At 42.6% G+C, this 72,089-nt stretch overlaps 2 protein-coding genes, 1 long non-coding RNA gene and 1 other non-coding gene across 5 annotated transcripts in view; 1 reads left to right on the top strand and 3 right to left on the bottom strand.

Moving 5' to 3' along the window:
• hoxb8a (homeobox B8a) overlaps window positions 1–6,955 on the bottom strand; it is a 7,252-nt gene extending 297 nt beyond the window's left edge. Inside the window, exons 1-2 of one of the 2 annotated variants that reach the window (XM_047572777.1) lie at window positions 5,823–6,955; window positions 1–994 (exon numbers count right to left, since the gene is read on the bottom strand). The exon at window positions 1–994 is cut by the window's left edge and continues 297 nt beyond it. In XM_047572777.1, the coding sequence (XP_047428733.1) occupies window positions 585–994; window positions 5,823–6,255 (843 nt within the window). In that variant the 5' untranslated portion in view covers window positions 6,256–6,955 and the 3' untranslated portion in view covers window positions 1–584. The remainder of the gene's footprint in view (window positions 995–5,822) is intronic. The other variant, XM_047572778.1, reaches the window with a different exon arrangement.
• A 9,431-nt stretch (window positions 6,956–16,386) lies between these two features.
• On the bottom strand, window positions 16,387–33,065 carry hoxb9a (homeobox B9a). The gene is made up of 2 exons (XM_047572642.1): window positions 29,504–33,065; window positions 16,387–19,828 (listed from the first exon to the last, which is right to left on the bottom strand). Exons 1-2 carry the CDS (start codon window positions 30,114–30,116, stop codon window positions 19,593–19,595), a joined length of 849 nt encoding a protein of 282 aa, XP_047428598.1. The 5' UTR covers window positions 30,117–33,065; the 3' UTR covers window positions 16,387–19,592.
• Window positions 33,066–37,367: 4,302 nt separating this feature from the next.
• trnar-ucg lies at window positions 37,368–37,440 on the top strand. The gene has a single exon. It is a non-coding gene; the product is annotated as a tRNA-Arg (tRNA).
• Window positions 37,441–38,842: 1,402 nt separating this feature from the next.
• On the bottom strand, window positions 38,843–51,044 carry LOC124998019. Its single transcript, XR_007111013.1, has 5 exons — window positions 50,326–51,044; window positions 47,562–47,921; window positions 46,985–47,020; window positions 41,245–41,379; window positions 38,843–40,972 (listed from the first exon to the last, which is right to left on the bottom strand). It is a non-coding gene; the product is annotated as an uncharacterized LOC124998019 (long non-coding RNA).
• Window positions 51,045–72,089: the final 21,045 nt, after the last annotated feature.

Raw genomic sequence — 72,089 nt, 5'->3', positions numbered from 1 at the left:
AGTACAGTAAAAAGTGCACCATCATCATCATCATTTTTAACTTAAAAACTATACAGCTGCCAAAGATAAAATTGTTAATGATAAACTTCTAACAATATAGAAATGTTTTCACGATAATTGTTCCACAAAGAAAGGAAGCTATCTTTTTTTTTCTTATTTTGTTTGTTTTAGAACACTAGTGTAGACTATGTTTGAGTTGGATTGATTCATCCCCGCCCTTGTCACTTTTGATTTTTTTTCTTTTTCAGTTTATTCTCTTGCATCGTTTCACTTTATTTAGTTTTGTTTTATTTATTTTTTATTTTTTTATTTTATTTTTTTATTACTCCCACAGTTTGTACACAGTCAGCAGACAGAGGCTCGAGGCCTCTCCAGTCCGTCCAGCTTTCCGGTCGCCATTTTGGAAACTCTAGTTCCCTTCCATCGATTGAATCGTGGAGACAGCAGGGGCAGTCCAATGGCCTCAGTTTTAGACAAACACCAGCCCGATCCCACCCTCTCCCACCCCGTCCCATCCTGTCCAACATTTACACCCACCTTTCCGCGTCTCTCGCCCTCCATCCTCCCTTAACTCTCCTGACCCCCTACATTTGCTTGTGGGTTTTCTCACAGCAATCCTCATTCACGGCGGCCTGTGACCCCGCCGTGCCCGCCACCGCCACCGAGCCTCCTCCGCCGCCGCCGCCTCCTTCCCCGCCCCCTCCGCCGGAGTCGCTCCCGGTGCCCTCCCGCAGCTCCTTCTCCCTCCTCTCCCTCTCCACGGCCTCCTGCTCGCTCTTGCTGCTGGGGAACTTGTCCTTGTTGTTCTCCTTCTTCCACTTCATCCTCCGGTTCTGGAACCAGATCTTGACCTGGCGCTCGGTCAGCGCCAGCGCGTGCGACACCTCGATCCGGCGTTTCCGGGTCAGGTAGGGGTTGAAGAGGAACTCCTTCTCCAGCTCCAGGGTCTGGTAGCGGCTGTAGGTCTGTCGGCCACGCCTCCTGCCCGCAGCTACTGGTGGGGTGGTTTGAGGGGTGAAGAGAGGGGAGACACGGGGGACAGAAAACGGAGTTTATTAGAGAGATTCTCATATAAAAATAAACTCATTATTCGTTAATGGAATATGTCAACAAAAAAGAACCAAATATATATATATATAAATAAAGAAAAGTGAGACTTCCATACTTGTGTAACTTGTTTTAACTGACCAAAATAAAAATAACAATAATAAAACATGTAAAATATCAATCTAAACCAAACACGTATCCATGCAAGTATTTCTTATGCAGCTTTGTAAGCTTAAAGCCTTTGTAAATTTGTTAAGGAGGAAGTCGTTTTGTCTGCCATTAAATGCCTTTGTTCCGTGGTTGAACATTTAACCGCGGATTGCGCAGGGAGATCCCACGACAAACACGCTCACATGCAACGGCGTATTTTTCTTGCGTGCGTTAACGTCGTCCCGAATTCGCGTTAGAAGGGCAACTAAAAACAATGAAAGGAGTCCAATGCAAGCGTGGGATCGTCGCAGGCGCAGTCGTGCAGGAACACGTTAAAAAAGGGCCACACACAACAACAAGGAGAACTCTTTGAATCCATCAGGAACTCTGCTGCACTGTTACTGCAGTCATTATAAAAACCTCTTATATAACCCTTGCAGGAGTGCACATGAATATTTAATGTTATAAATACCCCTTAAACGCTTTAAAAACTGAAGGGAAAAAATGAATGATTCCGCACAGCAAAAAACCAGAGCGGAGTTTTAAATTGAACTTTTAATTAAATTCAAAACAAGTTATTTGTGGAAAGCGTCGGTGTAATCATTAACCCTGCTTTTAGTCCGACAGGAAGGAGAACAACGCTGCAGAGACTCGATATCAAAAGTATAAATACTTAACAAGGTCAGATATTGTGTTTTCTGCACGCACGCACATACGGGACAAGCTTTGGAGACGTGGGCCACATCACCTGCGTTATGTGAACCAGGGGAGGACACACAGACGGAAGAAATGATCCTGTCTAACTGTTCAGTTTAAGTTTAAATAACCTAAACATTTACCACTTTCCACCCTGAAATAAATATCCAAAATACATCTTTCCACTGCGCATAAACGTGAAGTTGTTTCAGTATGAAGTGGGCAAATAATAATAATAAAAAAAGGGGGAGACGCATTTAACCACGAAATCCTGGCAGCAAACTCCCCACAGTTTATACAAAGAGCGCATTTGTGTAAGTGATGATATTTCCATAAAAGTGTTTGTCTTTCTCCTTGATTACTGTGCCATAAAAAGTGAGCGCTGCGCCACGGACAAAATATGCCAGTGACCATAAAAGCTCTCACGTTAAAACGGCTGCTTCTAAATCACCGATCTGAGGGGAAATTCAGCTTTCGCGAGTTTAGTGTTGATTAGTGTTCATAACCCTAAAAAAAGAGAGAGAGAGAGAGAGAGAGAAAGCGACCGGGAACACGTGGCAGAAATCAAATGTGTCGGGAGATGTTTTTTTTTTCTTCTTCTTCTTCTTCTTCGTCTTCTTCTTGAAACTCCTAATCACCGGAGGACTTTAGAGTCTCTTTGGAGCTATCTTGTGCGTGCAGACCTCGGAGGTCCAAACACACACAAACACGCCCTCTCTCCAGGGCAGTGAAGTTTCAGGATTAAATTAAAGAAGAGGGCAATGAGTTTGATGGAGGAGTATTTGCCGCTGTAATCACATAGACGTCTTGTGTATTCTATTTGCTCCGCTCATATTATATTATGTTCTAAAGCCTGCAGGTAAAGGGTTGAAGCATAATAGAGAAGACCTACCACCGACCTACAGGCTGTCTTGAGAAAGTGCAGCATGTGTGGGCACAGGGCTGCTTTATTGGGCAGCCAAGTAGACGAGGACAGGAGAGCCTTTCTGTAAACGCACGGTCTTTGCAGGTGATCTAAATGTCTTGTATGTGTTATCTGTCACCGGACTGGCGCCGTGATTTCGTGCCGTGGGGTGCCTTATAAAGAGTGGTGGGCGCCACATTCGCTGCTGTCACCGGCCGTGAATTAAGGGAAATGGGAAAACACTTTCCTGGATAAAATAACAGCACTGACGCTTTGATCCAAACGCCGTTTGACGGAGTTACATGCGTGGGGAATTTAACCCCTTAACCCTTTGCTGAGTCAGACCGAGCTGAGACACGCCACGCCTTCTGCGTGCAGACAGTTTTTAGGAATAAAGCCGATTTCCTGTGATTTATGCTATTTTTGTTTGAGCCCGAGCATGCTTTATGGAGTGAGGAGATGACACAGGCCTGATAATGAAACATTTTTAGACCTTTCACGCGTGGAACCTTTACTGCGACAATTAAATAAGCACTAAACAAATGCATTGCAGTTGGCAGTTGACATTTGGAGGAAGGAGAAAAGAGGTTTCCATTGGACAGCGGATGCCAGTGAGAGCCAAAAGGAACTAATACCATTAGACATACAGAGTAGCCCACATTCATTCGCCGGCCTAATCACATTTCTATTCTCTCTCTCTTTTTTTTTTTTTTTTTTTCATGCTTGAGGCCGTACAGAGAAAATGATTTATCAAGACTTCCAACCACAAGGGTGAAGTCGTAAAAGTGATATTCACGAGCTCGGAGTCAAGCTAGGATATTAAACCGCCTGTTTGGGAGCTTAGAAGTATTTTCAGGCGAATTCGGCGAGTAACACCCCCCTTCGGTAAGGAGACTGTGACATAAAAAGGTGCGGAGGAGGCGATATCTCTCTCCATAATACAAATTACAAATCATGCCCCCTCGTTAAACGGGAAATTTCCGAGGTAAACTGGAAGGTAACCGCCGCTGCGGTCCGTGCTCCAAATTCACCCACAAAAAAAGAGGGACTCGTCCGCTTTTTATTCAGCTGTAGCCTCACCAATAAATCCTCGCACCGAAAAATGATCATACGCAATCAAAACCGTGTACCGGCTGTAACTCCGCGCGCGCACAGAGCGGTCGTTGGCACTTAGCGGCGCGGAGCAGCACGGCCTGGCAAGCCCGGTTTCCTGTTTTCATTCTCATTTTTTTTTCTCCAAACCCCCAGCGCGATCAGAGGAGTTGGGGCCGTCACGGCGGACAAGTGTATCGTGTTTTAAAACTATTAATCCCGCTGCTAATCGTTGTCAGCGCTGGCCGAGGTCTAAACGATGAGGAGATCGGCCTGAGCGGAGCGCACGAGGGTGTCCTGCTTTATTTAAAGCAGGGGACGTTGCTGCTGCTGCTGTTGTTGTTGTTTGACTAACGGGCAGAGTAGTCATCACACAGCTTTAAAGATTGAAATGACCTATGAAAAAATAAAGACGCCGTTTACAAATCGTGCGTAAATGTGATTATTGCTACTATTTTTAGTGGTGCGTAAAACGCAAGGGCCAAAAGGGTGGATGGAGGGAGCAGCGGTTGTTGTTGTTGCTGCTGCTCTATGCAGCTGGGTTGTCTTTTAAAATTTATTATTTTTTATATTTTATGATAATAATCTTGAAGTGCACAACCCGTCTGGAGCTCCACTTTAAAAACACAATTGAGAGCATGAGCAATAAAATAAAATCTCTCTCTCTCACACACACACACACACGCATGCGCGCACACACACACGCGACAGCAGCAGCCCAGCCGAAGAAATATGGGCTCAAGCAAAATAGGCTACTATACATGCCAATCCATTCACTGCTCTTCTCTTTCTCTTCCCCTCTGTGTCCCACAAAAACACAAAAACATGGCTTCTTGCATCACCAGTCTCACCGTGGCGTTTCACTTGAAGCCATCAATTACACAGCCTGCTTCCCTCCACAACATTTTTTTCCCCTTTTAAATCACATGTTTCATTCTGTGTGGTTTATAATCTGATTGAAATGAACCGATCGGGGCCTGATCTATACTCTCAGGAAAGCTTGTGCCACCAAACACACCTACAGAGATAAGTAGGTGGTCACACACAACACACACAGACACAGTCTGAGCCACACGGTCATCACCTGGTGGAGGATTTTGATGTTTCAGTCAGCGGCTAAGACAGGTCTGTATGTTCAGATCCACGCTGTGAAAAGCAGTCCCTTTATTCTCCCTTTCCTCACACACATTGACACACACACACTGCCGTCTGCCTCAACTCTTTATGGAACCGTGCAGCCTAATAGTCCCTCAGACCCCAGGCAAGTCATAAAAAAACTGTAAAAGTTGAATCGAGTCAGAGCTGCATGTCTAAAATGAGTCTGTTTGACTGGAAACAGCCACCTCCAACTCTTTCTCATCTGCTCCAAGTAGGGGTTTCTCTCCTTTTTCCTTTTTTTTTCTGTGCGGGGGGGATGGGGAGGGAGGGAGGGGGGGTTCTCAAGAAGAGGTCTCTGAGGTTCAGTTCCCTCCCGCCTACCCCCCCTCACACACACACACACACACACACACCACCATCGCTTGCCTATTTTCGTCTGTTTTCCTCGGCCTCTCCTTCTCCCTCTTGTGCTTTCACTCTCCCCGCGTCCATTCTCTCAGTATATGACCGGGCCAATTCAACCCTAAAGTCATTCACAAGTTGTGGCGCTCCCAATAAAACCATAAACACGCTTTTGTCTCCCGCTTTTGAACGCAGGAAGTTCTAATTGCCCTCCCTAAATTGCTGCTTTAAAACCCCACTTTTTTCCAACTTTCTCGCGCCGTTTCCTGTCAACATTTCGTCTGCTCTCTCCTTCCGAGCGGGCAGCACCGTCGCTCCTGCAGTGGGCACTCACCGCCGTGCGGGGAAGACGATTCCTCGCTATACGCTTTGAACAACACGAAAACATAGCACAGAAAGGGCACCCGCGCGGCAGGCTTTTCCGCTCCCTCACCTTGCGGCCTCATCCACGGGAACAGCTGCGTCGGCGAGGGGCTCTGCTGGGTCCCTTCTGCGTCCTCGCCGCTGAGTCCCGGCGCGCCTCCCAGCTTACAGTCGCTGTACTGGACCAGATCCGCGTCCTGGGTCCCAAAAAGCGTCTGCCGCTGCAGGGCGTCGTATCCGTAGAAGTTCCCCGGCTCGCCGTGGCATGTGACAGCGCAGGGGCTCTGCTGGTAGGGGTTGCTGGGCAGCGTGGAGGCGCTGTGGTGGTAGAAATCCTGGATCTGCGGAGCGTGCTGAAAGGTGGCGCCGGAGCCCGGGCCGTACACCACAGTGGGCCGGCTGCCGGCCAGGTCCTGCGCGAAACCGCACTCATAGTAGTTCGGACGTAACGAGTCTCCGCTTTTATATTTAGAGAAGAGCGAGTTGACGAAATATGAACTCATCTTTTGTGTTACTGTTTGATGCTGTTTTCAGTTTGTATTCGGCTCGGCAGAGTCAGAGTGAGGCTGGAGGAAGCGACCGGCGGCTTTCAGCTGTGTTTTCTCACTTTACTATTTTTTCTTTTTCCTGCTTCTTCTGTCTGAGGCAGAGGAACACCGACACAAGGCAGATACGGAGGGGAGGGAGAGTGAGGCAGGTCCGCCGCCGGTGTCGGTGACCGTTGTTGTGGCTCTTTCTTTTCTCTCTTTCTTTTTTTCCCCCCACTCTCTCTCTCTCTCTCTCTCTCCCCCTCACGGCCACAACAGACGAGCCGGTTGCGGTGTGAGGAAGAAGGGTGACGGCAGCCAGCCAGAGCAGGAACAGCCGCGGCAGCAGCGACGACAATAAAAACACTCACACCGGTTCCATGAAATCTCCAGTGAAGAAGCAGAATAAGTAGTGGAGGAAAAAGAATAGGAGGGAGAAGAAGAAGAAAAAGAAGAAGAGGGAGAAGCGGAGAAGGAGGAAGTGCTCGTGCGCATCACAATTCCGGTGTTAGAGCTGTATAAGCGGGAGCCCTGTCGCGATCTCAAACGAGTTTTCCGTGATTTACTCCTCTGCAAATGAGTTGTTTCATTTTTTCTCCCTCTCTCTCTATCTCTCCCTCGCCCCTCTCTTGCTCTCTCTTGCGCGCACCCCCTCTCCCTCTCTCTCTCTCTCTCTCTCTCCCTTTCTCGCCTCCCGGCCTCAGTGTGTGTGTGTGTGTGTGTGTGTGTGTGTGTGTGTGTGTGTGTGTGTGTGTGTGTGTGTTCCAGGGATAATTTGCATCTATTATCAGCTCTTCATCCCATTGGCTTTTCTACGTAGGCTACAGAGACGCGCGTGCAAAACGGAGGGCGCGCGCGAGCACGCGCACATTTATGCGCGCCCGCGCGCGCACACTCATACACACCCGTGGGGTCTTTTGCACTTTTTTTTCTTTCTTGCGCCCCTGTAAGTAGATGATGGTGTCCTGGCGTCGACACGAGGAGCTCCGTGTGGCTGTGACAGTGCGAATGGAGTGAGAGGAGGAGGAAGAAAGAGAAGAAGGAAAAAAAAAAAGAATGGGGGGGGGGATGAGAGAGGAGAGAGTCTGGGTGGTAGCATCAAGGAAGAAGAGGTGAGGATGAGGAAGGGAGAGCTGCGTGGGGGTGTTAATGAGAATTTCGCTGTTTTGCATCTGATCACACGCACTTCCACCTTTTTCTAAGAAAGCATCCAAAAGATTTTTTTTTTTTTTTTTTTTTGGTCTTTTAAGGCTGAGATGGTGGCGATGGCGTGTATTTCCCCGCGTGTGTGTGTGTGTGCGCGTATTACAATCCACAGTTTAGAACATCCGTCTCATTAATTGCCCTCTCCCATTTCTGAATCCTTAAAGCAGGGTGGCTGCAAAAGGGGGACGAAGTGAATGAGGCTCGAAAATGTCAGGGAGCGCGGGCGAGAGAGGCTAACTCAAGCTGGAGGAGAGAGGGGGAGAGTGGAGGGGCAGCGCTCCCTAATTGGTATCGGTTTTAACAAGTCGTCGCCTATAAATGTAATTGAGGTTTTAAAACCAGTTGTCGGAGCCTTCCCTGCCTCCCGCTCCCATTCCTGGCTGCTACTGCGACTTGGTCAGTGAATAAACAAGCTCCGAGAGCTGCTTTCTGGCCATCCTATGGGCCGCTCTTATAAATATGATCTCCATAAACATGTAAGGAGGACCGGGGAGGGTAATAGGCTCCGAGAAAAGTGGCTGTAAACGCTTTAACAAACTGTAAAGCCCCATAAAGCGGAGGGGCAGCGTTTTCTTGTTTACGTCCTTGGAGCAGAGAGACAACAACAGAAAAAAGCCCCATCTTTGTGTTTAATTATCAGTGTCGTCTTGTTTTCCAAAGACCTTAGTCCTTCTTATCCCAGTGTGATGTTAGGTAAAGGGAGTGTTATTCTAACGAGCAATAAGTTGTGGAAAGGTTAAGCTCGTCCGCATAGAACAGCCGAAGCTCGTAAAAAGCGGGACTGCCTAAAGTGCCAAAAAAAAGAGAAGAAAAAAGAAACAGACAGGCAGTGGAGTTATTTCTACTTTCATCTAATTTCCTATAATCAATCTGATGGGAGGAGATGTGATGGAGACTCCAAGAAGCAGGCGTCGGAAGGGAGACTTCATCTTCTGATTCTGCAATATAATCTCAAACCATCACTTCATTTGTTTTGATATTTTCCCGTCTGGTGCGCGCCCACATCAGTCAAATAATAATAAAAAAAAAATGCCATTATGAGAATTTAATTTATTTAGATTTTCCAGCACTGACACCAGAGGCCCAAACGTTGCCAGCGCCGGCTTGAATTACGGACTCGGTTGCGTTGAATCAGTTGATTGTACGCTCGACTTTCTGAGAGGTAATTGCGGCAGTATTTTTCCCCATTTATTACCCAGAGTATGATCTTATTGAGACGCCACTCCGCCGCCTTGTTTTACATTTCCAATAAAGACTTTGCTTAGGAGACGCCGTCTGCGCGGGGCGCGAAAAGAATGTCACAGATTCAAGTGTAATCGCAGTCCCCTGCTGTCGAAGCCGGAATGAGAAGACCGTTTTCTTGCGATTCGCCGAGAATACACACACACACCTGCGGCCTCACGCTCACTGGAGGCGTAAACCTCTGCGTTCACCCTCACCACAATGTATTTAAGCAAAAATAAACCCATGGAACTGATTTCAGCATTTGCACCCTGTTCATCCTTTGCGTCAGAGGATGGCTTTGCACGTTCAAATAAAGGCCTGCAGCCCTTTATTTATTTGTTTATTTATCTATTTTTTACCTGAGATGGAATATTTTCTGGCACCCAGTACACAAGCACACACGTCCGCTTATGCGCTCCTTGCACCTATACAACCCCGCATATTAAGCAGTCATGAAAGGTGTCAAGGTGCGTGCGTCCTCAATGTGATTTTCTCACCGGGAAAAGTAAAGGCTTCCTGGCAGCCTATAGTATCCTGCATGCCTTTGGCTTGTTTTTTTTTCCAAGGCCTCAACCCTTCCTCTACAGCCACGGTGTGAACGCGACCTACAGCTGCTTCAGACGTCAGGATGTTCTAAAGCAGAGTTAGAAAGTGACATAATCGCCTCAGTTCTTATAAAAGAAAAAAAGAAGAAGAAAAAAATAGCCCCTTTAAAATACGAGAACAGGGAAGAGGCCGAGTTCCCCCCCTTAAAGGAGCCCCTGCACGTACGGAAAGCACATGAAAGCGAGCCAAGTTGCAGGCGAGCCCTGGTTTATCGGTGGAGCAAGAGCGCCATCAAGCGGCCAGTTGCAGTACGGACGGAAGGGAGGGGGATTACAACCGACTATATAATGCGGCTTTATGGTTCTATTTAAGTCCGCACATAAAGCTAAATAAGCTGCTTTAAAATACAACTGCGCGTTGTAATCGCAAGACCAGTTTCAGGGGCGATTTGGGAATTGTGTTATAAAGAAAGAGAAAAAGAGGCCCCCGTCTACGGGGATGTCTGAGTGCGAATGGAAAGTTGGGATAATCAAGCGAAAGACTTGTGTTGATGATGCATTTAATGTGCAAACATCTGGGCAGTAATGTAAAGCTATTGATACACTAACTGTGCTTTAAACTAAGGAATGGCCACTGTAGATTTCGAAGCAAACGCACAAGGTACTCAGATAAAGGTAAACCCAATATTCTCTATTGTGATCACAAACAAACGTAAAGGTTTAAATAACAGCAAAATAAAATTATTATTTTTAAATATTGTTAATTGCAGGTCATTGCGTGTGAATTACATTGCTTATAAAAGGCTTTTGTTATGTTGCTCTTCTGTATAAACGACAGTAAACATTCTCGCGAGATTCCTTGACTGTACTAATTTTATTTTAACTTTGTAATTTCACATCTTATGTAACACCATTAACTCTTGGGCCCATTGACTCTCTAGAGCCTGTGCATTATTCTGTAGCTGTCGAACATATAAGACTATGTTACATTTTCCCTTATATTATACATTGCTAATTTTATTATTAAATAATTATGAGAATTGAAAAAAAAATGAAACTATTATTTGCCATTAATTAATAGGTAAATGCAATTTTAAAAATAGGTAACGGTTTCTCCAGCATAATTATTGAAGGCGAACTTCTGGGATAAAACAAACGCGAGGCTTTTTATTTTTGTTTTATTACCTTTACTGTTGCGATAAATTAATAAATACAAATTACATTTAAGATAAGTAATATTGATGAATGTGAGGAAGTGCTATCGCTCTTCTTCTGTCAGGGAAGTCCAGTTGAGCGCAGGCAGACCCGTTTTACTGCCTCAGATGATCGTTGCTTTTATGTCGGAGGGACCTGGTTTGTGTGCGTGCGCGCGCGTGTGTGCGCGCGTGTGTGCGCGCGTGCTAAATTACAGGCTGTAAACAGACTGTAAAAAAAAAAAAAAAAAAAAAAAAAAAAGAGCGGTTGTTACCATTATCCGAAGAGACTGCGGCCTAGATCCTCACTTTCACCACTGTGGAAATATGAACCCCTCCATTAAGGCTGCGAGAAACACGTAGAAGGGAAGTACCGCGAGATTTCAAATAATGGCTAATAGTAGTGTTTAAATAACAACACACATCAGCAGCATAGGCGTGTTTTCTCCCTGTAGGAAATAAACCTTCCTACAGATTCTTGTATGTTTCCACAGAAGGTTCAACATCATGCTGGAAGACATTCCTCTGACCCCCCCCCCCCCGCCACCCCCCTGCTGTGCAGCCCAAGCCCGGGCCCCGCCGTGCCCTTTAGGCCGGAAAAGAAGCCTGAGACCCGGTCACAGCACACCCTGTCTGCTGGGGTCTGCTGTCTGCGTGTGTTTTTTTGGAGGTGGGGGGGTTTATGGCCCTGGTTGTAAGGATGCATCTGAGAGAGACAAAGGGAGGTCGGTCAGGAGACAAAACACACACACTACACACACATACACACACACACGCTGCAAAAATACCTCAATAGAGCCAAACGGCTGCAAAACCATAAAACTCCCAACGCTGAAAAGCAAGGGAGGAGGAGGAGGTGGTGGAGGAGGAGGAGGAGGAAGGAGACGCGTCCTCTTTTCCAAGCTGCTACAACACGAGAGCAGCACTGCTCCGTTTTCATCTCCAAACGCGGATTTCCCTGAGAACCCGGGCCCTTCCATCGCTCAAGTGCCTCTCCTAAGCCCGTGTCTAATACCTACTTGAGGCTCTCGCACTCATGCTTGCCCTCTCCCCCCGCCTCCACCTCCTATCAGTACATTTATAACCTCCAAATAAATTATCAAGCGGAGGGGATTTGAAACTTTTTTCCTCCAATATTTTCTCTCAATCTCTGCGTGTGTGTGCCTTCCCTCGCTCCCCAGTCCTCTTTCTCTCGGCGTGTTTGCTTTACAGCCGTTTAGTTCTTAACCTTCAGAAATTTATACGCTATAAACTTTTATAGCCGTCATATTCTTTTATTGCGCCGCACCGCATCGAATCCTCTTTCTCTCTCTCTCTCTCTCTCTCGTCTTTTCCGTCTTCCTCTTCGCTGTTTTTACGACAGTCGGCGGCGGCTTCTTCCAACGCATCCGCATCCCTCATCAGCCCAACTCCCCTCCACCACCACCACCCCCACTTTTTTTTTTTTTTTTTTGGAGACCCCCGGTGCGTGCAGCACATCCTGCTCCTCTCGTGCTGTTTGTTTCCGCGTTTGAAAATAGGAAGTGAGCACAACAACTGACGTGAGAACGACGAAGAAGAAGAGGAGGAAGAGGAGGGGAGAAAGCAGCCGGAGCTTTATTGGCCCGAGGGGAGAGATACTATCAGACAATTTTTTTTTCTTCCTAAAGCAAAATAAAAATGAAACAAATGACACGAACCGTGACGGCTTGTCCTGACCTCAGAGTCCACTTGCGGTTTTTACAGTTACAGAAGAAAACAAATGCAGGAAACCTCATCCTTCCCGCGAAGCTCCAATAATGTTTTTTATTATTATTTTTATATTTTTACTGCAGTAGATGGATGTGAATCGAGAAGGCTGTATGGCTCGCAGTGTCGATATTTGGGCCAAACAGATAATTACGAGACATTACGAAGCAAAATGTACAATATATAGAAGTTTCTTTTTCTTTTTCTTGTTCCTTTCTTTTCCTCTTCTTCGCCTACTTCTGCTTGACTCAGAAACATGGGTGTTTTCAATCCTTTATTTTATTTTATATTAATTAAAAGTTGTAAAATCCTGGTTTAAAACGTTGTCAGCATTATTCTCGAATTATTAAAAATATTATTTTTTTAAACAAATATTAATAATATTCTTCTGGTTAGAGTTAACGATATTAACATGGTTATGCATAGTATGCCAGCAATAAATAATGAAATATTAGTACATTGCATCCTAATATTCTTATTTTTTATGTATTGGAATTTAATGAATTACGAAGCAAGCACACGTTTATGTTTTGTTTTGTTTTGTTTTTTTGTTTTTTGTGGCATGTTGGAAGGTTTGTAGGTGTTTTTTTTTTAATTAATGAATTTATTTATTTATTAAATCTTTTTTTGAAAATATAATTGCAGAGGAGAATGACTGTGGGGAGCAAAAATAGATATTTGTATTTTTTGTAACATTCGCGTTCTCATATTTAGGTGTACTATTATTATTGCTATTACATTAATATTCCACTTGTAATTGTTCCTTCCCCTTCAGATGCAGCTGTATCGCATCCAGTTTTCTACCCTGCTAACATGCACTTTTATTACTTCTGCGCGGGATGTTACTTTGTTATTTATTTATTTATTTGTCACAAACAGCTGCACACACTGCTATCATTTCTGCATTTGATGTTATTATTATTTCCCCCTGCCCAGTCGGAGGCAGCTGTAACATGTGCGGAGCAGCCAGCAGCATTTGGCTTACCGTCCAACTGTTAATGAGTCCAGAATGGCTGATGCGATCTGATCCATACAGCCGTCCGCATCAGCGGGACCATAACTCTCTTTGAGGAAATTTATGAATATGAACGATATTCTCCGCTGCTTGATGAATTATAGAAGCTGTGCTGTGTAAAACAGCTCGTTCGGCGGTGGTGTGGGGAGAGGGGAGAGGAGGGAGCTGTGCTCCGGGCCCGCTGCGCTCTAACATCCTCTCGTAGTGCGTCAGAGAAGCCCGGTTATTATCTGTAGACTCTGTTTTAATATGAGAGGATAAAGTGAAGACATATTGGATTGGCCGCGTTCGCCGTGGTTGAAATATGATTTTTTTTTTCTTTCGCCAGCAGCAGCGCAGGAATCGCCTTGTGCAGGCCATTTAGTTTCTGAAAATATCACTGAAATGATAAGGCCTGCTCCTGCTTTTGCGCTCAGTTAAATCACTACATAATGAGCCAATCTTTTTTTTTTTTTTTTTTTTTTTTTTTTCTACAGTGAGGAAAGAAACGGAGAGGAGGTGGAGGTGGGTGGTTTGCTTGCAGGGGATGACGTCTGGGTGACAATTTCAACAACATAACCACAAGTGGCTCCAGACCCGTGAGCTGCAAAAACTGACTCCACACCAATGACTTGCACACAGTTGGAATTTTATTAAAAACAGGCTAAATGGAAAATGAATTACTTCTCATCCAGATCAGCTTGATGCTGGTGCCCAAATCTTGATCACATTACAAACAGACAATGTGTTCTGACTTTCCATCTATAGATTAGCATTATGTGGAACCAATCAGGCCTTTTGCTGATGTTGTACTAGTTTGGCTTATTTGTATGCATAGAATTGTCTGACCAGTGATTTGTTCGTACTTACAGCTTGTTGTTAATCTAAATGATCTTCGTGCACAAGTGCCTAGAACAGAAACACATTCCCACTATAGCTAGAGGTAATTCTCTGGAAAGCCTCCTCTTGCAGCTACACCTTACCTCACGCGCGACCCTGCTCCAGTTTCCCCCCTCTCTCTTTTAGATGCGACCGTGATGTCTCCCCCGTGATTGTGCGCCTCCAAAACTAAAATCCATTCTTGTATTAGCCTGATGTGTGTTGTTGTGTGAGGCTCCTGCTCACGGCATTCTCTTAGATTTACTGTGCCAAGTGTCACAGCGAACACCCCCTCCCCTCCCTCCCCATCCTACCCCCACCACCTCACCGTGCACTCATAGCCGGGTGAATCGGCTCAGGCTGGAGGGAGAAGCCTGCATGCAGCAGGAGACCGGGGCCTTCTGGATTTAATGAAGCTCCGACCCCGCTAGACCTCAGAGAAGTATCACAATCATCCGCCGTCAAGTCCGCAGATGGTTTATAGGATGTCTTTGTTGGGGCCCGGGCTTAAATCTGCTGAAATCCGGAGGCCTCATTGGCTGGGGCATGTTAGCGAAGCAGAGAGGCTGTACTCATGACTTTTTTTCACTGTTGCAGTTGTACCTCTTTCCACCAAGACTGTTTCCACTGCTTTAGCTGTCTGCATGCTTTCTCTGATACCTCTACTACTATTACGACTACTACTAATACACATACAGCTGGAACGTCACAATAACCCCACCTATCACACTTAATATAGAACTTTTATCAGTTTTATATAGGTGTCAGCCAATAGTTTTTGTAAATAGCACAACTTTAACTCTTATAATCACAATAAACAAGAACTACAATGAATAACTAACATAATAGAAACCCATTTCACAGAGTTGTGCTTCATACCCGCAGTGATTTATCGTCCTAAATGCCTCAGGAGGTATTATTATTGACAATTACACTCATTTGCCTCCTTACCGCTACAATATATTGTGTGCTCCATCTTTTGCTAAGCAGTTAAATAGCTGCCACAGTAATACCGTTCTACTAAAACTGTGGGCGCGTGTCACATGGACTACTACTGGTATCACTAGAGTTCTTCAGTCAGGACTGGAGCCACTGCTGAGGGCACAGAGGTCATGTCCTCAGTAGGTTGTCTGGAGTTTTAGGTGTGAGACTTTCAGTCCTTGGGAGCTGTTCTTATTCATGTATCACCGACCCATTTGGTTAACCTCCACGTGTACTTGTATGGCGGACTGCTCAGCGTGCCAGAGAACTCGCTACAGTCCTTCTGAGGGTTTATACCAGTCCTTTGGTGTCTCCTGTCTCCTCCTGTACTCCCAGACTGACTCAGTGAGATCCGCACACTGCGGGAGTCAGACCATCTGCTCCGTCTGTTGTTGCTCTTGCGGCTGGCACTTTATAACTCTTGCTTTGGGATTGTTGTCCCATGGCAAAATTAATTCTGGATCCCTCAGTCCCATCCCTGATGCACGTCACTGTGTTTAGGTGGGATGGATTGCTTCCTGAACTGACATGAACATGTTTTTCTAAAGTCCTGGCTGTTCCCCCTCTGCAAACCACCAGTACCAACAACCACAATTGTTGAACATGAAAGAATGTGCGCAGTCACTGTACTTACAGTGACATTCAATGGCTTGCATTTATTTATAGACACTACTGTTCAGTTACTATTTTATCGACGCTTTGCATTAACAGCAAAACAAGGCCACTACTTCCAAGTTCCGCTCTGAGCTATTATAACTGTGAGAAATAAGATAGGGGGGAAAAAAGAGAGACCCTGCAGCTCTAATCAGACTTTGTGTCTATCAGAGTCATTTGGTGAGGAGACAAACACAGGAACCGCAGCCCCTTCACAAGCTCCTAATGGACGGATGACTACGCTTCTAATGAATGCACTCATCATCTGCGTGTGTGTGGTGGGGGGTGTTTATGGGTTTATGACAGTCTTTTAGTGTTGCAGCCAAACAGACGCCCCTCTCCTTTAAGCCCGGGTGTACAACTGAAGAGACACATATTTTAAACACATGCTGGCTCATCCGCTTCTTTAACTCTCGGCGTCTCCCCCGGTTCAGCCTCTGTCTCCGCTCTCGTTTCCCACAAAGTGGGAATCCAGTCGAGAGAAAACGAGAAGAAGGAGCAGAAGGCAGCGCTGCTCTCTCTCTCTCTCTCTCTCTCTCTCTCTCTCTCTCTCTCTCTCTCTCTCTCTCTCTCTCTCTCTCTGAACTTTCCCAACGCAGGAATAAAAGTGGTCGATCGTAAATATCCATAATGTACACCCCCATCTAGTCTACGGTTTAATTAGCAATCAGCAGGAGCAATGCAACGGAGTGAAGCGTGGTGGTACTGTAAAGTCTCTTCTTTAATAGGAATCCAGCATCAGCAGTGCCATCGCACAAAGAAACAAGAGACAACAACACAGATGAAAGAAGAAAACATACAAGGAGGGACTGGAACATTTCACATGGAGGAGAGGAACACAGTGACTAGAGGTTGCCTACTCGTTAATAGAGCCTCGCTGTGGCCACATGGCTTAGATTTGTCTCGTTAAAAAAAAAAAAAAAAAAAAAAAAGCAAAGGAACAATTGAGGCCATATTTTTCAGCAGCAAAATACCTCCAGAAGCTTTGTTTACCCAGCCAGGAGTGAATGGCACAAGAAGGGAGGAAGTCATAGTCGGGGCGGGAGGGCACACTCAATAATAGTTAAAAATAGAAATTATAATTTAAATGCAGAAGTGTTGTGTGTCAGTTTAATCAAATCTTTCCCCCCTACAGCCCGTCCCAATACATCAGCGAAGTCTAACTCGTTACTGTTCACCATTAAACAAAGACACACAGAGCTCATCGGACTGACATAAAACACATAATTCAGACAGTCGGCACAACAACATGGAAAAAAAATAAATCAGAATCTAAAGAACATGGCAAATAAAAAAAAAAAAAAAAAAACAAATAAAAAAGAGGAAAAAAATCGTCTATATTTTACAGTAAAGATACCATGTCCACGGAGGACAAAACAATATTTAGCATATTCAACTCATTCCAATAAGAAAGACTAGGTTACTCACTTTATATACAATAAATTAGAAATATTTCATATCAAGAAACTTCTACTTTTTTTTTTTTTTAATTATTATTGTTTTTTTCAATAAGCATTCCCCTTCGACAGATTTAACACACAAAGAGATAAACGACGAAATAACGCCTTTATTAAAAATGACGACTGACTTGAGGCATGCGCAAACCATGTAAACATTTGTACTCGTAATTAGAGGAGTTGACGATGCTGCTGCTTTATTGTGAAATTGTGGCGGGGCTTCTCTGTGTAAGACTTTGCGAAAGAGACAGGTCGTAAACCCGGTCGTTACTGCTGCAAAACTGGAATCTGTGCTTTCTTTCTTTCTTTCTTTCTTTCTTTCTTTCTTTCTTTCTTTCTTTCTTTCTTTCTTTCTTTCTTTCTTCCTTTTTCTTTCTTTCTTTTTTTTTAATTTATTTTCCAGTTTTGTTTATTTTAAATATTTGTCAGCGCTTGTCCGGTAGCACACATGGACACACAATAGCCAGTGTGTTGTTTACGATCCGTCCATAAAACTGCCACCGGACGCCATTTAAGTACCCCGACACTTCAAATAACGCCGCGGCGACAGGCCGGCCTCGCAACCCCTTCATGTTTTAACACACAGATCGATAAAAAAAAAAAAAAAAAAATCTGCATGAGCTGAAGTCTAACCAGATAATAATGATCCGAGCTATTAAATCTGCACGATATTGCTATAACCGCTGGAATAAATACTGTTACGCCGCCTCTGTTGAACCTCTAGGATTTGTATATTTAAAAGAAAATTCTAGAAATGTAAAAACTGTCAGTAAACATCTGATCGCATCAAGGGTCGTTCGCTCCTTCAGCCCAGGTTGCGTTTGGAAACCGCCGTTGCGCACGCTTTCTGTAGGCTATAGTTCCTGAAATGAGAGAGAGCCGTTTTGCATAGCAGATAATACACAATATATGCTAATGTATGTATAAAAATAGAGCTGATTTGTTTTTTTTTTAATGCGACGACAAGAACCACTGTGACCAAGGAGAAACTATAGTTTGCAGGAAGCAATTCTCTAATACATGCACTCACTATGTGCGCGCACTACACACTGAAACTACTATTTAAGTAAAAAGAAAGAAGAAGAAATTAGCAGCCGTGAACGTTTTTTTTATTTTATTTTATTTTATTTTGTTTATTGGACGGTCTAATTAAAAGTGGATATGTGGCCTCGAATAATTTTTAAAGAGTGGGGGCGCGAAAGCATGCAAAGACAGATTTGAGAAGAAGTGAGCAGAATTGTTGCGAAGAGTAGCGGCTAATGTTGTATAAATCTTGAAATATGGGTGCTTCAAACTTAATCTAACTGGTGGACTGATTTATGAGAAGAAGAAAAAAAATCAGATGCCTTTCTTTCAGATGAAACCCTGCTATGTCGGGTTTTATGTGGGCGCGGGGTTGACCATCCATAGCCGATGCGGACTGCGGCGCGTAAAGCATCCAAACATCAAGCTGAAGGCTCGAGATCCACCGCTATCGACAGCAGTCTAATCGGATCGCCGGCTGCTGAGTCGGGTTAACACCCCTGCCTCCGCATCACTTTCAACTTCTCTCCCCCCGCCCTTCCTCCTCCCTCTCCGGTATCTGTTCATTACTTAGGCCGACAACCAGGAAACAAACGGCGGCTGGCTGCTTGTATCAACGTCGACCATCAGGCGCTTTCTAATCAAATTCTGCCAGCAGAGAGAAACAAGAAGAAGGGGCGAAAAAAAGAGGAGAAGAAGCAAAATAAGGACGGATAGGATGTGTGTATGTGCACCCCATCTGTTCAGCTCGTCCTTATTAATGGCCATGTGAAATCCCGGTTTCAGCACCTCCGCGCGCCTCCGGTGTCAGAGACGAAACTAAAAGAACTAATAAAAGGAAGAACAGTGCGTGTCTGCCCACACCCCTCCTCCTTCACAGCATCGGCGTGCTGTTTGCTTCATTCCCTTTCATAATGTAGCCAAATATCAAAGCCTAATCAATAGTCTAATATAAAACCACGAGGACATAAAAGTAGCCGTCCAGTCCGCAGTTTTATATGCAGTCCGACTCAGTGAAAAGACAAGGAGCCCGGGAGGATTTGCAGATGCTCGTTCTCCATTAACGCAAACTCAAAAGTTCCAGTTTCCTTCCATTTGTCTCGATATCAGACGTTCGTGAGACTTGCGCTTTAACGATGTCCTCAGCGCCTGTTAGGGATCAGTAAAGCGATCGATCAGTTGTATAGATCGGCGTGATTTGACCGAAGCTCACGTGTCAGTGCCTCAAGGCTAAAACTAATTGGAAACCGCGGGCGCGAGCTGTATATATATATTATTTCCCCGTTCTTGGGAAGGCAATTTTGTGTTCTATTTCTAAGAGAGAACGGGGCTTCGTGTTGGATAGGTGATGCGAGCGTGTGTCTGGGTGCGCGCGCGCGCGTTTGTGTGTGTGTGTTTCTTTGTTTGCGCTCGCGCGAGAGAGTCCCCTCTAGTCCTTGGGTTGGTCCTTGCTCTGTTTCTTCATTTTCATCCTCCGGTTCTGGAACCAGATCTTCACCTGCCGCTCCGTCAGGTTAAGCGCGCGCGCCACCTCGTGCCGCCGGTCCCGCGTAAGGTACATGTTGAACAGGAACTCCTTCTCCAGCTCCAGCGTCTGGTATTTAGTGTACGGGCACCTCTTCTTCCTGGAGGAGCGTGCGTGCAGCCAGTTGGCCGAGGGGTCATCTAGAGGAAGACAAGGGAGGGGAAGGGACAACAAAAGAAAGAGAGGCAATTAAAAATATAATAAACACTAGTGCACACACTCTCTCTGACTATATTTTTTTGTGTGTGTTTAGGACGCCTAGAGACAACCCGGAGCGACATCTCGCCGCGCGTAAAGTTGTAGAACCGTGCGCGTAAAATCTTTGCTCGGGAACACCTGACTCTGCAATTGACACTTCAGTGCGTAAACTGGGTTTATGGTGTCAACAGGGGCGCAATTCGGACACAAATTGATCCGTGGTCGTTTTATTTGACATCACGTGGAAGACAGACGGCGTGAAGCCCGCAGCCTGCGTGAGGCAAAATATGACAGGACAAAATCAAGAAAACTATTCTGAGGCGCGTCACTTTTTTTTTTTTTTTTTTTTTTTTTTTTTTATGTTTTTACCTTTATCTTTGTAAACCAACTCGTTGTTCAACCCTTAAAACACATCAACTAAATCGTTAATGCCTAAATAGTCCAACAAAATGCAAAATGTAAAGATTTTGAGATTTACGGTCGGTAGTTCATTAATTTATATTGTTAGCAGGTTTCTGTGTGAAGGTGACCTTCAGCCTCGGTGGCAAAAGCTGAATATCGATGCTCTAATTAAGAAAACCGTTTTTTAGGAAAATTAAACACAAATACAAATAACTATATAACTATAATAATAATGTAACACAAATAACACAAATAAACCATGAGAGGCGGCATGGTGTGGCTACGTCCATCTTAATCACATTTTGTAACCAAAAACCAGGGGCAGATCATTCGCCCGATGACAGCGAACGCACACACACGCAAATGCACAACATAACACACGCTCAACGGGAAAATGTTTTACAGGCCTAATACCGCCAGTTTTGTTTGTGCGAGGATGATGATCACATTGCGGCCGTCACTGCGTCACGTCTGATGTAAAGACTGCTCCTAAATTAATAAGCGGGGGAAAATTTACGGCCCTGGTGGGATTAGAGGAAGGAATATTTCTTGTGTTCATCCTTCGCCTTTCATCGAGCGTACAATCGAGCGCTGCAGTATGATCTCCGTGCGTTTCATTTAATATATTGCACTGGACCCGTCTGAATACAGCAGCAGAACAATTATCTTATAACTAAATTAGACGGAGAAGACGGAATAAAGAGCTGTTTTTTTCCCCTCAACTTTGCGCAAGTTAATATCGGTGGAAATCAATGTGTCGCAGGACTTTAGATATTTATGTTCACCAACTGAACAGCCACAGAAGCATGGAAAGAAAAATGTCACACAAATCTTTTTTTTTCTTTTCTTTTTTTTTTTTCATTGTGGAAACCCGTGTCTGAAATAGAAAATAACAACGTTGGAATGCACAAATATAAGAGCCCTGGAATTTGAGATTCCTGTTTTCAATGGAGACAAACATTTGAATTACTGTCCTGACTTATTTTTCTTCTTCTTCTTCTTCTTCTTCTCCTCCTCACTCTCTCTTTTCCCTTGCCTTGTTGTCTCCCTTGTTTGCAAGGCCACCCTGACTCCTACACCCCCCCAATTCCCACCACCCCGCCCCTCTTTATAGCTTTCAGACCGATGCAATTAGCAGAATCTTCCTTGTTTGGGACGCATGGGTTTGGTTTAGAGCTGAAAGCTGCTCTTCCCCTCTGCAGAGAACTGAGGCATCTCAGCTATGAGACTGCTTGCTGAGATTCTCACGGAAACGAGGCTTTTTACATGAGAATTTCCCAAAAGAAAATGAAGCAGGAGACTCTTTGTCGATTTTGACTCTAGTACTGATACTTGCAGGTATTTGCAATTTACCAGCTCTCAAACACAATACATTAAAAAGGAAAAATAAATAAAATTAACTAAGAGCAAGCACCCACTGGAAGCTGAATTGACATGTCTAGTATTAAGAGACAAAGACAAAAAAAAAACAGTGCGGTTTAAAACCTATTAAGAGCCATCTACAATCATGAATAGCATGCAAAAGCAGCGAATGAGAGGATTCTCAGATCATTCCTATTTAAAGGAAGCATCTTTTAAGGGAATAATCTATATTTCACCGTTGCAATTCATCAGTGACACCATCACAGCCAGCACTACAATTCCAAGTCTGGTGCACAACCCAAATGTGACTCCAAGAGGGGATTGCAATGTGGATTTATCGGTTAAAGAAAAAGAAAAAAAAATTCTAAAGCCATCTGAAGGAGCTGGAAGTCAGACTAAATTAAACACAGCACACATGCCTAACCATCAGATGGAGTTTTGGAACATAACCTTCGTCTAAATCAGGCCGGGCACCATTAGGGCCAAAAAGCATCACATTGCTGTAGTGACCCTGCAGAATGAGAGATTTATCCTTGGTCTGCTGGGCAAATGGGTTAGGAAGGGGATTTTCTGTTCATATGTAAAATGCGGCCTCAGTCTGAAACGTCAGAAGGGATGATCTTATCACTCACAAGTCATGGGGGCTAAAGGCAGCACTTCACCTTCTTATGACGCCAAGCAGGGTGAATTAGAATCTGTGTGCGTGTGTGTGAGGAGTCAGTCTTTTTTTTTTTTTTTCCGACTGATGTTGGGTGGAGGCTTCATCTGTTTTCAATTTCGCTGGTAATATTTTACTACGTGACAATCAAACTTGCAACAAATGCAGATGACATCCATAGCAATGTTTTCTTCTCTTTTTTTTCCCCCACACTGGCAAACAAAACCGGTTTTGCGTGAAACTAGCAGCTTCAGTTCGGTCGACATAGCTGTGTTTAAGTAAGTTCCATATTTATGTGGAGCAAAAAATTGCCTTTGGGTTTGTCAAAAGTTTGAAATATACCATATATTTCAGCTTGCGTGACTTATTTTGGACTAAAAAAGACACTTTGTTGGTGAAGTTATACTTGAGGGAATTGTCATTATTATCATTGTCGTAGTGCCACCTAGTGGCAACAGGAAGGCGCGTTATTGTAACGATCTCTGGCTAGCATGTTAACCAGATACACCTCTAATTTTGCCACGAAACTCGTAACATCTTGAGGATGCTGCGTCGTGTTGCTTTATTTTCTCTTGACACTGTTGCTGTGGTGACATGGTGCCTATAAGCCATTGAATGCCGTTTTTTGTCTTAATGTTTTATTTTTTGAGGGACTAGGAAAGCTCAGAAATGTACAAGACTTGCACATGCACAAAAAAGTAGTTCAGTTCATATCATTCTTCAAAAAGTTTAACAATGAGGCAGCGGTTGAATGAAGAATGCAGCTACTTCCCTCCCTTGGATAAAGCAGACCAAATCAAAGTTTATTATGTAATTAATATTATTATTAGTTTTACTGGTATTTGTTGAGATGCTTCAGCAAAGAATGAAAAACCTGTTTCTGAGAATCTTTTTGACGTCAAACTTGAACTTGACCTATTCCTCATCAAAGGGTCGGATTCCCTAATGTCAATCTTCCGTCCTTAGGGTTAGATTCACTTATTAGAAGTTACACGTGAGTCCGAAGCCGAGGGTCGACTACAAAGGAAGCTGTCTAACGGACCGTGGCCCATATCTGATTTGTCACTACATTATAATCGGCTGATCAATGACTTGTTTGTTCCTCCTTCTTGAACCGCCACCAAACCCTCTCCCGGATTCCACGTGCAGTAATTACCAGACATGCTTTCATTTTTCAGCATCAGAGAGCTCCGCACAGAGCACAGAAGCCCCATTTGAAATAATGAAATACAATAAATAAGGACATAAGCCAATTTCGGCTTCAAAATCTTATGAGTTTGCTGCTTGAAATGCACAAAAAAACAAGAAGACTCTGTGGACTCTGTGGATTCGGTCACATGAATGTGACTAAGCTCATGATCAAAGCCTCACCCACTCACATGTGGCCAACATTTGTACAAATTTGTAGTAACGGGCCTACGCAGAGGGCCACGGCTTTCAGCATTTTGTTTCTTTCTTTTATTTTAATGTGAAAACTTGATGAGGCCGGTTGACTGGAATTCTTTCACAAGCAGTTCCACACAGCTTGCTGACGTAACACCAGTCGATTACACCCATGAGACTTTGGCTTCGGGATAAGATTGCGAGGCCAAGATGGCTGCCACTGATGATGAGCGCTGTATCACATGGCCCCCGTGCCTGTGAATCTGACAGACCCCTCCCCGTCCCTCTTCCCGTGTTCTTCTCACCAGCCGCCTTATAGTTAGCGGCCATCATCAGTAAATACGTCCTTAATACCCTCTGGAATCAATTTCCTCCAACATGGTCAGCGTGTAGGGGATCGATTTCATCTCAGAGCAAAATAATGCTTGGCAAAGAGGAGAGGAGCGGGCGGGGTGGAGGTGGAGGGGCGCAGCGCTTTTGTCACGCGGTAAAGTGGGTGCTTTGCATTCCCTGTGTATAATCACCTCCAGGGCCATCCATTATCCTCTGAGCCATGCCGAGCCCGTGGCTGTCACCCGGGATGACAAACCGGTCGAGGGGTTGGGGCGGGGCGAGGCGGGGTGGGGGTGTTGCGGTGATGCTGTTGGTGGGACTCTTTTGCAAGTAAGAGGACTGATAGGATAATGATAGAGAAATGTAAAGAATATGAGCGGGAGAGAGTTTTAGCCTATAGTTCCTCTATCTGGAGGAGCAACGTGTAGCTTGCACGTGGATGGAAGTGCCCTTAGCCCTGCAGGATACTTTCTTTAGGTGCATGTGTGTGTCCATGTTGATAAATGCATGGAAAGAGTGACTGAAATGGCTACAAGACTAATATAGCGTCCCGTCTCTCTCCCCCTCCCTTTGCAATTTCACCCTAATAGTTCCAGAAATTGACCTCTCATATATCCCAGAGGCACGTTATTACAGTTCCCGAAGTCATATTTTATCTGCTGCCTTCATCCCAATACCCCACCACCGCCGCCACCACCACCCCGACCCCTTCCCCCGTCCGCCCCAGCCTTTACAATCTCCCCCATCTCGCCCCAACCACCACGAGCAACACGCCAATTAATGGGGTTGTTCACCCGGCGTTATAACTTAACAAACTTCAGGGGTAATAACTTTTCATGCTCTGCCCGGCAGCAGCAGCACAAAGACTGAAGTGTAATCTTGTAGTTTATTCTGGATGGCTGCCCAGCACCAGTGACACAAAGAGAAATCTGTAGCTGGATGCCGGCCTTAACTGCACGCGATGTTTAGAAAGGTGGGATTCCCTGGGACGTTATTCACAAGGCGACCATTTTGAAAACACGGGGAGGAATACTCCGTCTGGTTCTGTCCTACGTCATGCAGACCGCCTACTGGAATGCCAGAACCGCAAATTATTCAACATTGATGGGAGAAAACAAAGACTGCCCTCGGTTTCTTTTTAGAGCTGTTGCTCTGTCGCTGCTCGGATTCCTTTTGCTTTCGTCTTATATCTCACAACTTCTGAGCTTTATAAATGACTCGAACCCCCCCTCATTTATACACTATACTCCTCTTCTGTAGACCACTCTCAGATGTCTTCAGCCATTTCTTCTTTTAGCCATCACCATGTCTTTTGGACCAAGTCCCCGCCACTCAAGGATGCTCTGCCCCCAATTAACACTTCCATATTTGACCTGATCAATCTTGCTTGATTGAGAGAGACCGCCTGTTAATGAAGCACCCAGGCTTTTAATGGTTGCCGTAATTAAACCTCCACTTGAAGCGCCTACACTTGACCCAAGCCTTACCCTTTACAGTACTCTCATTTGGTCACTTTGACACTAAAGCATTGCGGATTTTGCTCAGGAATATTACCCTGTCTGCCTGCGCATGTGAGGTACCAACTTTTAACTGGAATTGTTAGAAAGGGGGAGATATCATTTGCTTTCCAAAGTTTCCGCACCGTCAAAACATTGCTGTGATGTTTAGCCCACGATCTGCTAATAAAGCAAACCTCTCAGAGGAATCCGGCCACCGTTGAACACTACATTGTGGGCCTGAGGCCAGCTTGGTGTGAAGTGAAAAAGCGAATATTAAGTTGAGACAACTTAAAACCCAGTGTGCCTGTATATGAGCATGGCGACAATAATGCAGCTTAGATTTAGAGAACCAAATGACTCGTGTTTTGTTCTCGGATGGTTTTTAAATTGCCATGCATTAGATTTACTGATATCAGTCTCATCCACTTTTCACTTTTTAGTCTGAGCAGAAACTCTATGAAATGTAACAGACACAGAAAGCTTCTTTGTGTTCGGCCAAAGTCAAATCTTGTTCGTGTCTAGAGCATAGGTCTTCAACAGGGGGTCCACAACCCCTAGGGGGTCCACGGAGGTACTGCAGGGGGGTCGCAAAATCTTTGGTTGCTTAGACAAAGACAAAAATCATATATAGCATTAGGCCAAGTTTAATATAGAACACATATAGTAGGTAGGGGGTCCCTACTTAATCTCTCAATCAGTTTTGGGGTCCTTGGCCTGAAAAACATTGAAGACCCCTGGTCTACAGCACACCCAAAAGAGGCAGAAAGAAATGTAGACGGGATACAGCACATTACGCTACCGAGCTTTAGGTTTATTTTGGCCTCAGCCGGGCTAGCAGCCACCTGTTCCACGGCTTTGAGCTGAGCTAGCCGGCTGCTCGACTTCACTTGAAAACGATGCCAGCCTTCTCGCCTTACTCTCGTCAAAAAAAAAAAACAAATAAACGCACTTCTTAAACTGTTCGGCTATTCGTTAACCTCACGCCGGGAAAGAAGGCCGGGCGGCTGCGAGGGCAAGCTGATCTAAGCACTTTTATTTTAAGAGACAACATTACAAGTAATGCTGTATGTTTTCCATCACCGCAACATGGCTTTTCCCAGCGCCATTGTACAATGTGCAATTCCAACCAAATCCCCAAGAAACCAATGACGGCTACAAAACTGACACTGGACCTGCATGCACTGAAGTAATGATAGTTGTTTTTAACCTGCACAGAGAAATCCATGTAGATCTGTGGCCCTACACTGTTCAAAATGGCCGCCTTGTGAACAATAGAAACAGCCTTCACTTGCTGGTTGGTGTCTCCAGCTACCTGCCACTGCTGCTGTACACACATGTCAGTGGGGGAAAAAAACAAACTGCGAGAAAAGAACTGCTGACCCTTGTCATTTTGAGACCACTCTCAGGTTTTCCCATTTGAACAGACGAGACTTCAGACCAAGTCAGACTGGGACACACAGTGTTAGTGGTAGAAAGTCCAATAATTCAGGCTGGAGGCTGCAGGGCTCCATCCAGCCCTTAACCAGCACACTGCTCTGATGGATAGCACACTCAGATGCTGTAATAAGGTGGCTGAGCGTTTGTGCGCGCGCCTGCGAGGGAGTGTGTGCTTGTAATTTTATTTCTTCTTCTGTAAAGGCCAGTTCGGAGGTGGAAGCCCTTCGCATTCTCGCATGCGCACAGGCCCACACATCAGACGAATGGATCAGACGGCTCTGGCACATATTAGATTTATCAGGCGGGATTAGGGGAGGGAAACAGAGCCCATTCACATCCAGGCTCGGTTAAAAAACACAATAAATCATTTTTAAAAAATCAAATGGATATCTCTCCGGGGAGTGCTTTTCGGTCCCACCCAAAATAAGTCAAGAAGCTTTGGAAAAGAACGTCGAGCAGAGCCAAGTCCGCCAGTCCACGGTAGATGAAATGTTGTTGTTAATGCGAGTGATGATAGAAAAACAGAACAAACCCGTGTTGTACTGGCCAAACCCCAGACGGCTTTACATCAAGATGATTGCGATTTGTGACAGGTAAAAATATTATTATTATTACAGGGTGAGAAGATGAATAAAACAGCGATCCGCGTGCGACTTGGCTGACTACGGGGTATAATGGCATCATTAGAGCCGAAGGATTCTGGTGCAAAAAAGAAATAATTTCAATCAATATAATATCCACACAGCCTTGTTTGTTAGTTTTGGAACAGCTAAATCAAATAAAACAGATATTTTAAGGTTTCACTAAGAAGATGGAAAAAAACACAGATTAAAAGCTTTGTTATCCAGAGTTCCAGATGTAATCAAAAGAATAGATGATTTATGTGTGTTAAAAAGGAAAAAAAAAAAGACCATGCAGTGCTCCCCTATCTTCTCCAGCTGCAGAGGCAAGCAGGGGGAGGTGGGGTGTACACGGCCCCATATGTAGAGTTATATGTGCCTTAAGGATCCAGAGTCCCCTCGTCCTGACTGCCCCCCTTAGATTCGAGTCCCGCACAGCGAAGTAAATCCACGCTCAGAGCCTGAGTAATGGGACCTCGGCTCTGTTCTAAACTAATCTGCCCTGCGTCTCCAAGCTGCCCCGATCACGGCGGATTATTATTATTATTATTATTATTATTATTATTTTAACTTTAAGAGAAGATGGCAAACAGAAGATCTATTCAGAGGGTTTAGAAAACAATACGCTTGTTTATTCTTCTTATTAAGGCCACGGCTCGTCCCCTTGAGACCTTTTGAAAAAAAAATTACGCGCACTTGTTTCCATGTGTACACAATGTGAAATGAGGGGAAGAACTGCAGGACCGATTCGAAAGCATAGCAGAAAACAGAGACGCTCTGTGTGTCTGCCCACCCAGCGTCTGGACGGGTTTCCCTGGCCCGTAAAAACCCAAACCAAACCGACCGGTCCGTCGAGCTCGCTTCCCCGCACACTAATGTTTTAGTGAGTAAAATATAAGGAGCAGAAGGCCTTCACAAAAAAAGAAAAAAAAAATAGTAGTGCGGACGAGAGAGGCTGTGACACTTTAGACTGCACATTTTGTTATAAAGTGTTTGACACGAGGAGCCTTAATATTCCACGGAGCACAATCGTAATTGTGCGTAACGGATATAAAGACACGATCTACAATCTACCAGCAGGGGAAAAAAAAGAAAAAGAACAGCCAAAGCACCTACCACGGTCCTTTTTCAAACAGGACCGAAGTGCGCATGCCCTGACGACCTAGAGGTTTCCCAAACTAAGCACCTTCTCGGGGTGATGGATTTGATGGTGAACGAGAAAAGTGGAAAATGTGACTGTTTATTTCGGTCTCTTGACTTTGAACTGTTTCGGTGATTTAAATAAAGCTTCATACCGAGTTACTTTTCAGAAGCACTCCAACCGCTATGTTTCCACACGTATGTAATGAACGAAGGAGCTTTTAAATTATGCACGTTAAATCTATACAGCTGATTTTTTTCCCCCTGGTAATTGAAACTAACCATTTTAAGTACAGCTAGACTGTTTGCTTTTAGATTCTCTTACATGGAAACAATAACTGTGCTGCCTCATTTAAAAAGAAATAAAATATATTTTCTTTCTTAGTTTGGATCAAGACTGTGTGAGGCATTGATCACAATGTGTGATTTTTAATAAAACATCTTTTATTACTGGTTTTAATTGGGCCATAAGTTAGTCGTGTTATTCTGTGGCTCCCTTTCTAGGTTATTTTAAATGTAAATCATATTCACTGGTCTCGGTTTAAGGAAATATTTATCTTTTACTGTGCATGCCTCCTGCAAGTCTTCCGTTAGTACAGGAGCCGGCTGCTAACACATGGATGAGATGAGCTAAATATCACAGTGGAGAGCTGAAGGTGGGGGCAATTTCGCTCTCCGGCTCTTTGTTCTTGTTTTATGGCGGCATTAAAAGCATTTACAATCTCCCTCTCTGCGCTCCCTCTCTCCCTCTCCCGCGCACTATTTCCTGCTTTAATAACTTACTTTGATCCAGGCCGTCTTTGTCCTCACTCCCTTCACAAATATCCTTATTTTCTTCGAACCCTGCTCCGGGGATGGCTGCCGGATGGTGGCTCAGCTCTCGCGCCGCCGTGGACGTCGGCTCCAAGATGTACGTGGTGGTCTCGTGCTGGTGCTGCACGCCGAGCTTGGCCGGGATCTCCGCGCCGAGATGGCCGAGCTGAGGCTCCAGCTTGACCTGCCCCGCTTGGCCCTGCCCCGGGAGGGACTCCGAGCCGCGCGGCGCGCAGTCGAGCCACGAGCGTATGCACCGTGTGTCCGCGGCGGGCATGTGCTGGGCTGGGATGTAAGGGTGGTAGACCGCGGGGAGGCCGGTGGCCCCGTGGTGCGGACTGAACGGGCTCCAGGAGGACGAGAAGACCGGGGGCTTCGGCTGGAAGCTGCAGGATGGATACGTGTCTGGATGGGGATGCTCTGCGTGCGCGGCGCCGCCGGGCTGCCGTCCGCCCGCTGCCACAGCAGAGGTCGAGCCGGAGTACTGGACGCTGGGAAAGCGGGTCGGGGCTGAGAGTTCATCGCTCTCGTGACTTATGATGGAGTCCACGTAATAGTTGCTCAAAGTCCCAGAAATGGACATTGTCGGACATTATCTGCGAAGCGCCGCGAGTTCACTAAACGGAGAACAAGAGAAGAGACATTACGAGATTTTCCTCTCTTTCACTCTCTCTCTTTTTCTTCTTCTCTTCTGTCCTTTGCTCCCCCTCCCTCCCTCTCTCTCTCTCTCTCTCGCGCGCTCTCGCCCTCTCTCTCTCTTTCTCTCTCTCTCTCCCTCTCTCTCTTCCTCCCCTTTAGCCCCCTTCCTCCAAAAGAACTTGCTCACTATAGCGAAACAAAGTGCTACAGCCTCGCCCGGTGCGCGGGGGTTTGTCGGGTCTGTGCGAGAGGCGCAAACAGATTGGCCGGACTTTTTTCTTCGAGCCTGATAAAGCGTCACAGGAGCGTAAATCAATCCTGAACGCGGGCCTCTCTCTCTCTCTCTCCCTCTCCCTCTCTCCCTCCGTTTCCCTCCCTCTCTTTCCCTCTCTCCTCTGTTCCTCTCCAAACTAATAGATTGGCCCCTTCTAAATAAATTGTCTTGTTTATATGCAATATGCAAAATGAACACCTCGTCCGTATATCTAGCCTGTGTATCTATGATCCTTGTCAAGTTAGACTTGTATAAAAAAACATTTAAATTATGCTCCCGGTGCACAGTGTGGGAAATGCAAAACAGAGACAATAGCTGACAAATAAGTGGCGCCATTATTTCATCGTGTGCGTTTTTCACCCCTCCAATCAAAATAGTTTGAAAATAAAAGCGTGCAAAAAAAAAAAAAAAAAATGTAATGTAATGTATCACCAGGAGAACATCCACTCTGGTTGAATTGTGCCCAAGTAATCACTTAAATCAATCAGGGCGCGTGTATTTAAAACTCCATTAGTATAAGCACCAGTAGTCCTACACTTATGGCGGAGATGTTTTCTGTTTAAGAGTAGATAGATGGTAAAATTCACACCTAGATATCTTTAATTATTTACCCGTTCTCCGGATCTGCTCGGAAGGGGCTTCTCTGAGCTGTAGGGCCGCTTGACACCGCGTTTATTGGCAGATTAACAGTCATTTTTGTTAACGAGCTCCATTAAATCGGGTCCTGTGTGGTTATGCCGTCTTTACAGCGCAAAGTGCTTCAACTACTTTTTTTGGGGGTCCGTTTAATACCATAATAAAATCCTACATCAGGGCGGCTGCTTTGGTTTTATAGGGCTGATATATGGCCTGTGGTGGTGCGGACCGTAAACGCCGCTGAGGCTGTTGCTGCCTTCCTCTCGATCGGGTAAAGTGCGCTTCTCACTCAGCGGTCAGGCTGCCACGAGTAAACACAACTCGGACCGGAGCTGGCGGAGGTTACCGGGGACCGGGGCCGGATGTCAGCGGCAGCTTTGAGCCCGTGACGGAATACTGAGGGCAGCTGGCCCTGCTGCTGCTCTCTGCTGGAACCGGAGGTGTCCACTATTCAGAAATGTTTGAGGGGTAGAGAGAGAAAAAAAAGAAGAAGAAAAAGAAAAATCAGTCCGTTATTGAGGAGGCTGGTGAGCAGCAGCAGAGTGGACTGCTCTGGAGTCCAGACATTTGACTTCCAGCTGACCCTTAATCAAAGTCACCGGGATTGTAAGTCTTTACATTTCTTCATAACTATCACAGACGTGGTCTTGGACTCGCTCGGAGATGGCAAGCCGCTAGTCAAAGGCTATAAATCCGACCTGTGCGTCGCATATGCAGCTAACATCGTAATTTACGACGATTAAATATGAACTACGCTTTGCTTATGGGGGTTAAGGGGGTTATTTACGAGGACGGAGGTAGGCTGCAGCGCAACAGATCTGCTGGAGAGAAATGATGACTTGGACCGAGGACTGACTGAGCGGCTAGTGTGCGTTCGTTTCAGGAACAGCAACAAAAACCCCAAACCGAGAGACCATTAAACATCAGTCGTGACTCGGGCGCCCAGCTTTGGCCTTTGAGCTTGAATTCACTGCATTCCACTGTCCTTCCGTCTGAAAGGACCTATTTCAAGCTACTCCGGAGAGAGCTTCCTTTGGATAACAGCGAGCCAGTAAGGACCAGACTGGAGACTATACGCTTGTTGGAGGTTGCTAACACCATAATGTTTTGCTTAAAGTTTCAATCGGAAACGTTAGTCGCGGGCCAAGCTGGCTTCACGCACTATTCCTGCGTGTTGTGATTTATTGTATAGCGTCAGTTTAGTGAAACAGCTACAAGAGGTTCCACTTAGACGGCTTTTCTTGCGCGCTGCATGCCAAATGAAATTGTTCAACCCTATTCTTTAATCTCTCGCTCCTAAACGTGCTGTTTGCGCAGCGTTTCTGTCATGGTTAGAACAGAACCCTACTTTGTTTTGCAGTCATAGATGCTCGGGATATTTTGCAGTCAAAATGGCCTCTCCTCAGACCGCAGGCTGTGGGAATTTTAATTTTCTAAAGGGCCTCCGCCCTTCAGCCTGGGCTGACAACCAGACAGCGTGTTAATTGAAGACACTGGTGCTGAAAAAGCTTGAAGACATTATCTGCAAACCACCTTCATTTTCTACACGTTGCCTCGGTGTTATGACATAACAGATTTTGGGGACAAATAACCTCCCTAATCACATAATCACAGATGGGCGCTCCTAAAGAACTGGTTACATCATATTAGGGTTAGGGGTTTATACGAGTCACATATCCAAACGCTTTCTTCCATTATCATTAAACTGCAGTCATTTTTATCAGTCACCTAATGTGTGGCAAAGAAATATACAATTATTACGGGGGCGTTGTCTTGTCCGGTCAAGTGTTTTTTTATATTTATTCAGACTGTTGTGTTTTTTTGAAACAATTTGAAAATTCCCTCAGAAAAAAGTTCTCGTAGTTTTATTATTGTTTGTTTTCAGGAAAATGTAAATGCTACTAAACCAATCGACGAATTGCATTTAAGGTTTACTACCAATAAATGTATTTACAGTACAATAAACTCCATTTACTGTACAGTTTTTTTTTTTGTTTTTTTTTTTTCTGGCACTGGGTTTTATAGAGATCCCTCAAAAGAAGTCAATAAAATCCGCTGAGTCGTTAAAAACAAGACTTTCAGAAATCATGTGAACTCGCTGTAAAACGTGCTTACACCCCAGGATTGCATTTATATATATATATATATACATATATATATATTCTTTTTTTTTCTTTTTTTTTTACGCCACAGATTTTTAAATTACCGAGGCAACTCTGTCAAAAGAGGCCGCGATCTTCTCCGCTGATATGAAATACCGAGGTGAATTCCAGACGTTAATTTTCTTTTTCCTGGAGTGAAAGCCTTCATTTATACCAACGGAGATGGATTTAGAAAGTGTAAATTTAGACCGCGTTTCCAATTACTCCTTCCACATTCATTTAAAAACAAAAAGAGAAATGCGGTCCTGTGGTCAACACAGCCAGCAGATTGGACTTTTCACATTCTGACAAATTAGAGAACTTATTCAGAGTAAAAAATGTCCTTTGACTGTTTATAACTGACGATCAAGACTTCATATAATGTGAAAATTAAAAGATGCCTAAATATTTCAGCAGGTACAAGTTACTGTCAAAATTTTACATTCCCACATTTTGTTCACTATTTTTATTATTATTTTTTCATATATCAGAAGTATGACGACGATTTATACTGAATACTCGTCCATGTATAAAGTATTTTGATTACACTTTAAATTCAGAGCAGTGCTTAGGTGCCAAAACGTGTAAAAATTCTCAACATAGAAGCTCTGTTTAAGAAAGATTTCACAAATAGACACAAATGTAAATACATATTACTTTTCTATTACTTTTTGTATTTGAGGGTTACGATCGAAATGATCCAGTGGCTACAGGGTCCTTTATTGTGATGCGTAAAGGCTTCGCTCGTGTTGCCCGCGCGTTTTTATTTTCATTCATTTTTTTTGTCACCAAACTGCATAAAAATTGCTTTAATTCCAGTTTGTTAAACTCGTATTTAGGCAGGTGATATTAATTGTCTCTTCTATCCCGTCTAATTCTTTTCTTGCAGAGTGTGATTCTTGTTTGAGTGTTCGGGTGGTTTACGGGCTACCTTTATTTAATAGTAAAATAATAACACCAATAGCACAAACAGCCTCCTACAAGTGCGTATTATAAATTAGCCTTAACCGTAGTTCAAATCAGTGTTATTTCAATGTTTTTCAGACTAAATATATAAATTAACACATGTCCGAGACTGGATGTATTAAAATGTATGTATTCCACATATGACTCGGTAGACACTGTATAGAATAATATTATCTGTTCAAGATAAATTTGTAAAGTCTGTGCTGAATGCCTTCGTATAAATAATCCACCTCCCACGATGCTATTCCTGTATTCACACATTTAACATTGCGGCCCAATATTTCCAACAGCTGCTCTATATTTAAAAGGAGAAATGTCATGTTACACAGCTCGCTGATACGATTTGTAATGACTGATTTAGGGTTTGTGCTGACATGAAAAGGCAACGGCAGTTATCTCACAATAAAGGCTAGTGGATATGATAACCGGATCGCTGTAAGCTGCGTATATATTTTAATAACGACCCAATCCTGGGACTCGTAGATCACGCGCGGTATCATATTTCTGGGCCGCAGTGCGCGCTGGGCTCCAGGCATTCTCCCCGAGCCTCTTTACAGCTCAGATGGTAAAGTTGTCTTTGTAAATGAAGTCAGAGGAGAGTTATTAACTGGCCATCCTCCGACAGCAAGGAAAGGCAGAACCGTGTCGAGGTGTATGACGGGGCTCTCAACGACAAGAAGCGTCTTGGGACGCCGCTTAGTATGAAGTCCAGCTCCTGTGCCGTCTCCCCCCTCCACTTCCCTTCTGTCTCACAAACATTTTGCATCACCGTGATTGACTGAGGATGAAAACCGGCTTGTTTTATAACGTCCATCTCGTCCAAAAACAGTGTAACGTGTGGGTTTGATGCTTATCAAGTTGCTTCAGTCACAGTCTAATCTGCTATTAAACTATAACACGCAGAGGTCCAACATGAGCTTTAGACTGTATATGGTTTGTTTAGGTCATTTTAAAATTAAAATAAAAACACACATTACACAGTGTAGTATATTTACGTACACATATAGTTTAGATATAGTATAAACAAAAGTCCTACTTTGATTTTGCTTTTGAGATTATTCAGAATTTGTAAGTGTAATTTTATCATTTTAGGGACTGTATGAAAAGTGTCAGGACGGGGAGAGGGGCCAAAACGTTTATTTATTTTTTATTTTTTTTAAATAAATAAAATAAAATTTAAAAAAAAATGAAATGGCGTAAAAAATGGGAAAACGGTGGATTCTTTAATTTTGATAAGTAATTAATGAAAATATTTTAACATTTTATTTAAGCCTGTCCTTATTATATATAGTCAGAGGGATCAAATAGTTCCATCACCAGCTGGTTTCCATAGACTGTGGTGAAGTACAAAGTGTATGTAGGCATTCAACATAAACCTACTTTCTGTTGTAGTGTACATATATATACCTCTAACCTAACGCTTGTCATTCAGTACTATACTTCAAAAAAGAAAGAAAAAAAAATCCCCAGTTTGAGGAAGCTCTGATTGGTTGGTACCAGTTCTCTTTGCTGGGTTGGTTTAGATTTAGGTGATGCTAGGGTGGTGTAAGGGTAAGACTGTTAAGTTAAGCCAATCACAAGCAGGGTAGGGCGGGTCATGTCTTTGCCAAAAAAACAGATATATCCCTCGGTCTGTTTTACCTAAAATACTGGGGCAATAAAATATGACCTTTGGAATATTTAATTACTTACATTAATGGGAGGAATGAAGCGAATCACTACAGATCCAATGAGGTTAAACCGACTTTGATGTTACGTTCACTTGATTTTTACCGAATTTTCATTTTAAGGAGAACCATTTCTTGAAATAGGTTTCAAGTTTCATTCAATTATTTCCCAGCATCTGGTCAGCCTTTGTGTTTTGAGAATTGTCAAATTCAGTTTTGTGGCAAGCTATTTCGAAAAACTGGGCAGTTTTATTTTTAATATGTCTTCAAATAAACTAAGCTCCGACTGAAACGCCACATTTCCCTCATTGTCGACTATGTCCCTTATTAGGCCTGAGTAGGACATGTGCCAACACCCTCTTTCACAAATGATTTTGCAGTGTGGCAGACACTGCCTTCGTTATGTGTCGAAACTCCGCCGTTCCAGACAGTTTACAACCCGATGTGAGCAACACTTACAGCTGACAACGATCCCTCTGTATCAGTGATTTGTTTTACAGTCACGGCAACAACAACAACAAAAAGCAACAGCTCATTAGTAGCCTATAACTGGGTAGAGATACGGCGATCAGGCATAACATTATGACCACTGACAGGAGAAGTAAATAAGTACATTTCTGCCGAGAAACTTTTGAACCAGGCATTTATGTGGATGTTAGACATGTTCCACCCACCTAGACCTAGACCTAGACCTAGACCCAGACCCAGATCAGGTACCCCCACCCCATAGCAATGACACTCCTTGATGGCAGCAGGATGCAGCCTGACACAGACACACACAAAAGCAGTTTAGGAACAAAAAAAACAAAAACAGCACAGGGTGTTGACCTGGCCTCCAAATTCACTAGATCCCAAACAGATCAAGTATCTGTGGGACGCAGCGGTGCAAGCCTGGTCCACAGAGACCCCTCCCCTCAATCCACAGGACCCAAAGGCCTGTGGTATCTGTTACCAGACACTACGGGACACTCAGAAGGTCAGTGTCCATTTTCTGATGAGTCACAACTGTTTTGGAGGCACAAGGGAGACCTACACGATATTGGGAATGCGGTCATAATGTTATGCCTGGTCGCTGTCCAGCTAACATTTGTCATAGCCTCCGGAAACCCTCGATGGACATCCCAACCAGAAACCGCACACTATTAGCTATTATTCCTGTCCAGTTCCAGCTTGTATTAGATAGTTGAAGCTGTTGCTGTAATGTTTTCCCATCTTTACTTTACTTTTGTGAGAGTTGCGCAAAACACCTTTGAGATATTATTCTGATGTGTCCAATAACTAAATGAAAACAACCAGATCTATGCTAGCTCTGCGTTTCTTCTCGTTCAGTCCGAGACAGTGAGTACTTTTGATGGTTGGGCTATTTTAAGCAAGCTTTTTAATTAGCACTTCCCCCAGTGTGCCTCATTTTGACATCTTCCTGCTAGTATTCCCCTCAGTGAAAAAAATCACACTTTATTTCCCATCTTAGCATCTCCTGAAAGTCTCCAGACATTTTAGACTTCTTATAGGACCACGTGGCCTAATGGATAAGGCGTCTGACTTCGGATCAGAAGATTGAGGGTTCGAGTCCCTTCGTGGTTGAAAGCTCAATCACCTAATTGTTTGCCGTGGCTGCCATTTTTAACAGGGAGCTGTTGAGTAATGGTTAGAGGTGCTACTTCCCTCCCTGTCCTTGTCCACGCTACTGTATGAACAAATATTTGATTTTACTGGCCGACGAGTTTTGCAATTCTCCACCATCTACTCCTAGATACCCAGATATCAATCACCCTTCTTGGATTACGAGGGTTTCATGACACGAGCTGACAATATTTCCAAATTAAAAACAAGTAAAACTCGTGATCACTTTGATGAAAGCGGAATTAGATCATTTGCTCACCAGCTAAAGCGGGAACTCGTGGCTACGAGCTTTGATGATGACACAAATAAAGTTATCTTCATTTGCTGAGGTAATGATTAAACATTAGTGGATTTCAATAAAATGCCCCATGAGTTTTTACAGTGAACTGCCTCATTTACAGTGCGGGCGTCAACAACAATCGGCACTCTGTATTTCATGTAACGCGGGGAGAGAATGGAGAGCTTGTAAGTGGATGTTGTTCTGGCACGGAACGCGGCCAGACAGTGAACTGTGGCTGCTAAATGTTAATGTGCTATTAAACGCACAGCAAATTACACAGGAACACTCGGCCGGTGACACAGGAGAGTAAGAGGGGGAACAGATTTACAGCTTCGCGGCAGCACGCTGAACTTCATAAAACATATAATGTTTGAAAACGAGCACGGCCTGTGTTCATCATCGCGGCAATAGGGCGAGAGCGGGAGGGAGACGAGGAGAGGCCAGTTCCATTTGACCCTTTCTGGACAAAGAGAGACAAAGAATTCTAATAATTAATAATTCAAACCCAGAAGGGCTGCAATCCCACTGAGTTTGTCCTGAGATTTCCTCAAATGTTGTTGCCATTGCAAAACACTGCAGAACATTTCATTTTTGTCAAAAAAAAATAATGCACATTGTGCAAGTTGTCCCTTATCTCTCATGCTTTATTAGAGCCCCCACCCATCTATGTGTAAATATTGAATCATAATTATAGTGTCACTAGTGATGTTTGATACCGATTTCAGGCTGGTATCAGCAATTCGATACCAATACTTTATGTAAATACACCCTAATGTGTCTGGTCAAACTAAAAAAGTAGTGTTTTACAAATCATAGCTTTGTAAAGAGTACAAGACACCAGAGTAACTTATTTCTTTATTTTAAACTCGGAACTATATTGAGGTACTGGCCTCATTTGCTATATAGCTAAGCTAACAGAAAAACCAAACAGAGGACAGGATCATATGAAATATGTGACAATCCACTTTCAAACACTAAAAAAAAAAAAAAAAAAAAGAAAGAAGTAAAATAAAATAAATTATTGTTTAACTATTAAGAACTACTATAAAATGTAAACTTGCATCTTAATTCTGACGCTGTGTTCTCCTCTTCTGTCCTCCTCATCACAAATGCCTCATATTCTGTGTTGTGGTTTAACCTGAGGTGTTTCACAAGGTTTGTTGTGTTGCCACATCTCAATCGTTTAATTACTGTCCACTGTGTTCCAGTTAATGATTAAATCGAATGACTGAAGTATCGAAAGTATCAATATTTTGATTTGAGAATCCATTTTAGAACAAAAAGACGTGTATCGTGGTATCGATATTTCAGTATCGTTATGCACATCACTAGGTGCCACTTACTTGCAAATGGAAATGTAAATTTATTGTACAGTCTCTGCCCTAGCATGCTACCTCGGATTTGTCCAGAAAGACCTTAACACCTTCAAGATGTTGTAGAGAGATATTGTAATAAAAAAGCAAACTGTGTGCTCAGACTGAAGGGGTCCAAGTCAGAAGATAAATCCAGTGCGGCGCCTCTTTCTTGTTCTAGGATCTTTTTCTTGTTCCTCCACTTTTGTTTGGTACGAAGGTTCAGCCCAGGTTATATGGAGATGGGATCCTCAGCAAGTTATAAGCCCACCTTACTGCTTACAAACTCATTGTGGCCACTCCAACTAGTATCCAACCTGTTTGATAATGTTCATTTACTAGGGAGAAAAACCGTGAGACACAACATTTGTAATATTCCTCTTTCAAACCTCTCAAGATCCATTTGATCTTCATGACTCCCTCAGTCAGAGGCCGGGATAACTCGTCTTCATCATCACATTTCCTGCACTGAAGACATTTACACTACAATACTAAATCATAGTCACAGCACCTTAAACTGGCAACAGGAAGATATAACACATATATTGTTACAGGCAGTCAGCTGAGTTGTATGCCCTCGATGATGCTAAAAAAAAATGAACCCTGTAAATTGGGATAAACTTTAGATTCATATCCTCCTTATTTGGTTTGATTAGGTTTCTGATCATGATATTTCACTAATAACGTTCAAACTGGCAAAAACATACATTGTTGATATACTGGTAGATTTATTTTTCCTCAATTAAAATGAGTTCAACGAGTTGCATGAGATTCACGTTCGTACATTCTTATCTCCAATCTTGGGATCAAATCAAATTACGAGGCCTGTTCACATCTCTAATCTCATAGTAGCTAGAAGTCATTTAAGAATTTGTCATGCTGAGCCAGTCAAAGGAGCGTACAAAGCGGGTAGGCAGGACGTGGTTAGCTGTGTCAGTATCCATGTGTGAACGTAAATGACGGTCCATGTGCATGCCACGTGTGACGTGTGTGATAGACGCTGGCTGTGGGATAACGGGAGGGCTATTCCCGCTGGCTGCAATCTGTAACCTCACCACTGCTAAATCCTACACGACGGGCCTTTAAAACTGAATTCTGTGGTAAATACTGTGGTTTTGGACAATGTGCGACTGCGCAGCTTGTACGGCTTTTCCGCTGGTGTATCTGTGAGGTTTAAGGGCACAGATGAATGGTTCACATTTTAGGATACAACACTGAAAACACCTTCCTGTTATAGCAAGTCTCCCTCCCACTACCATAACATTGAGGGTTGACATACAACCCATTGAGGCATTGAAAAAGGACCTTTAAAGGTGCCCTGTGGTGTTACCGCGTCGCTTGGGTCCACCGGGTTGCAGGGTGGAGCTGGATTGGGCTTGTTGCTGCACATCCTGCAGAGACTCGATCGGTATGGGGCTTGTGGAGGCCTTAGCCTTGTTTGCTGCGTTCTTCAAGCTGTGCTAACTGCTCAGTGGTTAGCACAAATACTGTATCAATTCATTTGGAAGCAGTTTGCTGGAAACAATGATGATATTTATTTAAGGATGATACAGTGCTTTGAACTTGGATTTTGGCAAAAGGCAGCCAACTGCTATTTTTCATCACACTGCTCATTTATTAGCAAAGAATAAAGCGTTTTGAAGGCTAAACACGGAGCAGAAGTGATGCTAGAGCACCGGCCGTGCTCGGTTTCCTCTTCTGCTCAGTCCGTCGGCATGCAGCTGGTGTGACTCAGGCAGTTTCAGGTTCCTGTGATCTTAAGCATCCAGCCCAACAACTTGAAACTACCTACATCACACTGCTCCCGTGTGAACCCACTGACTCCCCACGTGGGAGCGACCAGAAGACAGCAGGAACTCATCTGAAACAGAATGCGGATTGTGTTACTTACCGAATCCAACAATGACAGAAAACTGAAAAAAAAAAAAAAAAACGTCAAAAAACAAAAAAAACCACCTTCCTATAACTACAGTCCTCTTTTTTATGTAATCCATGCCAAACCTACTCCAAACCATATTTTTTGTAAATATTAAAGGAATGTTTTTTATTTCCAGTTTTAAACATAGTTACTTCTATTGTTTTCTTACAGATACATAAAAGACAGGAGACAAACAACATGTGATGTGCTCTTACTTTTTGTAATTCTGATCTTTTTTCTTTGTTCACCGCTTTTCTTGTGTTGGCTCTCCTGCAGTTGCTCCGTATTTAGCTCCGTCTATTCCTCTGCTTCTTAAGTCTATGCACTGTGGTGTCAGAGTCACTCTGTAACTGAACCATGAAAAAAAGATAGGAAGTGGGGTGATTTCATTGCTGCCATGTTGAACAATGGAGAATGGAGTTAATAAATGTTGAACAGTTGCTGTGACTGAAATCACTGCGATTTTAGTTTTTGTCACGCACTGCATATATTTACAACTGTTTAATCCTGACAAAAATGTCAACAATCACATTCATGTATCTGCAGTAGTGCCCCTCTGCTGATTTCAGATAAATTTGTATCCTGTATGTGATGCACATTGAATACAAATTAACAAAATGTTGGAACCATTACAAATGGCCTTGATATCAGCATTTCCCGACTAACTGCTTGGTTAAAGTTAAATCAGTGGTTTTCTCACGTACAAAGTTCCATGTTTTTTGCATCCAATCGCCTCGTCCAAAAAAAAGTGACCTGTCAGAGAGCCTAATCTGGCCCACGGGATGAATTTGCAAAGTGCAAAGGTTACACTGAAGACATTAGCTGCAATCGTACAGTTCTGCTATTCCTAAGGTTCACGAAATTTTGGTGACAGTTGTAGACATCACACAATACTGAGACCTAGAACTACACAGAAATTGCATTTATTTTTCTTAAGAATTTTTTGTAAAACTGCAGCTCATGAAAGGTTAACACTTTCATGATATACTTCTTTGCACTGAAACGAAAGAAAACATTACCCTAACAGCATAGTTGCTTGAGAAAAATGAGAAAAAACGTATTTTTAAACCCTAGCCCTAGCCCTAACCCTAGCCCTAACCCTAGCCCTAGCCCTAGCCCTAGCCCTAACCCTAGCCCTAGCCCTAACCCTAAGCACATTGATAGTTTTATTGATATTGCAACAGTAATTAAAAAAAAAAACGGCTTAAGCAGTTATGCTTTTAGGCTAATGATTTGGAGTTGTTGTTATTCATAGGTTAATACACTGTTGTGTTACTGATCCAGCCTCCTTGAAATCAAATTGCACTGTATGTGGCCCCTGAACTAAAATGACTTTGACACCGCTGGTCTAGTCCAAGAGGTTTTGTAGCGTCATAACAGCATCATGCTATAAATATTAGTTGGCTTGATTTAAATCGAGAAGACAAAGCTCGTGACACAAATTTACCATTCGGCTGCTATTTAAAGACCTGGAGAGGAAGACGTGTAACGAGAACATTAATAATTATCTGGACACACGTTTCATGTAATTTTCATGTAATGCTTCACTCCACACGTGTCCACAGCGCTGAGTGGCGACATCTGCATTAATTGCACCTGCTCAGCATTTTGATTTTGTACCTCAGCCAAGGTGTATGACTGCAGCCACAAAAATTCAAACCGATCTGTGTGTTAACTACGCTGGCATCGGATGCACTGTATTTAGTATTTTATCTGCACAGAACTTGATTTGATTGTCAACACCGTTCTACTCTTTCTTGCTCCTTCTCCCTTTTGTAGCAGGTGATACATAACTGGTGATCACATCAGTGGAAAGGTTGTTGTCAATTTTTGCAAAGGCAGAAATTTCATGGCAGAAAGCTATAAAATTTGCGCAGTTTGAGCCTCTCTACCGAATGTATTTGTCCCAAACATGAAATGTATTAGCTGTGCATTAGAGTCTTCAAGGTTTTTCAGGCCAAGGACCCAAAACTGATGGCGAGATTAAGTAGGGATCCCCTACTTACTATGTGTGTTCTATATTAAACTCATCCCAGTGCTATTTATAAATATTTATTATTATTATCATTTTGAATTCAATATTAACCTAAACTTTATCCATTTACTAAAATATGTTAGATTCATGTGTATTAAAAGAAAATTTGTGGGGAGAAATTAAAAAATATATATATATAAAATGTCTAATCAACCAAGGATTTTGCGACCCCCCCTGCTGTACCTCCGCGAACCCCCTAGGGGTCGTGGACCCCCTTTTAGAGACCTATTCATTAGTTATCCTTTAATTGAACTAAACAGCTCTTTATAATAATTCCCTCAACATTCTCCTATTAAAAAAGTTCACAGATATGTGCAGTATTTATTTATTTATTTGTTTTTGCTCAGGTTGAAAGACGGCATCTTTGCATCAATGTGCACAGCCCTGGGCTACTTTGCATTAGTTTTTATCTTCCCATTGCTAATACTCTGAACTCAAGGGGGACGTGGAGCCAACAGACGAAGCTAAAAATACTCCTTCTGACTTTACAGGACAACCTCCTTAGTTTCTTTTAGTTTCAGTGTTAGATCCTTTCCCCAGTTTCACTTGTATTTTCCCATAGTCAGTTTTTCCCCATTCTGCTTTGCACAGGATACAATCAGTCACCACTGTAACTCAGAACTGATGGCCCTAAAGAAACAGGCCTATATTTAACTTACGCCAAGTCAAGTCTAAACTCACATTGGATGAGACTTATTCCAAGTCAAACACCCTCATCTGAGAGACAAACACAAATCCACGTTATTTACAATAAAGTTTCGCTTTCACGCAAGTACAGTAACTCCTCTAAGGTCTTTATATGACATTTGCAAGACTGGCAGTGTTGCTTTCCTCTGGTTATAATCAAGCGATTAGACCGCATGCGACTGAATCCAGCAGCAGGAGGTCAGGCTGCCGCTGTAAATCACATCTAACGAGTAAAATCCCTTCAGCACCGGGTTCCTGTTCGGCTTAATGAATATCCAACTGCGTGACCCCGGTGCGAGAATAGGTTCCGAAACCTTCGCGATCGTCTGAGGCCGTGTGGGCATGAACTCCGCGAGGGAACCGAGACGCGAGGTCGGCCGCCATGTGTTGTCACTGGACGGATGAATTGGGGATGCTTCGGTGGACGAGGATGAATGTGGGAGGGGGGTAGACAAAAAAATTAAAGTGGTATAGCCTCAGTCTATATGCATTGAAGAAGACAGGAAGTTAAACAAAGAAGGCAGACTTTCCAGGAGGTGCAAGCCTTCCTTTGGAGTGTCTTTTGTTGACCATCAATAGGCTATAAGGGGCAATTCGGCCGCCATAAAACCACACTATGCAGTAATATACACCACTATAACTGCCTCCTCCACTTCCTCCTACCGCCAATAAACTAGTTTGTCAATTACCCCGTGGTAAAAAGTAAAGGTTGGAGAGAGGGAGACAGAGGAAAGTGGCAGATGTACGGAGAGGCAGACATGATAGAGATGGAGCCGGAGACAGCGTGGCGCTGCAGAAATGTTGCCGTCTCAACATGGCGCCTGCAGACCTGCAGCACGAGAACTATACAGCCGTCCTCCCTCCCTCCCTCCTTTATTACCTCTCCGGCTCTCTTTTCTCCTTCCATTTCCTGCCCTTGTTTGTTTCCTCCTGCTTTCCTGTCTGCCCCACTCCGCGTGCGCCCTATCTCCCTTTATTCTCCCTCCGCCGAAATTGCAGTCGGCATTGCTTTCCTCTCTCCTCTTCGCCTCCTCTCCTCTCCTAACAAACGGACGGCAGCTGGCTGTGGCAGCGGCAGCAGAAGAGGAAGTTCGGCCATGTGGTCCTGATCAAAGCTCCACAGCGAAGCCCCGTGGGTCGCTTCTCATGCAACATAATGACTCCAAGTGTCATATTTAGCCTGCGATGAAACGGGGTGACGGTCTCGTGGAGACCCACGTTTTGATTTGCAGCTTTTGAACATCAAGCTGAAGCAACCTTTCATATCCACGCTCCATTTTGTGCCGCGTTCCCAGCAGCTCGTGAGGAAATTAGATACGTACTATCGGATAGTGGTGTAGAGCCGACACCGCTCCCCAGCTGTCCGTTCTTGAACCGTTAAGCCAAAATCAGTCGAGAAACAAGAGAATAGGCATTTAGCGTGTTTGTAAGGAGCGACACGGAGACCACATGAGTCCTTCGCAGCAGCTGTATTAGCGATACAGATCATATAGCCTGACATCATTTGTTCTGCAGAGAGACATCTGATGTTTTTGACATTGCTACCAATGCTCCTGCTACCAGCGCTCATTCTGCAATGAGGTCTCGAGAATCAGAAATGAGAATGAATTAGTGGGTTAAAAAGGTACAACATATTGACTGGATGTGTCTGTTGCACAATGCAGTGGAACAGAGTTCAACCGTATCTAAATTAAATGTCCTCCACAAGCTGCATCTTCAACTTAAGACGAAGAAAAGAACAAAACAAAAGAGGCGAAACTGGTCAGAAATTAGAAAACTCTGCAGGAAACAATACATCAATAGAAGTGGTAACATGTTTCCCACAGACAACGGAGACAGAAAGTCCACTTTAGGAAAAAAAAAGAAAAGGAGAACGGTTAGAGCCGTGATTCCCGTTAACACGACTATGGTGGGCATGGTTTTTGGATGTTCATCTTCATCTGGTGCTGCCGTGACTATTAATACTGCTTCTCTGTCCCCACAACAACAACAGCAGCAGCAGCAACGTGACCACTTCTTCTTGTCACTTGTTGTCTTTTCACTTAATGACTCTGCTCTTGCTTTACCTCATCTGCAAATGCAACCGGAATAACGAGTTGCCCTCCTCTGTAAGACGAACTGAAATATGCATCCATCCCGACTGTTTGTCCACTGCAGGCAGAGCCTCCCTGACATGCAAACGGGTTTATTTTAAGCCAAATTGCAGCTTCTAATTTTTGCCGAGGAAGCAGAGGAGATGACAAACGCGGCGGCTCAGTGCGTAATTATAAGATGTCATAATTATGGCTTTCGGGGGCGTTTAGAAGGGGGGACGTCTAGCACCAGTGGCACTTTTTTTTAAAAGCCTCGCAATATTACGTTTGCAAGAGTGCAACCTGACAAATTTGAATTATTTGAACCGATAAGACTTTCTTTAAATTGCAACTAGCATCTTCAGTTTCTGCAGCAGCAGGAATGACTGCACTTCATTAAAAATTTGAATATGTAGGTAAAGGTTTTAGTCGTGTGACTGGGAGGATTATTGAAAATATCTTAAATACTTCAAAGACATTTGTTGAAGGCAGTGTTAGGTTGTGGCTTCATTCGTGGCTGCATAGCTTGAATACTGTAATATTCTATCATTTAAAGCTGCAAAACTATAATTGAATAGGGTGGACTCTGGAAAGCTAAATTGTTTTTTTGCATTAACTAGAAAAAAAATCTTAACTTTTAGTCTAAAAGGCCATTATCTAAATAGTTTTACATTTAAATGTGTTTTAAAGTCATATGCAATTTCCTTAAGGACTAAAATGTTCAAAATGACACTTTTTTAGAACATACATCAATTTTTTTTTATTAGTTTTAGATTCAAATTATTTAGGAGTTAGAGAACATAGTGGATTGTCTAAAATATGGATTTAATGTCTACAAATTCTAAGCAAATTTTCAGCAAAACATAAAATAAAATCCTACAATTAATAAATAAAAGAAATAAATATTTGCTGCGGCTGTGGTTAAAATCAAATTCAGGTTAAAGGAACTGAACTGGTAACCACATCATATCCAAGCAATGAAACATGTCCAGAGCCGGGGTGCATTGTGGTCCCGGCTGCTCCACTTCCGTCAGACGTGAATGAATAATTAATAAAGAGATGATTTCAAGTCAGCAGCCATCTGGCTGTAAACACTATGCGGCCTTTTACTTAACGACCTCCTGCCAATGAGCAAACAGAAACAAAGAGGCGCGCACTCACCGTTAGATGAAGACAAGCGGGCTGATCTCGTGTTTCCTGGATTGGAAATGAAATATATAAATAAATAAATAATCCAAACATATATTATTTATGCTATCATATTTACATGGTTAAAGAGTGGGCAGGGAAGCGGAGACAAAAGAAAACAGTAATCTAATACCCCACCAACAGCTTATTTACATTCTTCTTAAAGCTTCTGATCCATGCAGTAGTTCAAATGATATGTTTTTTAATATCTATTATTATAATTGTTATTATTATAAACATACCTACAGGTTTAAGCATGCGCATCTTTCCATTTGGAACACTTCAAGCGCTTAGATTCTGATTTCCACGATGATTTATCACGGTTGCGTCCCGTTAAACTGTCCTCGCTCCACTATAATATCATATTTTTCACTTGGTAGGTTAAATCAAGTTTGGTTTTAGCCTCGTATTCGATCAGCGGACTGGTCGCATGAAAGCCACGCAGCGCTGCCTCTCAGGTTTTGCGCATAAGCTCTTTGCGTGTGTCCAGCGCGTAAACGGTTTGTAAAACTGCAGCCATAAAGCAAGACGTTAGCTAATTACAACTCACACCCTTCTTCATCCGCTCGGTGTCTCTGGGCCTCGAACGCGAGCCGGATTATCCTCCGTCTGAGTCAGCCTCCATCAGGTGCTTCCCCGTGTTTTTTTTTCTCTCTCTCTCCGGTTGCGCAGCTGTTTTCTTCGTCTTTATCCTCGGCTTTTGGAACCGGATTGTCACCTGCCCGGCGGTCAGGTAGACTCTACCGACGATCTCCAGGCGGCGCTGTAGTGTCAGGTATAGGTTGAACTCCTTATCCAAGCTGGCGCGGTGTCAGACTGGCGAGCCCTCTCGTCGGCTCGGGCCGTCAGACAGGCGCCGAGGGCCGGGCAGTTCGATGCCGGGACAGGACAGGGACATCACTCGGCTCATCTGGAAAACAAACAGAAAAGCGGGAGACAGACAGACAGACAGACAGACCACGGAAATAATTTGATTTTGATGTTCAATAAGTGAACTGGAAAAATAGAAGCGCTATAAAAAAGTATTGATTGCAGGGGAAGCAAAAGGCTACTGGAGAAAAAGTTGTTTTTGTTTTGCTGTTTTTGCAGGTGAAAATGACTTTGAATTTAAACAACGACAAAAAGCTTTAGAAAAGGGACAAAAAATGTTGTTTATGTTGCACAAAAACACAAAAGGAAAGTTCGAAAAAAATAAAAGGTTTAATATAATTATTATTGGGTCTAAGGGTCTTACTATTTGAAGTTCAATATAGGTTGTCTTTTATTTTACGCATTAGGAAGGCCTGCGCATTGTTTATTTTATTTTTTGTTATTACTCACACACAGCACCGGCCTATTCTTACGCATTATTTTAACGACGAGGGCAGAGGAAACTTGAAGAGGTTGTTTGAGTTCATTTTCGCCCTTGACGTGCCAGACGAGACTGAAACCGCACAGAGCAGACGGCTCCTTTGATGGTTTGTCGAAGGCTTGTTTTCTGTACGTCGTCAAAATACAAATGGCGCACGGAGAAACGTTAATATATAGCTTAACGTCACACCGATGGATTGCATCGCGGGCTGTGATTTTAGGATTAGTAGTGGATTAAGTATTGGATGCTAACATTTTAACACGCCAACACTGTTCTCCAAATTCGGGTAGGGACATATTTCAAACATGTGTGTGGATCACAGGGGTGAACGGCAAAACTGAAATAAAGAGTTTAAAAGAAAATGAGACAGCATTAAAAAATAAATCATAACCACACATGAGAACAAATGTAACTAAAAATAAAAGAAATCGCCTAATAATGACGCCCAAATTTTCATAATCCGAATATTATACAGTTTTGTTTTGTTTGTTTTTCATTTTGGGTCTTTGGAGTCAGCTAAAAGCAGCTTCTTCTACACACCACGATATTTTCATCTTAAAGCAGGAACCCCTCCCATATTCACTTTTTGTGACGTCCTCCGTTAAGGAATATTTGCTCAGCTGTCTGCTCAGCTTTAGTGTTAAGATCCGTTTCATACATCAACACCTCGCCTTTCTCCAGCCAGGGGAAATGGATCGGCCCTCCCCCCCCCCCCCACACTCCCCAACAAAAATGCTCCTTCGACCCAGGCGACCGTCAAGCTCACAGCCGAGAGGACCAGCAGGCAGTAGGCTACAGTGAGAATAACTCGAATTTACGTTTCTTTGTGCGGTGGAAGACTCTGGCCGTTTTAGGCCTCAGATTAATAATCGGGATAGAATTTACGATGGCATCCCAACCATCGCTAGCATTTCTGTGTGCCATCTCCGGTTTCCCTGTGAGACGCGCGGAGGTCATGTTAAAGAATTCATAAATGAGTGGGACATGAACCATCAGATGCAGGTTATTTATTTTTCTGCAAATGTCAATTTATTGCGCCTCCTTGAGCGCGGATGGATAAAGTCATAAATTCCGTGCATGGATTATTTGTTCTGTCCCACATTCAATATTTGGATAAGATCACAGTGCTGCAAAAGGCCGGAGATTAAACTAGGAGAGAGCACACAACACGGTCAAACAACACGCAGGTAGCACAAATAATTAGTCACCTCAGTTTCAGTATTAGTAGTCTCCAAAAGATAGTTTAGTAATAATGGATGTATTGTAATGTGTAAATAAAAACATCTATCCATCTTATATTTGTATTTAAAAACAAAGCTCCGTTTAAACAGAGCTGGATGCGCGTCATTTAGAGTTTTGACCAAGAACCAAAAAATGAAAGAACGAACTTTTGAGTTTGTGTAAAGTAAGAAATCAAGAAAAAAAGGAAATCAAGTAAAAGTAAAAGCAAAAATATTCATTGGAGTATGAACATTTTAGGCGATTCTTTGTAAAAATGTGTTAAAGCCCACAGCCTGAGGGGAAAATCTGGTTTAATGAAAATATAAAATCTGTGTGTGTGTGTGTGTGTGTGTGTGTGTGTGTGTGTGTTTCAGTTCACTAGTTAGGTTTGAAAACCCGTGCTGAGCTCCTAATTTTCAAGAAAATAACCACAACAAACGAGAACAGCTTTCACTTCAGGATCAGAAACAAAAAGGGCGAAAATAGCAACGAGTAACATCTGCTACCCTCCCAGTGCTCACGCTTTTTCCTTCACGTATATCATCCTTCATCCCCAGTTTTTCTCGTCTTCCACCTCTCCCTCTAACCCCCACCCCCTGAGCCTCATGCGCGCACTCGCGCGCACACACTCACGGGCGCGCACACACACACAGGCGCTCATTTAACCTTTCCCTTTCCTTTCTTCACCTTCCCTTCACATTCCCTCCTATCCTCGCGGAATCCGCATCGCTCCTCCACTCACCTCCTTCTCTACGGCGTCGGTAAACCGTCCTCGGGCTCCAGCGGCAGCCTCTCCCTCTCGCTCCCGTGTGAGGTCTGCAGATGGCACTGGACGTCCTCGGGAGAGAAGGTGTGCGCGGACTGCCGTTGTATCCTTGGCGGTCGTGATGGAGAGTTAAGCCGCCCCTCGTGGACTTTAAAATGAGAACTTTCGACGCAGCTGTGACGGGCCTGCGGCGGACTCGTGGAAAGCACCCGTGATGACTCGGTGCTCAGGCTGCTGAGACCGGGCGTTCATCCGGTTGCTGGCGGCTGGTATGTGACCCACCTGAACTGCTGGTTCGGTTCCGGAGTGACGCTGTTAAAAGGGGGCGGAGAGGGGGCCCATTTTGTTGGGATGATAAACACTGAATCCACCAATCTTCTAAAAATGGGAGCGTGTTTTGGTGCGTATTGGGTCCGTTCGGTTCCGATGCATTGGTGGTGGTGGTGGGTGGGGGGGATCTGCTCGACTGGATCACGTACGCACATGGTGGCAGCTGACACTGAGGTGACATCGTGTTTGTGTGGTCGGTTCCTGCTCCTACTGCGTCGTCCTGTTGCGCGCACACATACACACACACACTGGGGATGTTAGATGTTATTGCGCGCCTGTAATTTGGCTTCCCTCGAGTCTTTGGGCTGAGAGTTGGTCGCCTATTAAAGAGTTAATGTGCACACACCTTTAGTGCGTTCTATCATTCACAGGGAAGCACTCGCGAGGAGGAGGAGGAGGAGGAGGAGGAGGAGGAGGGAGGGCATATTTTGGGTTTAGCAGGAGCGGGGACGTGGTTTTGGCTGGAAACGCTTCCTGTTTGACTGCAAATGGCAGTCTGGGGTTCACGGACAGACCACGCCCACGGAGCTCTGACTGCTGCTTTCTTCCCCGTGTATCTTTGATGCGTAGTCGACAGAGCTCGCAGTTAAAGCCTCTCCGTCCATTCTCCTCATCTGCTTCAAATGAGAAGGCTCTTTTGCGCACGAAAGCGGGATGGATTATGAGGCACAGGCAGACAGGGGCGGCCTGACGGTCAAGCTGCATCCAATTACATTCCAGTTTTAATGCGGCGGCCCGCTGTGGAATTTCCCCCTCCGATTAATCCCGCACATCTTCTCAAAGATAGCGGATGCTTCGCGAAGTATTCTTGTGGTCCTGAGGAATGCCTGGTGAAAAAGGGGGGGGGGGGGGGGGGGGGGGGGGGGGGGGGGGGGGCGAGCAGCGCCTGGTATCAACAGGAGTCTGTATAGTTTAATGCCACGTTTAAGGCACATTTCATGCTGAGCAACTGTCGTGAAATGACGTGAACGTTCACATATATGTGAAAATATCCTCTTTAGCGCACATTTTAAGATGTCGTTAATGCCGAGTTTCGCACTGATATACGCGCAAAATAGAACTAATAAGTAAAAAATATGAATCCAATTTGCGCAACTGTCAGAATATACTACACATTTAGTTTTTCCATTTTTCAGAATTCCACCGTGTTAAGGTTTTCCTCTAAGTGACGGATATTAACATGTGGCAACAGTTCCAAAACAGTGTGAGAGCCGATGAATGTCTGGGATAGACACATAAACAAAGGCAAACACCGCAAACCCCAACTTGTTGTTTCAATTTAAATATCCGACTTATCCATGCTACTTTGAAATTGTATGTCAAGAAACAAAGACGACGAGTTAACTGAAACAAACGTCGGTAGTTGATATTTTGCGCAAACCTGTGTTGTATTGAACCGGAAAAAAAAAATAGTTAAGATAACAAACCAGCACCATTTGGGTTTAACGGTGCGGGGTCCCTGCAGGTGGTGTGCAGACTTGGAGTGGAAATGGCTGCTTGGGTGCATTGAAAGGTCTTGGTAAGAGACTCAAAAGGTAAAAGAGGCAGAGTAAGGTGGCCATGCATGACGCATATGTTCAGAGATCGACTAATGTTGCTGCTCGGTTATTGCGGTGTGGATGCGGCCGCGTGCAGTGCGCCGTCTTTGCGTGCAGGTGTCACTGTTGTCTCTAACACGCCATCATAGACACCGAAGAAGCGTCGTTCTTTGCCAATGAATAAACCTGATTTTTAATGAAGTGGTACTGGTGCAAACACGTGCTATTTCTCATTAAAATTTTTTGGTTTGATTTTCATTGTTCAGTCCGAACTTAAGTGAAACTGAATAAGACCTAGATTATAAATTTCATAGATTTGACTGTGACTAAAGAAAGGTCTGTTTCCTTCATATGGCGTGTTTTCAAGAATTAAAAATGCCAGCGTCCATATCCACTGTAGTGCTTCTTTACAAATAATAAATCGCTGAAACTGATTTCAAAACGGTGCGTTCTCTTATTTCCAGAACATTGTACTCAACCCGTTTTGTTTCCATGTTTTTTTTAAGCTTTTTTTTTATTAAGTTGTTATGAATGTGTTTTATAATAACAGTCATTGCAAAACAATACTCTCATCACATGTGCTCTTACTTCATGGATTTATTAAACATGGGAGTTGTAGCCCTCGTGCGTAAAACCAGATTTTTACGCGTGTAAATAAACAAGCAAAAGTCATTTCACAGAGAGAGGGAGAGACTTCCCCGATGATTGAAGTCATTCGACTGCTTAAAGTATAGCTATAATTCATAGGAGGAAACAGGCTGTTTGAATCAAGGCTCATTGGAGTAGTTTACACGATGGTGCGACACAATACTAGTGTTGTGTTTTAGAGCATTTAAGAGCTTAAAAAATACATCTCAGGTGTTCGATAAACTTGATTTATACCAATTTGAGAAGCACAGCTGCTTAACGGCATTAAATCAGAGTGGTTTGTATCCACAGTCACAGTACAACAACTCACAAATCGTAAGTAGGTTTATTTCAAGATCTAATAGTGAATAATAGAAATCCACGCTGGATGGCACTCAACTATAAATTGAATCTCACTTTGGCTTCAAATGAAATCCAAATGGATGTTGGGTAAAAATATTCTCAGTAAAATCTGTGGACGAGGACACATATGGCGTCCAGATCCTTCTTTAATACCACGATGAGTGTAATCTGTCTGTAAACGGCCTCTTTTCACTGCCCCGCTGACTATCGTCACAAGGTTAAACGGAAGATCCACTGGGCGCCCTGCGTTCAGCGAGAACTCGCCGCGTTTTGTATGGCGGGATGACGCAGGACGCACGGCGCCGACAAAGAGGATTGAATTTCACCATTTTTTTTTTTTTTTTTTTTTTTTTATTATTATTCGTTCTGGCTCTCTCAGGGTACGTTTGAGCCGACTGCCTTTCTCTCAGTCACCCAGGTGCAGTCCCTGTGCAGTCCCCTCCAATATTCCAGGTCTTGAGTTGGTCCTCATTGACGGTCTCAGTCCTATAACGTCCCGCCGTGAGGGGCCTGGTTCCTCGGGCCCTGCAGTAAAACCTCTGGTGTGTGTGTGTGTGTGTGTGTGTGTGTGTGTGTGTGTGTGTGTGTGTGTGTGCGCGCGTGTTCCCCCCATAATTATAAACAGAGGAAGACTGCGCACACTACAAATGGTAGCCGGGACCCCCCCCCCCCCCCCCCCCGGTCAAGCTCGTATAACCAGTAACCATGACAACCGGGCCCCAGATTGCTATAAACTTTTACAACACAGAAAGAGGCCTGAAACTCACACTCTGCGCATTTTTCTCCCTCTCTCTTTGCGTGTGCATGCGTGTGTGTGTGTCTCTGTGTGTGTCACTGCGGGGAACGGCAAAGAAGAAACGGAATCAATGTCAAAACAGATTGTAATGTCTCTTTCTCCCCGCCATGCCTTCACAAGTTGTTTTCCATAAAACGAGTCGCGGGGGAATTGAGGCATTTTTCGCTAAACCGGGCCAGTGAGCGCATTAGGGGAATTAAAACATATTTATGGAGCAGGATTTGCATCTGTTACACGCACACATGCACGCGGCGAAACGCTGACCTTGCGAGTCTGAAGGTCGAGGTTTTCACTATTTTATTTATTTATTTATTTTGTTTTTCACTAATTGTGAACCATGTTCTCTGGGTGCGTTTGACTGCTTATAATCAAATGTGTTGTTAATATTTGAGTGGTCATATTTTGTCTCACTTGTCATAAATCAGACTTTATTCATTTTATAATTAATGCAAAGTAAAAAAAATGCATTAAAGACACGTATAAGTTCTAGGAGCAAATTTTGAATTTCATGTGTTAAAAACTATAGTACCCATAATTCAAAGGAGCTGCTTAATCACTTACAGGTACACACACAGTGTATGCATCCATCCATCTGCCACACACATGTCGTGACTGCATTGTCACATGTGTCGGGCTTACAACATGTCAGCACAACTTACATGTTGTAGTTGATTTTAACCGCGCACATAAGATAGTAGAATTAACCCACATTTCAGAAAAAAAGAAAAAAAAAAACTTAATCTGCCAATTAGCTCTCAGATAAATTCAGCGACGAACTGACGTGCACCAAAATACTTTACATTTCCCTCCATGACTCAAAAACAACTGATATATTTTCGCAAATAAGGACAAGCCCGTGTCGCTCCTGGGGGAAGCAATTGCGACACTTATCAGACAAAACAACTATTCCAGCGGGGCTGTATTTTACATATTTAATTTGGGTTAAAATTACTCAAATACACGGATGAACCAATGGGCCAAGAGCAGTCTTCGATTTAAACCTCGATGACAACGTGAAGTCGTAATGAAATCACGGAGATTTATTGTTGTAGTTGCCCCGGAACACAGTGTTGCAATTACCCCCGCTCTGGCAGCAGCTATGATAAAATCCCATCAATATGTTTGGTTGAAGTTGAATTTAAATACGCAGTGATTTAAAGTTCGTACAGCAGGACAACATGTAGGCCAGATCGAGATCCCACTAAGCACTTGCAGAGTTGTTGTCATCAACCAATCTAAGTCACAGTTGCCCGAGCTCACCCCCTTTTTTTAAGGCGGAAGTACAACATGCTTACAGCCTGTAATCCAGATCGCATGCCACAGTGAAGTCTTTAGATCTTAGAGTATTTCTACATTCTAAAGTAAATGTAAACCTCCACCACTACTTAAGTGTTGATCTGTTGATATATGGAAATACTAGAGATAAACCTTTTCAATAAGCAAGGTGTTTATTTTTCCAACTCATGCTGTAAAAATGCCCCATGCTCATCTCTGCCAGACCCAGATGTCTTATTCTCAACTGGACATGTGGTATTTTTATTTATTTTCCCCCCAGCAGTCTCACAGTACCAGAGATTGTTTCCATCCTTACAGATCTGGCTCCTCTTAAATTGTTGAAACTTTTTTTTTTCTGCCTAAAGTAAAAAATAAATGGATCAACAAATTTGCGGAGGCATTCACCGCACAGTGAGTGAGTTCATTCGTGGGGCGTTAGTTTTCAGCACCTCAGCGCCCACATGGTCCTCTGGTTTCTGTTCCGTGTGCGGCTGTGCACAACACATTGGCGCATTAACTGATCTGAGGCGCGCATTTAAGGCCGTACCAGCTCATCTGTAGATCTTTGTGTAGGACGTCTCACAGTAACTGAGTGGCTGTGCTCAATTGCTCCAATTACGCTAAGATTACTACAAATTACCCCAGAAACGTCTGTCTTGTACTGTAAGAAGAGGAGGGTTAGCAATGTGCTCACCAAAAAAAAGAAACCATCCTGCAGTACACACGTGTGACCAGCAGATGGTGATCTAGTACAACGAAAGAAAAGGAAAGACTCGTAATCAACGTAGTCTTACTAATGAATGCGACTGTTGCATTCTTCGCTATTTAAGTTGCACATGACAACTTAAAATTATGCCCCGTGTGCATAAAAGTTGTAATTGGCCTTTGATTTAACATATTTATGGAGGTGGCACACTTTTGATGGCTTTATATAAGTTATGCAGAAGTTATGACTTCATTATCTTCATATAAAAAACGCATTTTATGGAAAAACCCGAGTGATGGATTCCGCGTAGATGAATTTCCAGAAGTCTAATTTATTTTTTAAGGTGGAAGCCTCTATTGTCTGGTCTCTTCACCGTCAACCTCTAACCCGGTGTTTTCTTCATTTCGGTCTCCCAGGACGCGCCGCGCTCCGGCCTGCGGCTCTTTTACGGTTGCGTATTTCACCGGTTCTTTTATTGCCAGAGACAGACAATTAAAGTCGGCAGAACACACGCTCGCTGCCCGTCAGCAGCCTGCTGCTCCATAAAAGGCATCTTTCTGTGAAAAATGAACGGCCGGGCCGTCACGGGGAAAGGGAGAGCAGATAGAAAGAAAAAAAAAAGCCACGACGATCAGCGTTTTATTCTGAGCTCTATAAAACCGGGGACCCCGCAGCACCCCGCCCCAAACGGGTCTCATTTGACCTTGAGCCTGAGCCAAAGTGCAGTGCCTTTCCTTTGTGGTTTTCTTCTCCGTCACACCTGAGCACAGAGTAAATTACAGCCGGTGCAAAAGTGCCAAAGCATCTACTGTTCTGAAACAATGTCACCCGAGGAACATTGCCAAATTAATTTATTGTGACAGGACTGTTACGCAATCTAGAGGAACTGTTAAACAAGATCTGACAACCTTTCCCTGGATACTGTTCCTTCAATAACTGAAATAATATCCCAGTCAGAATAAAACTGCCTCCTACAGCCTCCTCAGCTGAAACAGACTGACCTGGTCTTCCAGACCACAGGAATTTTTAATAGGAAAACATCAGTGGCATGCGAACACTTGATTGTTCCTCTGTGACTGGAATAAATACATTGTTTCTATGCATGTTAAACAGCACATGAAGTGACGAGGAGGGACAGGATGGACAGGACTGTTGGATTGAGCCCATGTGGTATGTGGAAGGTAGCTATGTTGTGCCTCTATTATTGTCCAAATGAATGAATAAATAAATAAATAAGACAAAAGTGAGTCTGTGTCTGATGTCAATGATGTCAATTGATGGAATCGATATCATACTGCTGAAAATGCACCAGAAATTTTGTGTCTTAATCAAAAAAACTGCGGACTTGGGCCTGGGAGGAAATGGAACTGCTCACATTTTAACATATTTTGCAAAAAAAAAAAAAAAAAAAAACGCTGGTATCCATGTGCCTGTTTTAGTGAAAGTACACTAATTAATATTTCTTATTTCATACAGCATGGTTGGATAGAGAACAGCAATAGGACCTGGAACAGACTCCTTCAGATAACAGCAACAGATTTAGCATGTAGACATGCTAATGTGCTAATAAGCATTAAACATAAGGTGCAGGTCATGTGCAGTTTGTGACGTTTTTTGATCTGCAGGTATTAGACGAGGTGAATGATGAAAGACTGGTTAACACCGGAGAGGGAACATCAGTGTCATGAAGATGCATGTCATGTCCGAACCAAATTTGACACCAATTATCTGAAAGATATTTGAAATATTTTTAGTCAAGCCAAGCGATGGACTAACTGGCATGCTCATTTGCCACCTTAGACCCAGCTAGGAACCCTGCTAATCTGGGAGGATTCTCAGTCATCCAGTTCAAGTGCCAAAACAAATGCATCTGAACTTGTTGGAGTTTCTAACCCTGCTGGTCTCTCCCTTGGCTGCAGTTCAACTCATCGAACACTAGATGGAGCAAGAGAGCTGAACTTTAAACTCCCTCCAGTTCTCTGCCAGATATGAATCCATATCAGTAGATTTTAACACACTGTGTCTGGTCTTGTTTTACAGTGCAGCCCGCAGTTTCTGTGAAATTTATGGCGCTGTAGTATATCTGGTATGTAATTCAATTATAGCACGAGTCGACTGATAGACGCAGTGATTGATTTTTAACAAATGAATGCTGGCATGCTGCAGCTGCCAGCGTTTTAGAAAAGGCGTCTTGTAGTTCATGCTGTTATCACTTGTCATTTGCTGTTGAGTTGCTGCCTCCCAGCAGACCAATCAGTCTAGCACGCACAGATCCTGTGATTAGTGTTATTTACTGTAAGCATTATATTAATGAATTACTTATTGATGCGCCACTTTAATAAAGACCTTTTGTTTTGTTTTTCAACTTCTGTGTACACAGCGTTTCTATATCCATTACATCACATTCGTTTATGTTTAATGTGGATCGAGTCACAAAAGCATATTTAATAAATGTGGAAAAGTACTCGATGCAGCTGTAATATAGTTAATGAGCAACAGAAACTAAGTGGAAGCGCCAGGTCTCCTCCTGCAGCGTGGAACAAAGAGATGCTGCAAATGAGTTCCCGGGCTCATTTGTCAGAACTTACAAAACAGCCTATTTGTTATATTTGTCATCATCTTCCAGATTATCGTATTGGTTTTCGGCATCAGAAAAGGACCAGATTGTTCCAGTGTACGTAGAAGGGATGAGAGCACTTTCACGATGACGGGGTTAAAAGTTGATTTTTTCAAGTAAACAAAAGACGCTTGTCAATCATAGACCCTGACAACATGTTTAGCAAGAGAGGCCAACCTTAAGCACTGCAAACAGTCCCTTAAGAACAAACATAGAAAACATAGAAGCATATTTCTTATTGATTAATGCAGATTTGTTTAATTGAACTCAAATAAGCATGTTTATCAGTTATTGGTATGTTCACATTTGGGGTACGGGCATGTGTGAATAATGTATGGGGAAAAAATGGACTTGTGACAAGATAAAAGAATAACACAGCTTACACATACACAGTGTTTCATCTATTTTTTGCGCCTGGGTTTTGAGTTGTACACAAAGATATACGATATTAACTGTTTTATAATGTTGATTTTAGGAAATCATTAAAGATGTAATGTGTAGAACAGGGGTCTTCAATGATTTTCAGGCCAAGGACCCTCAAACTGAGAGAGTGATTAAGTAGAGACCCCCCTACCTAAATAGACAAATGTAAATAATACAAAAGTCCAAATACTCATTTTTTTATTTCATGTGCAACAGTTGAGTGGCCATGTTGGAAAACTGTACAGGAAAATTAAAATGTATAAAAATGTCTAATCAACTAAACTTTTTGCGACCCCCTACAGTACCTCCGTGGACCCCCTATTGAAGACCTATGGTGTAGAACATACAGGTATACATATGCGTTCATGATTCATGGACATTTCGAGAGCGAGACGCTGTGTATGAGGTGGAGCTGAGCAGCCTCATGGCCTCAAGTCACTGGTTCTGTGTCTTCATCCGGAGGGAGAGACGGTTTTGTCCGAGGTGACTATGCTTTGTCTGTTTTATCGCCAGGGTCCTTGACTCCAGTCGGGTGTTAAGTGAAGGAGGTATAAATCCTTAGCCTTGTGCATTCGGTGCCAGTTTGCAATGTGGCCAGTGAGGATACTTAACTCCTGTCAAGTATAGAAAAATACTTCATATTTACAGGAAACCAATTTTAATAGTTTGCAGTCAAATGAATCCAAACCAGACATCCACCCTGACCTGTACACCTAAACAATAAAATATCAAATAAATACACTGTCTTTCATGACCCCAAACTGATGGAGAGATTAAGTAGGGACGCCCTACCTACTATATTTGTTCTATATTAAACTCAGCCTAGTGCTGTTTATAAATATATATTATTATGATAATTTTTGCATTCTATATAAAGCTATCCCTTTTCACTTTACCAAAATATGTTAGATTCATGTTAATGTGTATTTGAAGAAATTTGAATTTGTGGGGGAAAATTAAAAAATATATAAAAAATGTCCAATCAACCAAAAATTTTGCGACACCCCTGCAGTACCTCTGCGGTACCCATAGGGGTCGCGGAACCCCTGCTGAAAACCTAAGCTGTAAGGTATCTTTGATAATATGTATTGATGTGACATGACTTTCTGAAATTACGTGATACGAACATGCATTTTGGACAACGTGAAACGATTTCCTCGTGCAAATCGTTGTAGCTGAACACTGATCCTCACCAGTGTCCTTGGGTGACCTGAAAGGCGCTTCTTCATTAAAATGTATTATTATAATTAGTGTAGCCTTGATGTGCACATGTGACAAACAGCCACAAGCTGGGAACCAAGCTGTTGTGAACTTATTAAGCTAGACCTAACGCCAGGGTAACACAAGTCAAGCAGGTTTAGTAAGGGCTCGGCTTAGTTTGATTTTATAACACTATTGTGGTTTTATCCATGTGGTGTGCAATTCTTTATGCAAATGGTTGCAGGCGTTTGCAAGGGTTCTGATTAAATAGTCTCTCCCTTACAAATCTTAACCTGTATGTTGACAATCAGAAAGTGTCACTTCCTTCTCCAATTCGTTTGAATTTTTTTGAATTTTCTACATCTAGAGACAGACGCCGAGGGGGAAAAAGAGAGAAGGAGACAGAGAGAGAGACACACACGGAAGCTGTAAAAAAAAAAAAAAAAAAAAAACGCTCTTTGACAAACACATGTCTGTTCAGGTGTCGCTGAAACCACCCAGGTGGAAATTTCCTCTTCCTTTAACACAGTTTTACAGGAGCAAGGACATGGCGGTCGGAGCAGGAAGTGACTCAGAGGTCAGGTGATCCCGCAAACATCTGCTTCTTATCACCATGCCAACACTGTTTTGTGTGTGTGGGGGTGTGTGACAGAAAGGCTCGTCAAATGACACGCATTTGGATTCACATGTGATGGAATGGAAACACATGGTTGTTATCATTATACAATAATTCCTGACGGCTGCCTTTAATTATGTGATTGATATGACGGTCTGTAATCTATTATCTGTATTCTGTTGTGACAGAAGATCCCATGAAACATCTATCAAACATGTAGTTTTAACTTTAGGGCCGTGGAGTGGGTTCAGGGATGCAAAAACAATCCCTGTAACCACCCACACAGTTTGAGTTCATTTATTTGCACAAATCTGTAATTAAAAAGAACATAGATAAAGGAAAATCATGTGCAGGGGGATGAGAAATCATCTCCGTCTGAATGAACATTTTACACATTAGGGATTTAACTTAAAATACTTAGAATACTTGAAAGAAAAAACAGAATAATAGACTACTGTTGGTATTTATCTCTTAGATTGTAACTGTTCTTTGATGCCACAGTGGGTGCAGTATTTCTTTCACAGTCTTTAAACGATAAGTATTAAATGAGTAGAATTCTGTAATAAATGGTCTGAAGAGAATAATTTAAAACATTATATCCAGATTCATGTTGGGTTTTTTTTAATTGTATGACATATCTATAATAAATCAGATGCTGTTTTTCACTCAGTTCAAATTTGGAAAGGAAATGTCTAAACTGTGCAAAGTTATTGCCTCTCATAATGCGTCTCTCACACAAACTTGAGTACGGGTAGTTAGAATGTGTCCACTGCCGGTGAGCATTTACAACATCTGACACACTCCTACGAATCTTCCTACAAATGTATGTACATACAATGTGTAGGAAATGATACGAAAAGTAAAACAACCTGATTTTTTAAAGAAACATAAAGTTAAAGATTTAATATTTAGTTAAATATTTACAGCAAGAGCAGTTCCCTTTTCTGTCTTTTATGACTTCAAAGGAACAAAAAATAAAAATGTAGTAAACAAAGTTTTTTTCACGTCTTTCTTTTTTTCTGTTTTGCCCAGTTACTTCTTCCTTTCTTGTTTGGGGGACTTTCACCCATTCTTACTTGCAAATACCCCTAGCACTGTTGTTCTGCACTATTCAGAAGCTGTTTTCGGGAAGTTTTGATGTCGTTTACGTTGAAGGACTGTGGGGGGCATTGGCAATGTGGTCCGTTTAGCATGAGGTGTACGCTCGTAGCGTAATCGATACACCCCAGTGCTTAATAGCTGAAAAAGTGTTTAAAAAATAAATAAATAAATAAAAATATTCGAACTTTGGCACAGCAATAAGCTGCTGGAAAATTACTTCCATAAAGTTTGAGTGAAACAATGGTTATGCAATAATGTTATAACTCTCAGAATATGACCAACCATTGGTCAATATTTACACTTGGACATTTAAAGATGTTATATATAACTGGGAGAGTCTGTGATAAATTATCTTAGTCATATTGATTCATTTGTCATCTACGCAAAAACAGGAGTCCCACAAGGCTGGGTTCTGGGGACCTTTTTAAAAAAAATGAAGTTTATTTTCTAATATAATGCATAATTTTCTAATGATCCTAATTTAATCCTCTTTGGTATTAGTAATTTTTGGGGTCTACGTTGCGGTGGTTCATTACAAAGTACCCTTTCTACCGTACTTATGGTAAAGTTACGAGACAAGAAATAATCGATGAAAGCTTCAAAACATACTGTGCACACAAAGGAACTAACTGCAACCAACACTTCATGGAGAAATGTGTCTCACATTTCATACAAGCGCATAAACCAGGCCAACAGAAAGCCGTAGGCCAAATCAATTCGTCCAAAAATATTAGGCCCCACAATGAGAGCCGAAGTGCTTTTATGGTGCACATAGCAACTTTTACACAAGGTTTGTGTAAATTCCAATAGGTATATAGACTTTGTAACATCTAACAACTGGCATTATGCATCTAACAGAAATATTGTAGTAGGGTATAAAATAGTGTAGTTGTAGTATAAAATAGGCTGTAACTCCGTGAGCCCTCACCACTCATCTGCATTCAAATAGTACACTAAAATAGATGTAAATGAAAGGAAATACTCTATTAAATCTTGCAATGGGAATCTGGCAAGTCCTTCAAGGGACTGAATGAATGATGGGACACAAGTGATGGGAAAATAAAAAACAGGAAGTAAAAACAAAGTTGGACACACCAGACGGGAGTTTTTCCCTCCTCCCTGTTGCCAACTGCTTGGAAGTGTTCTCGCTCCATAATATGATCAGGACCATGTGAAGCACTGAACTGTATCTTACTCTTTTTGATATAATAACCCAGTATCTCCTCTTCTATGGTGGTGGTTTGTCCCTCACTTTCCGCGTTTCTAATTTCCACAGATCGACACATATTGTAGCCCACAGGCTTGTTACACCTTAATTTACTTCACTTTCTTGTTTTCTTTCTTTTACTGTTGTTAGTTTTTTTTGTTTTTGTTTTTTTTTTTTGCTTGCTTCGCAAATTATTGACTCGACTTTCAGCATTTACTGTGAGGCCACTTAAACCGAGCCCGCAGCTGTTTTGTAACATTGTTTTTTATGTCGCATTTTTCTGTGCAATTGAACTAACCAAACAACATCAGGGCTTTTATTAGTGCTAATGGCTGACTCACTCGCTTCGTGATTAAAGGAATGGCATCCTGCGTGAATCAGTGTAAACGAGGAGGGGGGGAAATTAGCGCGGATGGCGCTCAGAGTGCGACACCTCGCACGGCAGCGTGCCTCCACATCACTACAAAACAAACCACGCCGCACAGCCACATTTATAAGGTCAGCATAATGTAGATGGTTGTAAAATTTCACAGATGAGCAGGGATTTAGCTGGCAGTAGCCAGCATTTGGTTGTTTAACAGCTGCACGCAGTACAGTGCTTACACTGGCTTTGTTAGATGGGGACAAATTTATTTTCTGTTGGCCAAGGCGGGTTCTCACTGCTGCTCATTATCGACAGGAGAGTGTGTGTTTGTGCCAGTTAGCATGCTCCAGAGGTTGTTGTGTATGCAATACTTAATACACGTGTGTGTAACCGTATCCAAGTCATTAATATGCAGTAAATTCTGTGCTGAGAAATTCCAGACATCATAATATAAAAGTGCCAGGGAGAATATGGAGTCATAACTGTGGCAAATTTCAGAATGGGAAACTGCACATGTATCTGAATGTGCATGTTCATTTTTTATTTTTATTTTTATTTTTGGTCCATGTAAAGGAATCTGTACTTGTATGTATCCTGAGATTTGTCAAAATGTAAAGCAACAAGGGAGCCACACAATCAAATTTTTTGAACTAATGATCGGCCAAAGTGAGAACCTGCTTTGTGGATATTTCATGAACAAACCTTGTTTTTTACATAGAAAAAAAAGAAAGGAAAAATCCAAATTAAAAAAATCTGTGGAAAAAAAAGGTGAATATACGATGGCGAAGCATCAACATGCTTCAGTGTCATGCTTTTTATATGCGGTTTATTTGCTGCTTTGATATATTTCTTGATTCTCTCTTCATTGCATCCCTTGCAAGTATCTTCTTTCAAAGGCAAAAAGCCATTCACCGCCCCGCAGGCTTTGTTGGAGGCCTGTCCAGCTGTGCGGTGTGTTCACAGTTACTTCCTTTTTCTTTTCTTTTTTTTTCTTTTTTTTCCTGCACACTTTTTCCACACAGACTACTGCTCCGATTTTATTTCACAAATTCTCAAAATAGTTCAATCCACATTCATGTCGTATGTGTGATGGTCGAATCACTTTTGTGTTTTTGTTTTAGTATTTATTTAAAGACTGGATTAATTTCTGTAAAATGTCATTTTTTTTTTATCCAGTGGTGAACACCCATATACTAATCTTATATTTTCTCACTATTTTTTCTCTTAACTTTATCCTGCATAAACTCCAAAGCTGTGACGCCGCTTTATCACAGCAAGCGGACGTATTTTTTGAAGATGCGTGCGTCTCTGCATTTACGTGACAGTGTTTGTGTTAACAGATTGTTCAGTCCGGTGTCCATTTCTCAGCCCTTTTGCCCCCACCCCCCACCACAGGCCATTCCAGACCAGACAGGACCAGACTACTAACTGTTTACAAGCTGTCTGTCTGTCTCAAGTTCAACTGCAAAGTCTAACCTGGGGAACAAAAAGACAGTCCGCAATGCAGACAGAAGAAGGGAAGGAGGAGAAGGAGGAGGAGGAGAGAAGGTGGTAAAATGGTAAGACTGTGTGTGTGTGTGGGGAGGGTGGGAGGGGGCTAAGGTGGTGGGGGTCTGTTGGACATGAACTTGAGACAGAAAAACGAGCCTCTGTCCTGCATTCCTGGTCGAAAGCATAAAGTATACACTGGGGAGTTGTGTGTTCGTGTGTGTCAAGGGGTGGGTTCTCTCCTCAGCTCCTGCTGTCCCGTAAAACGTTGCGGATCTAATAGAATAAAATAGAGTAGAATACTATTCTGTGAGTCTGCGGAAGACAACAGAAAAGAAGAGACTTTGGACAGGAGGACTTCCAGCTCTGTCTAGCTGCCAGTCAGATGCTTCTTTATTTTTCTTTTACACCAGAAAAGGGGAGAGAATCAAAATGTCCCTTAAAGTCCTTAAAAAAAGCATGAAAATTTAAATTAGGTTTTGCGGAACAGGTGGATTTCAGACAGAGCTACTGACCACTCATCTCATCTCATTTTCTACTACCGCTCATCCTCACGAGGGTCTTGGGGGTTCCCGGAGCCCATCCCAGCTGTCATCAGGCGAGAGGCGAGAGGCAACTCGTTTTCTGTTTTTATCAGAAGAGATTATCTGCAGAGATTGACCGTTGGGAATTTATCAACAAACATTCAAAAGACATTGTTAGAAACAGACATACAGACTAAGATTTAGACAGACTTGACTGATCCACAAGGGAAAGTGCTTGGTCAAAAGTAGCACAGTGGCACAGTTGCTAATAAATAAATAAATGAATAAAAACTCTTGAAGAACACAAAAGAAAAATACAGACAGTAAAATACATGAATAAAAATACACAAATAAAATAAATCTATACATGCACAAGATTTGCAAATGCACAAATTATGCTGCAAAGAAAGTCCTACAGCAAATAACTAGCACTGTGCTTTTTCTTTAATTCTTGTCATAAAATAAATTTAAAAAATAATGTCCTTGTCTCAAGTTTTGTTACAATTTTTAAATTTTTCCTGTTTATGTTTGTTTTGTGTTATTTGTCCGTTCATTTTATCTGACCAACTTTAAAACAAGGCAGTTCAACATGAGTTCATTTGCCAAAGTGACATTTCATCAACTCAATTATACTTGTGCATAAAACAAACAAACAAAAAAATATTCGACAACCAAAGCTTTGTCTCTTTCTATTTAGTTTAATTTAAATACACATGATTATCTGGCAAAAGATTGAGGAATAGGGCACAGATGTAAAATCGCTGACAGGGTTCAGCCAACTATTTAGAAACAATTATCAACTTTATGACATTTTTGAATATAATTTTTGAAAACCACGAAAACCAAAGTTTTTTATTTTTAAAGACGAGTAAATTTGAAATCCAAATTATTTCAGTACAGACCATGAGAAAAAAGTGACAAAGTACAACCTTGATGTACTTTTAGTAGATATTTTACAGATATTTTGCAAATAGCTGTAGCATAATTTTTTCTTGTGTGTATTTTTTTTTTTTTTTTTTTGCTGAAGACCTGAACCTTTTGTATTTCAGTTACATACGTAAGTTGTGTCCTTTTTTAAAAAAAAAAAAAAATCCCCTTTCAAGATTAATTTACAGCGAATATGTGGAACATAGATTTAAGGAAAAATCAAGAAAACTATTGAAAAAAAATGGCAAAAATAATTATGCAAATATGTCCATAAAAAAATTAAGACAAAAAAATGATATCCAAAATAAAAAATGTTCAGAGTTTGTATAATAAAATAGCATCCAGTCGTAGAGAAGAGGAGGAACATAAGCAATGTACTGTTGCTGTTTTCATGGTCTTTGTCATCTCCTCTGTATCTGTGTATTCTTGTTGAGTATCAGACCATTTCCTCTCTGTCTGTTTTGAAGTCCACAGAATAAGCACATCATGCAACAATAATAGTAATAAAACTTACTTAGGTTTCTCTGGGAATCATTCAGCCACATGTCACCTGTGTAGCATTTGTTGCCACTTTCCACTTGCATGAATGGGTTCCCAGTGGGATGTATGTCACCCAACTGTAAGCTGCACCAATGACCGACGCCACCTTAAATAATCTTAATTTTTAGCATGCGTTGAACACTTCTTAAGGGCGGTGATCCATGAATATTATCAGATCTCTGTGACAAAGTGCATTCAGCAAATGTAGGTGCTTACCCATGGATGTAAAAAAGATGGACGAAGCCCCTGAGACGTCACACACAACTTCCAAGAAAATCTGTTTTGAAGCTGAGCTTTCCAGCTCTCATCATATTAGCATCGTGACTCTGCGTATTACCCAAAACATGCCATAGCGGCCGACCACCAAAACTCCCTATCCTTAATTATGCATGACTTATAATCCAAAAATGCCACAGACTGGTTGTAAACATGTTTATTTCTGCTATAACGTTGGATATTTTTATATGAAGGCTTATGGGGATTGATTCGCTTTGGCATTTGAAGAATTGCAGTTTTTGATTCCTCAGCGTTGGCTTTATTTTCAGCACTGAAAGGTGCCGCCGTTTATTTTACTGCAGAGTGTTCAAGTAATTAATATTTCTGGACAGGAGAGAATCCGTGTGGTTGTATGAAAGATTATCACTTCTCTGCTGAGCCCTAAGCATGGACCAGAGTCCAACAAATACTGTCATTGAAGGATTTCTTTCCCTCTCCTTAATGCACCTGCTCAGTGCATTAAAAGGTTATGACAGCCAGTGCAACATAAATCATTGAATGACGGAATAAATCATGTCTAACCAGCTGTAATGTTATGCCTAGATCTCTTCATATGTCTCGAAAGCTTGTTGCCAAGTATCTACATACCCTACTTACATGCCACATAAAATATACAGTATTTTAACGGATAGATTCAGGAGCACTGGAGCACTACAGTACATCTTCATATTAATCCAAACAGTGCATGGGAGTTAAAGTACATGTTTTTCTAGAGCGCGTTTTTCTTACCAAGAAGTGACGTTTCTTCTTGTTCTTGAGGTGAATAAGAACAAGAACAAAATTTGTTTTCGCCAAAGTCATTTATAATGACTTATAATGAAACTCAAGAGCCGAACTCCGGGGAAGTCCTCATGGGGCCCTCCCCTGGCAGCATACGTCACACGCGCTAGGCATTATGTACTTTCCCAGAGGGAAATAGATGCCTAGAGCAAGAGCTATACAGTCAAAGAGACACTTCTCTTATTTTCACATACCCATCGTTTTTGACGAACCTTGTCTTTTGGATCACTTTGTTCATCCATCAAATCCCGATCCAGAAGAGATTAGCGCTCACGTAGTGAACGGAGTGACCGCTAGCATTTCTGGGGTTTTTTTGGATTTACCACGCCCACTTCCAGTTTCTGACCAATCACAGAATAGTTGTAGGACACCAACAAAATTACTTTGTTCTCTCAGCCCTAGATTGGGGGAGCGTTATTCTTGACACACCATGAGGATACTCTGTGAGCTCCCAGATGCTAATATTCACAGTGTGAGCGCTAATCTCTTGGGTAAAGATTAAAATACTGTGCATGGGTCCACGCTGATGGACACGGCCGTCAAAATGACCGGCATCTGACAATAATATGAAAAGTGTCCCACTTCTACCACAATGCTTAGCCCTGCAGTGGGAGGGCCCTATGAGGAGTTCCTCAGAGTTCTGTATTTGAGTTTCTTGTGAAGTATAAGTGACCTGGCCAGAACGAACTCCTTCCTCGAGAACAAGAACAAATTTCTCACTTTTCTTTTGCAAGAGACCAAACCATGGGCCTGTGTACATGAAAAGAGCTACTTTTATTTGTCAGGTTGATGCAGGCGAGGTTCAAACAAGGAAAATGGTGGAGGATTTCATTCGCAGGATTTCCTTCAGGAAGAGAAGCAAGGTACTACACTTAAATCAGTTAATGACAATATACATATACACTGACAATATCATTAGCTAATAGCATGATAGCCTAAGTTATATTTGAACCCTTTGGAAATCACAATTTTTAACAAGCACATTGGTATTTTTATTCAAGTGAAATGACTTAGGCAATTATGCTTTTAGGCTAACGATATGGCCTTTCTATTTATGGAAAGTGAAAGCACAAAAAAACAGAAAGAAAGAAAAAGTTGTGCGTTCTAGCAATTCAAGTCTCTGTCCTGCAGGAAGACAGGTAACTTTTCAAACTAAATGTGAAGTTCAAACTTCACCAACAGTCAAATTTTAGTGAACACAGGATATGCTATCTGCCTTGACATTTACTTCATGAAAGGTTCGAAGACAATGAAAGTAAACAGCAGGAGAGATGGGTCCGTAGCAGCTTGAAGGTCGGCCATATATTGTTCACTTGGAGAGGGTAGACATTTTTTGGAACAACCCCAGATTCCAACAGGGACTCCTCCTTTTATTCTTTCAGTTTTATTTGTCAAGTTCTTGCAGATTATAGGATTCAAGTAGCAGGTTAAGTGCGCCAGGAAGACATGCAGTGGTTTTGAGATGTCCCGTAGTCTGTCAACGCTGTACAGGATATTCTCATTCACTGGCCAGAGAAATTTATTTATGTTCTGTTTTCACTATTTTAGACGTCAGCATCGAAAGCTGTTAAAATAAACTGAAACAAGTTAACCTCTACATCCGTGCATGGTGAAAGGAGTTGGGCAAACAGATTGGTGACAGTTCTGCCTGTGTGTATTTACCACAGCACTAAACTAGTGTGTATCACCAGTCCCCAAAGAATACAGTATGTGAATGATGGTTCTTTAAAGCGTGAGTTTGCTGGTGTGCGCTCTAGCAGAATCCCCAACAAACACGAATCAACGAATTTGTTCTTGTGACCCGCTTGTCTATGCAAACTCTCCGACACAAGAAGGGAAGATCTTTGTTATAATTCCAATAAAGAGAAGTAAAAATTCCACCCCCTCTCCTTAAAAAGAAAAACTAATTTTGACATTTAAAAACCAAATCAGTGACTAAAAGAAATCTGAGAACAGAAGTTTCACAAGCACGCAGAAGCAGCGTAAGTTCAGGGCCAAGGGCTCACGCTGGCACTCGGGACATCTGGCCTGGCAACAGCTTAGACGAGTGCAGACGAACAGACATGAAGAGGAGCAGATGAAATTTGCACACAGGCCGTGGCGATCTGAAACGAAGAAGTTACACTCCTAAACCGAATGGCCATTTACTTGAATAAAGACATGAACGAAGCTTCATATTTCTTTGTAACGACTTCAAGAAATGATACAAAGGAGGGAGAATGTCAGTGAGAATATAATTTGGTGTATTATGGATAACTGGGGTTAGAAACTGTAGGGTAGCAACTGTATTTCTATCCCATGTCTTGTGCACAGTAGGCAACGGTTGAATGTAACTATAAGTCCCATGAGCTTGGTGATTTTAAATATGCAGTAAATGGTGCCAAGTAAAACTCGCAGTATTACATCTGGCATCTCTGGCAACGTTTTTGCACTGGCAATGATGATTCGTTTTTCAGAGTTGAATAGAAACCATAACATAGTAGACAGAGTAGGTCACAGCACAAATCTAGTACACAACTCCGGGGAAAAAGTTTCTCAGATAAAAGCAAAAGTGACTTGACCTTCTGAGGCCAGGTTACACTAAAAAAAAATAATAAATTGACAGTGGATACAAATGCGACTGGTTACTACTGGTGTGGCTTTGTCAATGCTGTTTGTGTAATAACTCTCACCGCCAGAAGGGGGCGACAAGAACTTTTCACGGAATCTTTAATTGCATTTCATGCTGCTGTCTACTTCACTACAGTTCACATGAGTTTAAAAGTAAGATGACCTCATTATTAAAATGTGATGCAGTGTTCCTTTCTTAACCAACATATTTAAACATTTTATATTAACCAAGAACAAAATCTACTTTACTCATAAATAAATCATATTGAACTAAAAATAATACTATTAACAATATGACACTCTTGTTCCCCTTTTGTGAAAAGCAGGTCTTATACTTGCAGTAGATTATTTTGTATTGGTGTTTTGATACCTTTGATTTACTGAAGGGTCTGGTTTGCAGGAATTTATCCAACAAGCTGAGGTCATCTTGCTTTTTCCTCGTTCAAATTACAAAATAACAGTCAACCGAGTCTTATTCGGTTTTACCTCAAGAAAGCCAGCTCTGCATCGTTTCTCTGTGAGACTGCAGCCGTCTGCAGACAGGAATGTAAAGTGCTCTGCGTCTATTCATTTTGTGTTTTTACCACCACGGCAAGCCACTCACACCCATATCCAACCCTCTGCTCAGTTTGTGTTCAGTTTAATGCGTCTGCAACAACATGAAAATCAAAAGAGGTCTGTGGTGATCTTCCCTGACCGATCTGAATTTGCATTCTTTCTAATACACTAAAAAAACTGGGGGAAAATGCTCAGAGAGCTTTAAAGAGTGAAATGGAAAAAACAGGAGAACTATTGATTTTCTTCCCTCGCTGCTCCCGTCCAGTGTCAGATGAATATCTGTTCCGTTGATTATCAGGGCCCTATGAGCCCTGACCTTTGACATCCTTTTTACTGTAGGTTTTTGTTGCAGGTATTTGATTAACTGTAATGGCTGACTGAGCTGCAGCTGTCCTCAGAGAGAGAAATTAATTCCCTGACGCAAGTATGCTGCCATTTCAAATCACTTTTACAGTGATTTGAAATGGCAGAGAATAAAAACAGCTTCAAAATTATTCCTTAAACTGATTTTTTTTTTTAATTACACCTTATGTTTTATATTGAGACAATTTTTTCCATGTATTCTTTAGTAAGTCTATTAAAGTAATTGTATGGAATTAATATTAATATACTCCTTAAACAAACCCAATCTCATGTGCATTGATATCTAAACAGACCAGTAAACAATAATCTGATTTTTTTTAGAAAGGAACACATTGTAAAAAATAATCCATTACAAAAAAGAGTAATAAAGGCACATGATCACAAAATTATCTAAACAAAACGGAATTATTCAATAGATTTACCCTTCCATTTTTTTCGTTTTGTATTGCCTTTTTTAAAATTTAATACATTTACAGTTAGATTTTTAATCCCTTTTTTCATTTTTTTTTTT

Source organism: Mugil cephalus, chromosome 20 (assembly GCF_022458985.1).
Source record: "Mugil cephalus isolate CIBA_MC_2020 chromosome 20, CIBA_Mcephalus_1.1, whole genome shotgun sequence".
Taxonomy (NCBI): domain Eukaryota; kingdom Metazoa; phylum Chordata; class Actinopteri; order Mugiliformes; family Mugilidae; genus Mugil; species Mugil cephalus.
This window is presented reverse-complemented; position numbering and strand designations above follow the sequence as displayed.

Excerpts from the sequence above, each read along its gene's own strand:
- hoxb9a (XM_047572642.1), bottom strand. The coding sequence starts at position 30,116 with ATGTCCATTTCTGGGACTTTGAGCAACTATTACGTGGACTCCATCATA. Across the intron at positions 19,829-29,503 it reads CAAAGACGGCCTGGATCAAA|ATGACCCCTCGGCCAACTGG; the intron begins GTAAGTTATTAA and ends GTCTTCCTCTAG.